General features: G+C 34.2%; 4 protein-coding genes across 4 annotated transcripts; 2 read left to right on the forward strand and 2 right to left on the reverse strand.

Annotated features, from left to right (window-relative positions):
* Window positions 1–16,040: 16,040 nt before the first annotated feature.
* LOC123924115 (probable inactive receptor-like protein kinase At3g56050) lies at window positions 16,041–19,949 on the forward strand. Its single transcript, XM_045976890.1, has 9 exons — window positions 16,041–16,315; window positions 16,408–16,549; window positions 16,867–16,938; window positions 17,026–17,172; window positions 17,270–17,410; window positions 17,521–17,975; window positions 18,135–18,322; window positions 18,421–18,553; window positions 19,093–19,949. Exons 1-9 carry the CDS (start codon window positions 16,222–16,224, stop codon window positions 19,680–19,682), a joined length of 1,962 nt encoding a protein of 653 aa, XP_045832846.1. The 5' UTR covers window positions 16,041–16,221; the 3' UTR covers window positions 19,683–19,949.
* A 1,727-nt stretch (window positions 19,950–21,676) lies between these two features.
* Window positions 21,677–26,454, forward strand: LOC123924116 (SAM50-like protein gop-3). Its single transcript, XM_045976891.1, has 4 exons — window positions 21,677–22,277; window positions 23,162–23,647; window positions 25,003–25,500; window positions 26,067–26,454. The coding sequence occupies exons 1-4, from the start codon at window positions 21,783–21,785 to the stop codon at window positions 26,148–26,150; spliced, it is 1,563 nt and encodes a 520-aa protein (XP_045832847.1). The 5' UTR covers window positions 21,677–21,782; the 3' UTR covers window positions 26,151–26,454.
* A 2,899-nt stretch (window positions 26,455–29,353) lies between these two features.
* Window positions 29,354–33,663, reverse strand: LOC123924117 (U-box domain-containing protein 1). The gene is made up of 2 exons (XM_045976892.1): window positions 31,587–33,663; window positions 29,354–29,440 (listed from the first exon to the last, which is right to left on the reverse strand). The coding sequence occupies exons 1-2, from the start codon at window positions 33,653–33,655 to the stop codon at window positions 29,368–29,370; spliced, it is 2,142 nt and encodes a 713-aa protein (XP_045832848.1). The 5' UTR covers window positions 33,656–33,663; the 3' UTR covers window positions 29,354–29,367.
* Window positions 33,664–44,914: 11,251 nt separating this feature from the next.
* Window positions 44,915–48,989, reverse strand: LOC123924118. Its single transcript, XM_045976893.1, has 10 exons — window positions 48,855–48,989; window positions 48,484–48,555; window positions 48,322–48,380; window positions 48,203–48,247; window positions 48,087–48,106; window positions 47,911–47,990; window positions 47,706–47,790; window positions 47,451–47,529; window positions 45,990–47,075; window positions 44,915–45,660 (listed from the first exon to the last, which is right to left on the reverse strand). Exons 1-10 carry the CDS (start codon window positions 48,905–48,907, stop codon window positions 45,620–45,622), a joined length of 1,620 nt encoding a protein of 539 aa, XP_045832849.1. The 5' UTR covers window positions 48,908–48,989; the 3' UTR covers window positions 44,915–45,619.
* Window positions 48,990–72,089: the final 23,100 nt, after the last annotated feature.

The following is a 72,089-nucleotide window of genomic DNA, read 5'->3' on the forward strand; positions in this document are numbered from 1 at the left end:
TTGAAGACCAAAATCAATCATAGGTTTATCAACCAGAAAATATCAAGGAATTGCATCTGTTCCTATGTAAATTAAAATCATTAGGAAGAGGATGATAATGCCATAATGGTTACACTTACATGTTCGACTGAAAGAGAATTTTTTTATTAAAGAATGCATTGATTACTATATATAAAATCATCAACAAGTTCAATTATTCAACTGGTTATATAAATAGATGTAATATGACTTTGACATTCATATTTTACTTTCATGATTTATCATCAAATTAAAATGGTTACAAAATCATTCTTGCTTAGAATTAGTGTCGGAAGAGTTATGCAGATTACTTTTTCTTCATTTTTTTTTCTTCCTTTTTTTACCAATTATTAATTATGATTTAAGAAAGAGTAAATATTGAGTAATAAAAGAAAACCGTAAATATTGGGAGAATGATTAAGGAAGTTGAGATCACACCATTATTAATTAGAAGTAATATTGATTATTGGATTAAGACAAAAGCAAGAGTGAGGATATGTACACCTAGATTGGACTTTGTATTGATTCTAGCTCAATTCCTGAATGTGTTTTTCCTTGGAAAGTTTATCATCCCCCTCCTATATTCTTTTTGACTCAAAAATTACATTTTTATTCCTTACCGTTTTGATCAGTTTTTTCAAACGAGTTTTCTCCGAACTAACCAATTCGAGAGAAATATTTTTGTATGCACAACTACAAATAATTTTTTTTAGGCGCAGTCACATCATTTCAAAAAATTAAAAAGAAAAAGGAATAATTAATAGTAATCGATGTGACTATTTTATTTAACTTTTATTTTTTTGTCACTTATGTATTTGTGCCTAAACTAGCAGGACACCCGTGCGTCCGCACGGGAGTTGCGGCTTTGCCGCTCCTCACTTGGTTACATGAAATAGTAATTTATTGGGAAATAGATTAAAAGATAAAAGAAAAATGATATAATATTTGGTAAAAAAAATAGAAAAAGAACGACGGTAAAACCAACTATCATAAAAAAACCTTAGGTATCCCTATATTAAATATATGAGTATAAAAGTATTAAATAATAGACAACATTATTAATATGTTAGTGAAAATACATGACTCACAAAAATCATCAAAATAATTAGGTCACCGTATTAAATATGAGTATAACACATACGTCCTGCAGAAATTACACAAAAGATTAGGTCGTTGTATTGATATATGAGCATAAATATATGTCTAAAAAAAATAATAAAAAAATGGAAACTTTATTAATAAGAGTAAAAACATAAGCCATGCGTCCCCGACGTTACTAAAAATACAAGTTCCCTGAGAATAAATATAGATTCTGCAGAATGTATTGATGACCAATATATTCCAAAAGAATGACCAATGATGACAAGTTAATTTTTTGTTACGGTAAAGAGAATTTATTTCTCAAAAAATTAGTCCTTATATCAACAACAAAAAATATTACAAAAAAAAAACTTCTAAAAAAATGTCATTTATTTTTCAACTATTTAAGAAAAGGAAATCTTATTAATAAGAGGAAAAACATAGGTATACCAAAAAAAAACGAGGAAAAACATAGGTCCCTCAGAATTCACACAAAAGATTATGTCCCCGTATTAATATATGAGTATAACTCTTAAAATTATTTAAAATATATACAACTTTATTGATATATGAGTAAAAATATAAGACACGTAGATATAACCAAAAAAATTAAGTTCCCGTATTAATATGAATATAACCCGTAAAATTATTTTTAAAAAATTGACAACATAATATATTAGTAAAAAAAAATAAACAACATAATACGTTATTAAAAACACAACTTCCGTGAGAATAAATATAGATTCTGCAGAATGTGTTGATGGCCAATATATTCCAAAAAAATGGCCAATGATGAAAAATTAATTTTTTGTTGCGGTAAAATAAAAGAGAAATATACCAAAAAAAAAGAGAAATTATTTCTCAAAAAATTAGTCCTTATATCAACAACAAAATATATTCCAAAAAAAAAAAAACTTCTAAAAAAAATGTCATTTATTTTTTAACTATTAAAGAACAGGAAACCTTATTAATAAGAGGAAAACATAGGTCCCTCGTAATTCACACAAAAGATTATGTCCCCTTATTAATATATGAGTAAAAATATAAGGCTCGTAGATATAACCCAAAAAATTAGGTTTCCGTATTAATATGAATATAACCCGTAAAACTATTTTTAAAAAATAAACAACATAATATATTAATAAAAAAAATAAACAACATAATAATACGTTACTAAAAACACAAGTTTTGTGAGAATAAATATAGATTCTACAGAATGTATTGATGACCAATATATTCCAAAAGAATGGTCCATTATAACAAGGTATTTTTTTGTTGCGGTAAAATAAAATGGAATTTATTACTCAAAAAATTAGTCCTTATACCAACAACAAAAAATATTCCAATATACCCATATGTATTGGTAACATAGTTAATAATGAAATGCTATAAGTCTTTTTCCCTCAAAAAAAAAAACACAAAAAACATTAAAAAAAAAAACCTTCTAAAAAAATGTCATTTATTTTTCAACTATTAAAGAACAGGAAACCTTATTAATAAGAGGAAAAACATAGGTCACTCAGAATTCACACAAAATATTATGTCCCCGTATTAAAATATGAGTATAACTCTTAAAATTATTTAAAATATATACAACTTTATTAATATATGTGTAAAAATATAAGGCCCGTACGTAGATATAACCAAAAAAATTAGGTTCTCGTATTAATTTTTGTTGCGGTAAAATAAAAGGGAATTTATTTCTCAAGAAATTAGTCATTTTATCAACAACAAAAAATATTTCAAAAAAAAAAACTTCTAAAAAAATGTCATTTATTTTTCAACTATTTTCAACTTTGTATTTAATTCTTTTTTTTTTTGTAAACTAAAGGTATCATTCGCCTGCAAAACTACAGGGACTAATCCCCTGGAGATGATAGAGAATTCTTATTGTTTTAGTTAGTCTCATCATTTTTTACGGGAGTTTTTCAATTTTTTTCCCACCATATTCTCATATTAAATTAATTAAATTTATTTAGTTGAACTAAAAATTAAAATTTAACTTAATTGAATATTGATTTCTTTTAATATGGAGTCTGTAAACCACCAACCACCCATTAATGAGAAGTTTTTTTCTACTAACTTCTGGAAGTTAAAATAGGAATAACCATTATATAATGAGAAGTTTTTTCTAATAACTTTTAGGAAAATGCTAAACAATGCCTCCGGGGCACTGTTTAAGGAACCAAATATAGTAATATCATATTGAAGTTTGTGCGGTCAACGCCTCGAAAGTCTAAAAAGTGTTATTTTCAATTTTAAATTTTTTTTTTTTGGTTTCCTTAACCAATGCCCCGGGGGCACCGGTTAGCATAACCCTAACTTTTAAATTAAGACACAAAATAACCTTAAACTAAATGATGTGTCAAAAATTAAACATGGACAAATTGAAGATTTTATTCGTACTTTCTTTTCTTATATAGTAGATGTATTTATTTGGGTTTGATTCTTCTAAATCTAAAGGTTACTCCCAATTGGATAGATTACAATGCATAAGTTTAATCCGAATTTTAAAACTCAATTTTTTGCAACAGTTAAACTCGATTTTTTACAATGCATAGGGTTGCCTATGAAAATATAGGTGTCGATTGACAATTATCTTTTCTTGTGGTACACATTTGTTGGCATGGGCCATTTATTTTGTACTAAACATAAATTTCAACTTGATTTTGATAAGTTGTCGCTATGTTCAGCTCCATGTCCATCCATCGTCTCTTACGAGAGAGAAAATGTACTTTCTTTGTAGATATGAACAGCAGCGGACCTAGGGGGGCTGGGGAGGGCCATGGCCCACCCCCAAATTTAGAGCATGAAATTTAATTTTATGGTAAAATTTATATTTATTCTAAATTAATTTTTTGTATGAAATATAATTTTTATATTTAATTTAAATATTATAATTTTTTTGCGGCCCACCCAAGAATTATTTTCCAGTTCCGCCACTGGATATGATGCATTACTCTCTCCGGTCCTTAATATAAGATATATTTTACTTTTTAAATTCATTGAAAATCTAATACATTTAGTTCATATTATGATATAGATATATTAAATTTTCAATAAATCTAAAAAGTGAAGTCTCTTTTATATTAAGGACCAGAAAGAATATTATTTTTTGGGGTTAGGTTAAATAATGTCTCTGGAGTACTTGTTAAACATATTAAAAAAAGAAATAAAAGATAAAATTTAAGATATTGAACACACATGTTTTAAGACAAATTGTTTCTATGAGTATGTTTAATTAGTGTCTAGAGTCGAGAATAGGTCAGACTGGCCTACAGGGGCCTACGGCATAGCCTACAGTGACGTCTCCGAGTTTTTGGAGGCTCTGTGCGAAATATGAAAGTGGGCCTTTAATAAAAAAAAACGTAACTTTTTTTTATAAAAAAACCATCATCGATTTAAATTGCAAATAACATAAAATTATAATCATTCTTGTAATTAACATAAAAAAGATTCATAGTCTAACAATAACAACAAAATACATTATAGCTACTTTGCTTATAAAAAAAACATTCTCGCTACTTAAATTGACTCATTCTTGCTGCATTTTTTGAAGCAAATTCATCAATCAAGTCTTCATATTGTATGTCATCCAAGAGATTATTCTCAATTGCTATCAATGTTAAGCCGTTAAGTCTTTCTTGTAACATGATAGACCGCAATTAAGGCTTCAGTAATTAAAGAATTATGAGAATTGGGAATTGGGAAACACAATTAAAATAGAAAAATTGTGATTTTACATTGCAAATTTTAGAAACCCTAACTTGTAAAATTTAGTTTTTACCTTTGTTTCAACTTTAATGGAGTTTTTGAGAATAGAAGGAAGGAGGTAAACCGACGTTAATGTCGCCGGTGATGGTGGCAGGTCGACGCCTCACGTCTGGTGGTGGTGAGTTAATGGAGTTTTTGATAATGAATACATAGAACGCATAACAGAACGCAAAACGCAAGAAGATAGACTTCTTTTGTCTGCTTTTTTTTTCCTTAGGAAAACGGGTTGGGCTGGGACTTACTGCCCTTACAACATTTTCTAACATACATAATTAATTTTTACACCCCTAACTTACTAATACTACTACCCTATAATTTTTTTTTGTGGCCCTCATTTTTAAGAGACCTTGTGCCACGACCCATGTCGCACATGGGCCTAGGCCGCCCCTGCTAGCCTACATGGGCTCAGCCAGACCATCATATTTCTTTAAATAGATCAGGTCATGACTTTTTGATAGGGATGACAATGGATAGGGTATGGGTAGGGTACTATAGTACCCATCCCCATACCCGCGGATTGAAAAAAATACCCGTACCCATCCTCATACCCGCGTGGATAACAACTTTTGCCCCCGTCCCCATATCCTATGGGTACCTAGGTACCTGTACCTGTTACCCGCATTTTTACTAAAAATAAATTGATCAATTATAAAATATCATATAATTTTAATAGAATTAAAAAAATTCAAAGATTTTAATATTGACTAATGAAAATTATAAACAAAATTATTGCTAACCTTATGTTTAAGTTCATATTTATGTTAAATATTCACATTATTTTTATATTATGTTATAAATAAACATTTTTATTAAAAATATGTAATAGTTTAGTAGAGTTGTACTAAGGTACACGTACCCGCACTCATACCTGTTCATTTTTATGGGTAATTACCCATACCCGTGCCCGTACCCAAAATGCTGCGAGTTTTTACCCTACCCGTTGTGGGTAATTTTTGCGGGTACTCTCTGGGTATGGGTCAAATTGTCATCCCTACTTTTTTATAAGTCTATTTAGCTAAAAAAGGTCAGACTTTAAGCCATTAGAAAAGTCCTTTAAGGCCTATTAACTTTGATTAAAATTTGTACTTTAATTAAATTATAAATCTATTAACTTTATCGATAGTTTTAGTTTATTAATCTACAATAGTTTTTCACATATATAAATGTATTATTATAAACTAAAATTGAAATATGATGTCATATATAGTCAAATTCTCTAAAATATCATGTTAAATATTAAAAGGATGTTGAATCTCATTGGTTAATTAGTTCATTAGTATATTTAAAATTAAATATCATTATTTCCTTAAATATTCTCATGTGAAATGGACTTTTAAACAGGCTAATACGTCATGTCAGACTTTCAAAAGGTCAGACTCATACCTAAAATATAAGTCTAGGTCACATGTCAGGCTCAGACCTTCAATTTTTGGACAGACTAGGCTCAGGCTTGGCAAAGCCTAGCTCGGCCTAACCTATTCTCAACCATAGAATATGAATTCTAGGGACGAACCGATAAAATCTAATCATAAGAGTAGAGATTCCAATGATTTAGAATAGAATCCGCTACGATTAAGAAATCATGTAAAGGGAAATTGAGAGTTTTTGAGAGAAGAAAATGTTTGTTAAAAATGTTTGATTGATTCTCAAAGAAGCACAAAATCTTCTCAAATACAACACGATAAAGGCTACAAGGGTAAAATGACATAAAGTAAAAGGCTTAATTAGTAAAATGGTCTCTTAAAGACATTTTTGGTTTCACATTGGTCCCTTAAAGAAAAAATGGTCTGAATAGGTCTCTTAAAAAAAAAAAGGTCTGAATAGGTCCCTTAAAGACATCTCCGTTAATCAGTTTGGTCCTATTCGGACATTTTTTTAAGGACTAAACTGATTAACGGAGATGTCTTTAAGGGACCTATTCGAACCTTTTTTTTTAAGGGACCTATTCAGACCTTTTTTTTTCTTTAAGGGACCAATCTGAAACCAAAAATGTCTTTAAGGGACCATTTTACTAATTAAACCAAAGTAAAACTATTACTTAAAGAAAGCCGTAGCACCAACACACATTGTTTGTGAACCCTCCTAAGACGGCATAAGAGTTTGTTGGATTTAATAAGTGTAAGCTATTGGTTACATAATTATTTTTTGTTAAGTAAAATGACAAATATTCTCCCTAAAATTTGAAAAGTATCAAATACCCATGCTCCGTTTGCTCGTTTGCTCCGTATATTGTGATGACATGGTCATACATGGCTCCAATGGCTGTTGTTTTCTTTCTTCATGATACACTTTATATGGAAGAAAATGTGGTTGGCATCACGTTGACTCTTGCCAGAGATGATCCGAAGATATCATATGGTACCTTCTATTCAATTCCCCACTAGCATATTTTGTCACCCTGACCAATTTTCATCACGAAACACACACCAGTGCTCTCACTCTTCAAGTATGGTTTTCCAAATTTATTTTTCCAAATTTATTTTTTTACTCAAATGAACAGGCAGTGTAGAGAGATCATTCACCTTCTGTTCTCCTGTTTCTGGTTCTGGGATTAACCCTCGCTTAGCAAGCCCATGGCTCGCCTAGCGAGCCGAGCCTGACAGAACACCACCTTAGCTGTTCTGCTTCGAATCAATGATGGGATCTGCGTTAGAGTTTCTAGAGATCTGTTTTGACTTGAAATAAACTGTTTAGGGTCAATTGGGGGTTATCCCTTAACAAACATAATTTTAACTATAGTTGTCGATGTTCGTCGAGTTGTTAATTTCTATAGTGATTAGTTGTTGTCTGTAGGTTGTTGTGTCTAGTGATGTTGTTTTAAATGACGAGATTATGTGACGAGGTTTATTCGAAGTTGATAAGTGACGATGTTTTAAAAGTGGCGTTAATTTAATTGTTGATGCTAAGCCTTTGTGCAGTGACGTTGATATACAATAGTGAAGTTGTTTTTGTTTAGCCATCAAGGCAGTGACATTGATATAATGTTGCGGGTGTTGTTTATGTTATGTCGATGTCTTGTGTTGTTGTATTCGTGTGTCTCATGCATTCATTTATGTTAGTCCAGTGACGATATTTTAGTGCACAAGCACAATGACGATGAAAAGCACAGGATTCCTTGATATCTACTAGATAGGACTATAGGAGTCACACTTAAATCTGGTTGAAATTTGTCAGCGCTCTTCTCTTTTGGAATATTCAAAAGTGTTTTTTTTTTTGGGTAAATGATCATTTACCCCCTGTAAAATAGTCAAATTTTCGTTTACCACCTATGCAGATTTTTTTCTGTTTACCCCCTGCAAAAACTAGATTCCCTCATTTTGCCCCCTCGGTGTACGGCAGGACACGTGACTGTGCAAATTTGCTGACGTGGCTTGTACACGTGGAAAAAAATCATCTATATTTATTTTTTAAATTCCACATCAGATAATATTTTTTTCCTACAAAATTAAAAAAACGAATTTCCTTATTTTTTTTTTCCAAAATAAAAAAAAATCCTACCAAAAAAAAATTAATTTTTTTTCCTAAAAAATAAAAAAAATCCTACAAATAATTTTTTTTCGTACAAAATTATTATTTTTTTCCTAAAATAAAAAAAAAACAAATTTTCTTATTTTGCTCTCAAAATAAAGATCTACTCCCAAATAAAGTTTATTTCCAAAATAAAGATTTTAAGGATTTATTTTCAAATCTTTTTGAATTAAAAAAAAAACTTCACCAGTATCGTTTGCTTCCACCGTCGTGATCGTATTCGTCGTCAACTTCTTCAATCGCCAGAATCGTCTTCTACTTCGTTATTGTCTTATGCTTCTTTCTATTTTTCTAGTTCTAGGGCAAATGGTTTTGGTAGATTAGGAAATAAATCTTTAAAATTTTTATTTTGGAAATAAACTTTATTTCAGAGTAAATCTTTATTTTGGGAGCAAAATAAGAATTTTTTTTTTTGGGGGGAAGTTTTTTTTATTGGAAATTTTTTTAAATTTGTTTGTAGGAAAAAAAAATTATTTTTTTTTTTGTAGGAATTTTTTTTAAAAATTTTGTGGGAAAAAAAATTCGTTTTTTTATTTTGTAGGATTTTTCTTTTTAAAAAAAATATATTATCTGACGTGGAATTTAAAAAATAAATATAAATGATTTTTTCCACGGGTACAAGCCACGTCAGCAGATTTGCACAGTCACTTGTCCTGCTGTACACTCAAGGGGCAAAATGAGGGAATTTATTTTTTGCAGGGGGTAAACAGAAAAAAAAACCTGCTTAGGGGGGTAAACGAAAATTTGCTTATTTTGCAAGGGGGTAAATGATCATTTACCCTTTTTTTTTTAACTTGGCCGTTTATCATATCTTGTAAAAAATTAATCAAATATCACGTAGACTTTTTATTTTATTTTATAATTTTATAATTAAAATATTTTCAAATCTCTTTGCACCAAATTTTTTTTCAAATCTCCTTACAAAAAAACAAAAATCTTTTCAAATCTCAATCAATGTCAGCAAGGTTTTTCACACTCTCACTCTATAAATCCAAATCCTTATACGTTTTATTAGTTTTGCTTGAGGTTACAATTTGCAAAGAAAACTCGTTCGTGGAGTTAAGATGGAGACATGCGTGGATCATGTTGTTTCAACAATGATCAGAAGGTACAATTACATATACCTAACGATATTTTCTTCTCCATCCTCTCGAAAACTGTCTATAAAATCATTGAAGCTATTTGAATGTGTATGTAAATCATGGTCTCTCTTATTTGATAACTCTAATTTCATGACTGAATATCGCAAGAGTTTCTTAACAAAGATTCAAGTTTCTTAACAAAGATTCATCCTTATTATGATGATACTGTTAGAATCAAATATACACAAATAGTAGGAAAAGAGAAAGACGGCTAGGGTTTCAATAGAATACCAATAGCTTAACATTACAAAAGGTTATTGGAGAGAATATATAATAAAACCTAATGGACTCTAAACTAATAGGCCCAATAACATAGACTATTATTTTATTATCTAACACCTACTCTCAAACTCATGATGCATCAACAAGAAGCATTATGAGTTTGTCAAACAAAATACGAAAATAAAATAAACTACCAAATAAAATAAACTTCTAACATCACCCCTCAAGCTAAAGCTTACTAAGCTTTAAGCTTGTTACAAATTAGCCCACACAACAAATCAACCAAATTAAGATCACGATCAACGCAGCAATTTACCATCAAAGAGGGGAGAACCAAATCAAATTAATCCAACATCCAATCCAATGCAGTCCAAGCTAACCATAAACAAAATCAATCGAACAAATTCAAACTAAACTAATCATAAGAATCAATAGGGAGAAGTGCAATGCAATCAGAAGAGAAGTGCAATAGAGGGAGAAGTGCAATGCAATCAGAAGAGAAGTGCAATAGGGGGAGAAGTGCAATGCAATCAGAAGAGAAGTGCAATACAATCAGAAGAAGTGCAATAGGGAGAAGTGCAATACAATCAGAAGTGCGATAGGGAGAAGTGCAATGCAATCAGAAGAAGTGCAATAAGGGGAGAAGTACAATGCAATTAGAAGAAGTGCAATAGGGAGAAGTGCAATACAATCAGAAGAAGTGCAATGCAATCAGAAGAAGTGCAATAGGGGGAGAAGTGCAATGCAATTAGAAGAAGTGCAATAGGGAGAAGTGCAATACAATCAAAAGTGCAATAGAGAGAAGTGCAATCCAATCAGAAGAAGTGCAATAGGGGAAAAGGTGCAATACAATCAGAAGTGCAATGTAATCAGAATAAACAATAGAGAAAAGTGCAATTTCTCATCTTCACCAAAATTTCTCCAATTTTTTTTTTAACCAACAATAAAAACAAACAAAACCCATGATAATACCAGAGACACGGAATTATCATAGTAGTACCACATTAACCTTACAACCATGGCCCGTAACCATAAAACCAGAAACAAATCCTTTAGAGAAAGAAAGAGGCCCCCACCACAAGAAAGAGGGTAGAAACCCAAAGATGCAACCTTCAACATTCCACCACACCTGACATGCGTTTCTTCTTTTTCTTCTTAGCAGCAGAGCACAACAACAATCGAAGAGCAAAACAGCTATACATTCCCAAACACGTATGGGAATTCAACGGCGGAAGCGCTAAGTGATTCATGGCGGATCGAACAATGCTCTGATACCATGTTAGAATCAAATATACACAAATAGTAGGAAAAGAGAAAGACGGCTAGGGTTTCAATAGAATACCAATAGCTTAACATTACAAAAGGTTATTGGAGAGAATATATAATAAAACCTAATGGACTCTAAACTAATAGGCCCAATAACATAGACTATTATTTTATTATCTAACATACATCCCTCCTCCTACATAAAACTATTTTCCCTCGTAGTTTGAACGGTTTCGAACGTAAAAATATATTTGAGTTGTATTCTGTTTCTAACGAGACCTTTGAAAATAAGGTTAAATTAGATTGGCCAAAGGTCATGTTAGATAGGTTTGGTCTGGGGTATGATGTTGGTTTTGAAATTAGATTGGCCAAAGGTCATGTTAGATAGGAATTCTTGTCTGTATTATACATTCACGATGAATATTGTATTGTGGAACCCATCTACTAAGGAATTTAAACTCATTCCTCGCAGCCCTTTTGATTCTGTATCTGGTACGGAAGTTTGTCATCTACTTAAGGAATTTACATCCGTGGAACATATGTCAGATGTGAAAAGCTATATGGAGTAGTTTTTACTGGTTTCAATATCCACAGAAAGGAAAAATATATAGACAAAACATTTTACATCTGTTTCAATATCCCCAAAAGCAAAACTGGACGCGGTGACAATCCTGTAATTATCGCGAAAATTGTCAAAATAAATATATATATCTGGGCATATATATCCAAAGATGTACAAAGTGACTACAGAGTGATGCGCCGTATAGGACTTGATCATGATGTTGGTGACTATATGACATTTCGTCCGACACATGGCTGTGACTTTGATGTGGAGTCACATGAAGATTCATCTCCTTTCGACTACATATGGGAGATATATAGTCTAAGAAGTAACTCTTTGGAAAAACTTGATGTCGATATGGATGATCATTCTATAATGGAAAACTGGGGACATTTGTATATGGATGGACTCTCCCATTGGATGTGTAGACGCGAATCACGTGATACAGATAATCAAACATATATGGAGTCATTTGACTGGAGCAGTGAGGTTTTCCGTACAACAACACCCATACCCTCATACATGAATTATGGTTCGCTGTTGACCCACTTGGTGCTATTAAATGGGTCTTGTAGATTTCCCCTATTTGCATACTTTTTGTAGATTTCAATTTGCAATTATTTGATGCATTTTTGCTGAATTTTCAGAAGCACTGTGTTGAGTTTTTTAACAAGGATACAGAAGATTATTTCAAGAAACTACGTGCCTACTTTAAAATGCTTCATGAATTTGAACTGCCAGTGGAGGAGGTTGAATCTTTGAGTGATAGCTAGATCAAAGGAGGAGATTATATAAATGTAGCAGCCCAGTGAGCAATTGAAGTTAAAATTGTTTAGAACTTACGTCAGACGCATTGTTACCGAAAAAATTGAAAATTGAAATCTACAACATTCATAAGTATGAATTCCTATAAAACTCAACCTATCATAAACATAGTCTTAAGAGAGTTACTTTTAACACATCTGATTTTTGAAATATACGTCTACTTTTAACACATCTTATTTTCTTAAATACACATATGGGTTAGAAAAGAAAAACTCTATAGTATTAAATATGTGATCGACATAGGTTGGACTTTAGGCCAATTCTCTAATATATGTGTTTTTTGTTTAGAAGTTTCTCAACATCCTTCTATTCTCAAAGCCCTCCCAAAATTATATTTTTACTCCATCCTATTAATAAACATGAAATATGTTGCACCGTTCACACCCTTTTGTATGAAAAAATTAATCCATTTAAACACAACATCGAAAAAACTAGAAGAACAATGATTATCATGCATGACTTTTTAAACTATTTTCAAAAAATCTACAACCTCAACAATTTAACTCAATTTTGGATGCCTCAAAAATATTGGGGTCGCCTCTTAAAACATAAGGGTTGATTGAAAATTATCTTTTCTTGTGGTACACATTTGTTGGCATGGGCCATTTCTTTTGTACTAATAATCATAAATGATGTTTTCTCTCCCCACCCCCCATGAATCTTTTATCCCCCTGAATTTTCAATTTTGCCCTTGAAAAAACTTCGGTTCGTAGAAACCGAAGTTTTTTTTTGCCTTGAAAACAAATTTCGGTTTCTAAAAACCGAAATTTACTCTGAATTTGCACTAGAAAAAATTCGGTTTCTGCGAACCGAATTTTCTGCAAGGGCAAAATTGGAATATTGGAGGTATAAAAGATTCACAGGAGGGGGAAGAGAAATCATCATAAATTTCAAATTGATTTTGATAGGCTGTCGCGATGTTTACATTTCTACATTTGTCTTGTATAGAGAGAGAAAATATACATCCTTTAATAACACTCAACTAAATGTATTATTTTGGTCAAAATATAGTATTATTTTATAAAATATAATATTTGCTTGAGATTTTTCTTATCTTTATGACATTGATACCCATTTTTCTTTTTCCTTCAACATTTTGTTCATATATATATATATAGTAATTGTATTACAAACAATGAATTGATTTAAATGATAAATATTTGGCTTAACTACACATTTGGTCCCTTACGTTTATTTTAGGTTTCAATTTGGTCCCTTACGTTTAAAAAGTATCAATTTGGTCCCTTACGTTTATTTTGAGTTTCAAGTTAGTCCTTTCCGTCAATTTTGTCACTAACACCGTTTGAACAGTACACGTGTCAGTGTGTCCAAGTGCCACGTGTCAGTCCACATGTGCAAATTGACTGCCACATGTGACAAAATTGACGGAAAGGACCAACTTGAAACCTAAAATAAACGTAAGGGACCAAATTGATACTTTTTAAACGTAAGAGACCAAATTGAAACCTAAAATAAACGTAAGGGACCAAATGTGTAGTTAAGCCTAAATATTTTAGATTTTTTAAGCAGATGATCCGTTGTTTGACTTTGATTCCTAATTCATTTCTGTTGTAAGAAAAGAATCATACTTGTGTACACATATTCTCTAATGTAAATTGACTTTCTTGTAACAATTTTTTTCCCTCCAATGTAGATTAATTATCACTAAATAATAATGAGAAACTTCATAGAAATATCCAACTCACGTCTCAAAATCAAAACTGAAGGAATTTATAGAAAAACAAAAGAAAAAGAGATGAAAATAACTCTCACAACTACTATGGACCATTAAATTGATGTTGTCATAAAGGGGTCTCGTACAAAGTCTACAAAATTAGTAAAAAGAAAGAGACACATACATAAGGATAGGTATACTATTATGATCATATTCAACAACTGTAAGTTATAAGTTAGTATCTCAAAGTTTTTTTTCTTTTTCTTTTTTTTTAGTCTAGTGGCTAGAAAATCTACCTAAAGGTGAATTATAAGTGGAGTGTCACATGTTTGAACCCGGACTCCTGCACATATAGTGTGATGTCCCTACCAACTGTGTTAATTAAGCTCATGAGAACTCAAAATTTTAACTTTTATTTAAATAAAAAGACCATATTCAAAATTTTAATAGTCTAATCTCAATTCAACAATTTCGTAAAAAAAAAAAAACCTCAATTCAACAACTATAAGTTATCTTTTTTTTAATCAACTACTCCCACCTTCCCAAATTGAGTGACACGCTTGACTGTTGTGCACTATTCAATATTCACGCATATTATTTTGACTATATTTTTCTATTAAACAAAAATAAATATTAGCATATAAGATGTTAAATTATTTTCGATGAGTATTTTTAAAATATCAAATTTTTATAATTTTTATTATTATACAATTACAAATATTAATCGTCAAAATAATGCATCAGGATGCAGTTCAAGGGTATCACTCATTTTAAGATGAAGGGAGGATAAATTATCTTGAATACATAAAAATCTGACTTCAACAATAATGGTGCTTAATAATACATCCAATTATTTACTCCATATAGTCTCTACTCCTTACTTCCATTGGTTGCACATTGCTAACTTTTATTTTTATTTTTATTAATCTCTGATTTTTAAGAAAAGAGACTCTCAGTAATTTAAAGTACGACAGGAAAATAAGTAAAATTGACTAATAATTATTCACATTTGAAATCGAATTCAAATTCTTCTAAACGATTCATCGTAATGAGAGCTCATTAACCATATTTGTACGTTGCTATTTTGCTAGTATGTTTTCCACTCTTCAGTTATTACCAATTAATCAGCATTGGACTATGCATATTTAAGAGTTTTTTTTTTACAAGATGCATATTTAAGAGTTCTTAAGCATTTCATTTGCAAAATAAATAAATAAATAAAAACTTAAACAAATGAGTTTGTTTTGAAGAAGCAAAATATATCTATTAATTATTTTTATAACATTAAATCTGTTTTCATTTAAAATATAAAAATAAGCTAATTTTTTCTATTACAAATAAATAAGATAAAGAGCTCCAATAATTTTACCTAAAAAATAACTCAAAAATAATATAAGAGAGACCAAAATCCTGTAAAAATTTAAATTGGATATTAAAAAGGTGATTTTTTTTTGTATTAATCCTCTGATTCCTAGGAGAAAAGTGATCTAGTAATTTAAAGTTCGAGCACAAAGTAAGTAAAGTCTGGTCAAGAAATTGACCCACCTAAGAACCTTAATCGGGTTCTTCCGAACGATCTGTTTTTTAGTGAAGCTGGTTAACTGCTTGAGTCAAATGACTTGGTTAAAAGTAATTTTTAAATAAGAGAGGAAAACTTATATTTTTTGTTAAAAATAAAAAACTAAAATGACATTTAAGTCAAAATCACTTATAACTGTATTATGGTCTATGGACATTATCGCTTGAATACAATAAAAACAATAACTTACTGTATACTACTGGTAGTATATATTATTATTTTTTGGTTATTAACTGGTAGTATATTAATAAGTACAAATATACTATACAATTAATATACCTTACCAAAAAATACAATACAATAAATACAGATGAAGGTAAAATGAGGTAACAATTTATAGCAAACGCGTTTATTAAAGTCCTTCAGGGTCCATACACCAAATTCACATGCAATTACTATGCAAATGTCATAAACACTTTTTTTGTGACTTTTACTACTTTCCACTTAATCTTCATTTTTCCTTTTATTCCTTCCACAAGTTTCTAATCTTGTTTCATTAGTACTCACTCGTGTTCTAACCTTTGTTTCTTGCAAAAAAAAATACAAGAACATGAATCTTTCTGGATCTTTGTGGTTTGTAACAGTAACAGTGTGTTTCTTGTTTCTTAACTTGAGTTTTTGTTGCTATTCTTTGAATGAAGAAGGTATAGTGAAAAAAATTGAATCTTTCTTGAGTCTTAATCATTTAGCTAGTGACCCTTTTGATTATATGCTGAGATAAGGTTTTTTTGTGCAGGTAATGCTCTTTTGAAGTTGAAGAAGAGAATAACTAGTGACCCTTTTGATGCTTTGTTAAATTGGGTTGATGATGAAGTTGTTCTTGATCCTTGTGATTGGTTTGGAGTTGAATGTTCAGATACAAAAAAAGTTGTAGTCTTGTAAGTACTTATTCATTTTGCTATAATGACCTGTGTAATTATAAGTGTCGGTGTCTTGTAAGTACTTATGAAAACGGGCACTGATAATAATTTGCGAAAATGATATAATGATCAGTGTAATTATAAGTGTCGGTGTCGTGTTGGTGTCCGACGCCGAGACACATAATCTGAGGAGTGTCCGTGCTTCAACACTTTTGTGTGTAGAGTGTAGAACAAGGAAAAAAGAAAATGAATTATTTAATCACTACTGTTTATGTTGTTGAAGTTGAACTTAAGAGCTTGTTTTCCTTATCAGAAGTGATTATTTCTTTGGTTAGGAATTTGAAAGACCTTTGCCTTGAAGGAACTTTAGCACCAGAGCTTATGAACCTAGTTCACATAAAGTCTATGTAAGAAATTTAATTTAATTATATGCTTAGTTGCATTGTCTAAAGTAGTTTCATCTAATAACATCACTATATGAATATTTTGTGTAGTATTTTAAGGAACAACTCTTTCTATGGAACCATACCTGAAGAAATTGTAGGCTTGAAAGAATTGGAGATTTTGGATTTGGGATATAACAATTTCAGTGGACATTTAGATGCTAATTTTGGTCATAATATCTCATCACTAGCAATTCTGTAAGATGTTACTCTTACTATAGTTCAATTTTTTTATTACTGCATCCGTGTTGAAATAATTGTCGTTTTAGCAATGCTCAGTTGCTTCTTTTTGTAGTTTGCTAGATAACAATGAGCTCCTTGTTGGTTTCTCTCCCAAAATCAATGAGCTGAAAATGCTCTCGGAGTGTCAAGTAGACGAAAATCGGTTAATCAATGCAGCTAAGATGCCATCTTGTTCCGAAAGATCCATCACATGGTATGTTGGTCTTACTTATCAATTATCCCAGGATACTAAGTTCGATTACTACTCATTAAAAGAAGTTTTTACTGATCAATTGAAAAATGGTTTTTTCGTTTCTTTTGAAGGCATGTTCATGAAAATGAAGGTCCTAGGAGACTGTTACATTATCACAAACATCACCATCCTAATCGTAATAATCATACTTCTCGTAATCATACTTCGCCTCTATATAGATTTCCTCCTTCACATCCTCCATCGGCCACAGCAGTACCACTGGTCCCAAATCCAGCTTCAGATTCTCCTATTCAAAATGCTCCTGATTCTCCCAATCAAAATGCTTCAGATTCTCCTAATGATAATGCTTCAGATTCTCCTAATGAAAATGTTTCTGATTCTCCAACTCAAACCACATCATCAAAGAAGAATAAAGTTCCTATTCTCGCCGGAGTTATTATTGGTTGCGCTGTTTTTCTTGTGATTTCAAGCATTGGTATATATCTTTGTAAAACCAACAAAGTAGCTATTGTTAAACCTTGGACTACAGGAATAAGTGGACAACTTCAAAAGGCACTTGTCACCGGTAAATATCTTCGATTATATTCGAGTATCTTAGTTTATTCCCCAAGACAGAAAATGATGCAATTTTTATGCACTAACAAATAACAATATCTGGTTATACCGATCATAGAAATTTTCGAATGAAGATAGAAATTATCTGATGTTATATGTAAATTTGCAGGTGTCCCGAAGCTAAAGAGATCAGATCTTGAAGCAGCATGTGAAGATTTTAGCAATGTAATTGGCAATTCGCCGATTGGTACATTGTACAAAGGAACTTTGTCTAGTGGAGTTGAAATTGCTGTAGCTTCTGTTTCTGTCATACCAAAGAATTGGACAAAGGCTTTAGAAGCTCAATTTAGGAAGAAGGTAATAAACTTTGATTACTAAAATTATATTGTAGAGTTGATATTTAAGCTTATATCTATTGTGACTTAACTTTAGAAGCGATTATTTATGATTTTCAGATAGACACATTATCGAAAGTGAATCACAAGAATTTTGTCAATCTTATTGGTTATTGTGAAGAAGAAGAGCCTTTCACTAGAATGTTGGTTTTTGAATATGCTCCCAATGGAACATTATTTGAGCATTTACACGGTGCGTACTTATTAATCTACAGTCATTACAACTCCATAAGCTGTTTTGAACTTATTTCTATAAGCTCTCAAGGATAACTTATGAAAATAGCATATAGCTTATATGAAAATAACTTAACTTTATTTTACCTGTTGTTAGAGAAATAGGCCATGTTTGGATAAAAAGCCTTGTTAGGTGCTTATAGCATAAGCACTTATCATATAAATGCTTATGTATAAGCTATTTCTATAACAGATAGAATAAAGTTGAACTATTTTCATATAATTGCTATAGACTGTTTGCATAAGCTTTTTTCGACAGATTATGGAAATAAGCTGAAAACAGCTTACGAACATGTCATAAGCTGTTTTCATAAATTCTGTCAAACAGTCTCACAAATGCTTATGTCAGTATATAAACTCAAATAAGTTAATCCAAACAGGCCTATAGTTTATACACAAGCACTTATATGCTATAAGCGCTTAATTTAGCTGTTTATGCACAAACACTCAAATAAGTTGGGAAATGTTTGATATATTTGATGATGTTTGAAATTGCAGTAAAAGAAGCTGAGAACTTAAACTGGGGACCAAGACTTAGAATTGCAATGGGAATGGCTTACTGCCTACAACATATGCATGAATTGGATCCTCCTATGGTCCATACCAACTTGAGTTCTTCCGTCGTCCACCTAACCGATGACCACGCAGCGAAAATCTCGGATTTGAGTTTCTCCTACGAAATAGATTCATCTGAAAAGAAACCTGATGGTAAAAAACACAATGACATGATGCAATCAGCAAGTCCAGCAAGTAATGTTTACAGCTTTGGTGTTTTGTTATTCGAAATAGTTACCGGTCGAATCCCTTATTCGGTTGATAATAGCTCACATGAAAATTGGGCATCACATTATCTAAAATGGGACAAACCACTTAAGGAAATGGTGGATTCAACTCTAACATCTTACCAAGAAGATCAGGTGGAACAAGTTGCTGAACTGATAAGAGTTTGTGTCGATCCGGATTCGGAGAAGAGACCGAGAATGAATGAAGTGAGTGAGAGATTGAGAGAGATAACGAAAATGCCGCCCGAATTTGTAGTTCCAAAACTTTCTCCACTTTGGTGGGCTGAGATTGAGATTTCTTCTTGAAATCAATCAATGAATCATATTGTAGTTAGTAACTAAGTATGAGAGATTATAGAATTGTTATAATTTTTACTTAGTTTAAGGTACAAAAAAGTTGTCACTTCTTGTATCTATTGTAGGATGGTTGGTCTCAAAAAACATTGTATATGAGTGAGACCGAAAAATGTAGAGACTAATTTTTCGAAGCACCGAGATTATTTTTAAAGTGCTTTGTGTAATTGTAGCATATGGAATATAACTAAAAAAAATTAGCTTTATTATATCAGTTAATTTTGAGTCAGTTTCTGTAGTGAAAAATTTTATTCAAGGAATAAAAGTTTTTAGGAGAGGCTAAATTGAGTATTTAATTATATGTCACAAGTAGTCAAGTGGAGCTGTTAATATTTAAACTCAAACCTACATAAAAATGAATTATTGACAAAAAGAGGTCTTTTGTTTTTTACAAGAATTTTTTTATATATAGATAAAAAAATAAAATAAATTTTGCCATTCAGTAATTTAAATTTCTTTAAAACAGACAATATATATAGAAAATAATTTTTAAGATAAGTTATTCAAAAATGCTTTCTATATTATTCTACTTTTATTGTCTTACTTTAGATAACAAAAATCAAGCTGAAATTTATACAACACTTGCTTGGGCACAAGCTTTTGAGCACAAGATTTAGACACACACAAATCCAAAAAAAATAAAAGAAAAAAAATTGTCACACTCACAAGATTTAGACACACACAAATCAAAAAAAAATTAAAAGAAAAAAAAAAACTATTTTTACTTTATTTTTCTTTATATCTTGTGAGTGTGTCTAACAACAAATATTTGGGCTTATGCTATTTCTCACAAAAGAAATGGCACATGTGTGGTCACTCAGGAGGAAGACTTAACTAGGCACAATCCCAAATAATATATATTTGGGCACACATACATAAAAGAGAAAAGATAAATGATAAATAATTTAGTCAAATCAATTAATATTAATTAATCATTTTACATTTTACTTTTTTGAGTTTTTTTGTGTGTGCGTAACATGTATCATTTATGGTTGTGCCTAACTAAGAATTTCTCGGTCACTCACTCTACTCTAACTTTATATTTTTTAGATGGTCACATGACCAAGAAATTTACATTTGGTCACATTCAAAAAAAGATAAATAAATATTTGAAAAAAAGGATAAAATGATATTTACTTTTTAAATTATTAAATGATATAATATTTTTTTGAGTGTGACTAAATGTAAATTTTTTGGTCATATGATCATCTAAGAGTATCTCGAAATGAACATCGTCTGGAACCCTCCTGTTTTTCATCCATACATTGAACTAATTGTGCTTTGCCCGTTTTTTGGTATACAGAAGAAATGATAAGTCATTGAAAATCCACACAAATCAATCGTTAGTTGGCCCAATAGTAATTGACGCTAGACCTTGTAGGGGTTGAAACTACTTGATACTAGAACTGACTCACAAACCAAACAGTCCGGTGAACCGGATACTGATATTAAAAACAAAATAAAACAAAAATCAGAACCCGAACCTCAATATCGGACATAATAATTTCCCTGTCAAGTTAGAATTTATGGCCGTGATTTGACACTTCTTACTTACAAAAAAAGTGAAATGGGCCAAAGTTGTGTTTAAGGCTTGTTTGGCCCGATTTTTTTTGAGTTTATTCAAACAGCTTATGCAATTTTTATATATTATTGTAAGTTTATAAACTACGTTTTTGATAAAATAGCTCATAAAATTACAATTTTCAGAACTTATAAAATAATATAAAATCTAATTTATATTGCATATTCCGTTTCCATAAGCTATAAGAAAAAGCCGGGTAAAACTATGCTTAAGAAATAGGATCAAACTTATGTACAGTCCCATATACACAGTTCTTACTGTGCTAGATACATGGGGGAAGTTATTTTTATTTAAAAACAATTTTCTTTTTCTTTTTTTAATTAAAAAAATATAAATAACTATCTTTTTGTGAGAGGAACAGCAAAAACTGCATCTAAAGAAATGTATATAAGTTTTGTGCTAAGAAATAACTCTTGACACTGTTTTGTTGTTACTCACCACACACACAGAAACTTCCTCTCATAAATCAAATGGATACTACAGAAAAATCATCTCCTTCTAAACCTAACAACAACGACAATGAAGAACAAGAAGAAGAAGAAGAAGACGAAGAATACGAAGAAATCGACGAAGAAGAAGAAGAATTGAATCAACAAATTCCCCAATCAACAGAATCAAAATTACGCAACCAACGTTTCAAAGTACAAACCCTATCTCGTCGATTATCATCAGAACTAGTTCCGATTCGAGTCCACGATGTAATAATCAACGGAAACACCAAAACAAAGGATTGGATAATCGAAGCTGAACTTGATGGAATTGAAAAAGCTACTACAATGCAAGAACTCATGCAAGCTTGTCAAATCGCTATTGCAAAACTTCAAGGTCTTGAAATCTTTGATTCGTGTAAGGTTAAACTTGAAGCTGGACCGATTGAATTGCCAGATACTGCTAATGTTATTATTGATGTTGTTGAAACGGAGAATAAGCTTTCTGGTGCATTTGGTGTTTATACCAAACCTTCTGTACGTACTTTCTTATTCTTTCTCTTTTTCCTAATGTATTAATGTTTTGGCTTAAATGCGGTTTTGGCCCCTCAAGTTTCACAATTGCTTGATTTTGGCCCCCCACATTTAAATTGCTTGATTTTAACCCTCTAAGTTTCACAATTGCTTGATTTTAGCCCTCCAAGTTTCAATTGCTCGATTTTGGCCCTCCAAGTTTACCCCATTTTGCATTTGTTAGCCCCCCGTTGACTTTTTTTACTATAAATTGCTTATGTGACATTTTAAAAAAATTAAAAATATGTTTTAATTAAAAAATAATAATATTTGCTTTTATAAAAATGTATTAAAAATTGTTTTTTTAATAAAAAGTTTAATAATTATTTTTTATTTAAAAAAAGTTTACAAAGTTTTTAAAAAAGAATTCATAAAATGTTTTTTTTACTTTTTTATATAACAAAATTATTTTACAAACTACATATAATAAAAAAAAATTATAATTTAGTTTTTAAAAAACAATTTGTAATTTATTTATTTATTTTTAAATACTTATTTAATTTTAAAATGTCACATAACCAATTTTTAATGAAAATATTCAACGGGGGGCTAGCAAATGCAAAAGGGGGTAAACTTGGGGGGCCAAAATCGAGCAATTGAAACTTGGAGGGCTAAAATCAAGCAATTGTGAAACTTAGAGGGTTAAAATCAAGCAATTTAAATGTGGGGGACCAAAATCAAGCAATTGTGAAACTTGGGGGGTCAAAACTGCATTTAAGCCTAATGTTTTTTAGTTATGTTACTAGCTATGATTTGAAGCATTGCATTTGCATTGCAATATTTTAGAAACTGAATAAGATGGTTAGAATGGTTGGACCGTGATCGGCATTTGTCTATGTTTTTTGTAGACTAATACATGGACTTCTGAAGGAACTGTTAAGTATAAGAATGTTTTTGGTTATGGTGATCTATGGGATGCTTCTTTGGCCTATGGTGGCAACCAGGCAACAGAGGTTAGCTTAGGGGTGTATGCCCCTCGCGTGAAAGGATTTTTAACTCCTCTTCTGGCACGAATTTTCATGTCTTCTCAAGACTGGCAGGACTTTTCTTCATACAAAGAGAAATTGATGGGAATGTCTCTTGACTTGATATCGACAAAGCACCAGGACTTAGTATACACTCTTGGATGGCGTACCTTAACAGATCCATCACAAATGGCATCCAGGTCTACAAGGAGGCAGCTTGGCCATGGGTTACTGTCGTCTTTGAAATATACTTTTAAGTTTGATAGGAGAGATTCGCCTTTTAGGCCTACAAAAGGATATGCTTTTGTTTCTACCACTCGCCTTGGTGGTCTTACTCCGGATAACCGGAGCTTGCGGTTTCTGCGCCAGGTGAGATTAATTCTTTCTACTGACTTCAATTTATCTTTTTCAGTCCAATTTAATGTGTTATGCATAGAATATATTAACCTTCTATAGAATGATAGTAGTGTGAAATTTATTGGAAAAATATTGGTAGAGGCTAGAGTTTCTATATTGGTGCAGCTCAGATGTTTGCATTTGGAAATGAATTAATATGTAGAAAATTGGGTTTGAACTATAGATTTTTGGGTTATAGTAGGTGTTCATCTCCTTGGTTAGGGAAGAAAATTTCAGAACCTGGTCCCATAGAATAGTTAATCACATTTGCTATCATCCCGACATTCTTCAGCTTATATTTTTGTTTTTGTTTTTGTTTTTGGAGATAAAGGTATACGAGTTACTCTGCCCCGGGGCATAATCATAAAAGTGAAATTCTTGGATTTCACGTTGGTGTAATTGTCATGGGAAGGCTTTCACACTTAGTATGAGGTTTGCGGAACACTTACCTGTTATTACAGCCAATTTTGCAGGAAGTTGATGTGAATTCCATCCAATGATTGAATGTTTGGAAAATAAGTTCTTTGTGATTTTTTCTTCTAATCCACAGTTGTTAATTATGTGCATGTTTCATAAAGATGCATGTGAGATTAACTATTTAACTTAAAACATTCCACCAAGATTAACCAATGGGAGCCGGGATTTAAATGGATCAAAGAATGATCAATTAACCTACAACCCAACTAAACCACCCGTGTAATGAGTAGTTTAGGAGAAAACACACAGGACTAAAATAATGGTCATGATGGTAGTTATTTATATCCAGCAGGCTTTCATTAATGATGATAAAAACATCACATTATCTGACATATAAAACATAACATTAGCTTGTATGTCAGTCCTTAGTGTCCGATGCAGTCAAGCTAATACCTGTGGTAGCTCATTCAAAAGTGTTAAAAAGGAAGATAATCCAAAAACATTGTGGTTGCTGTTAAGGAATCAGTCATAACTCATAAGACTCAGTCTGGTTATATTATTTTCTTACTGTTGAGTTGCTCTGGATGATTTTTATTACAGTAAGATAATCTAGTGTCCGAAGCAGTCAAGCTAATACCTGTGGTAGGTCATTCAAAAGTGTTAAAACGGAATATAATCCAATAACATTGTGGTTCCCATTAAGGAATCAGTCATAACTCATAAGACTCAGTTTGGTTATATTATTTTTTTACTGTTGAGTTGCTCTGGATGATTTTTATTACAGTAATTGTTGGGCACGAGGAAGCCTTAAAGGCACGGACCATGGTCACAGTAATTTTGCTGTAATGATTTATTTGCTCCTTTAAAAAATTTTGTTTTCTTGAGCAAGTCTGTTAACTCTTCTAATGCAGGAGTTTGATGTTCGCCTTGCTGTCCCTTTTGGATTTTATAATACAGCATTGAACCTTGGCATATCTGCTGGTGTTGTTTTTCCATGGGGGAAAGGGTTCAGGACCAAGCCATCTCCACTCCCTGAAAGGTTTTATTTGGGTGGCGAATTCTCTCCAGTTTGCACCCTAGGAGGACCAACAACATTATGGGGATTCAAAACTAGGGGAGTAGGTCCTACTGAACCACGGAGGCAAAGAAGGGATGAAGAAAATGATGGCACACATGACTTCATTGGAGGAGATCTTTCTGTTACTGCTTTTGCAGACCTCTCTTTTGATCTTCCTATTAGGTGGTTGAGAGACCAAGGAATACATGCACACATTTTTGCTGGTTCTGGGAATGTTGCTAAATTAACTCAGGACGAATACAAACATTTTTCTCCTCGGAAGTTCTTGGACTCCTTTCGGTTGTCCGCCGGATGTGGAATTGTTATTCCTACTAGACTCTTCCGCCTAGAGGTTAGCTTCAGTTTTAATTTCTTTATATTTCATTTAAGAAGCAGGGAAAACTATCTAACCAAAAGTTGAGGGGTGGGTGAGGAAAATTGAAGTGAAAATGTCAATTTTGTAGGCTAAATATATAGAGGAATTTGGGGTAATATTATTTTTTATATCTAGACATTGGAAAGTATGAAGGAAAGGGAGAAATATATAGAGGCTTTTACGCTAGAAATTGCACCGCTAATGTAATTTTCCTCTTTTTCTTCACTTCCGTAGCTTTAGTTCTGAACTGAGCGCCTAATATATTATAATAGTATTGTCTGCATGCAGTTTTGATCCATGGTGTATAGTTGCCATCAAACTACCTATTGTATAAATTTGTATTAGTGTATATACTAACGTTTTTTCGTGAAACAATCTATTGATTTCATATGTTGACACTTCCAAAAATTAGTAATATCTTATTTGCTGTTCCGGTGTTCCCTCCCCTGCCATTCCACTTTGCCTCCCTCTTGGTTTTAGTATTTGCCTGTTTTGTGTTTGAACTTTCTATGGTTTATTCACTAGCATACTTATTGTTTCAGGCTAACTACGTCCACCTGCTTAGGAGGGATGAGCATGATCGTGGGAAGACTGGATTTAGGTTCAGTTTCTCAGCTCCTTTTTAGCAGCTTAGTTCTCATTCTTTTTTCTTATTATGTAGCTCTTGAAGCATTAAATATTTTTTTATTGTCACTGCATGGTAGGTACTATATTTTCATTTTCTTCTCGTTTTAATTTAAATTCAGACAAAATTAAGAGAGAGCATTCTTTTATGATGCTTCGGGAAACATTCGTAGGAATATGGTATTAAAAGGGATTGAATTCTCTACATTGACACGAGAGAATAGTGAATGATTATTTTGTTTTATTTTTCAATGTTTTAGTTACAATTAGACTTGATTACATACTAAAATTAGAGTAATGTGTCAATATCACAAAGCCCGTTTTATTTTAACCGCATTATTGGTGTGAAGTGTTCATAAGTTGTCAATGACTCCACTCCTAACTATGTTTTTTTTTTAACATTCTAGAGATTTGAACTCGAGATCTTACTTAAGAGATATGAGTTCAGTTTTTCTCCTACCAACATAATGTTGATTCTAAACCCAAATGATGGAAGGGTTGTTTGTTAAGTCGTATTTTTTCTTTGGTACACGTTAAATTATCTTTTTCCCTGGTCAATCTCAATTTTGAAGATCAATTTCTACCAAAATTTAGAACAAGTTGATTCTTAATTTCAATTTAAAAGTAAGCCTCAAAAGTCTAAAAACATGCTTATCAAGCCAAAATCCTAAAAAAAAAATTATTGTAAACGAAAAAGTTATTATTAAAACAACATCTCATCCAAAGATAAAATAAAGTTCTAAATCATTACGAGTAAAACAGCGTACTCCCAAACAAATTCATTGTTTATGGGAGGTAAAATTTTAATATCCTAACTAGTAAGGTACGGTAGCAAAGTTTGACCACTATTGGCTAGAACCGAGTACCCTTCTTGTGTAAGGTGCACAGAATCCCAAAACAGATACTTAGATGGATCAGAGCAAATTATGTCATCTGTATTGCACACCGAAGCCATCTCCATCGTCCCTGTTCCACAGCATCCTTGAAGTGAATGCTCAAATCCTATCCAAATTTATTACCAAAATTAATTAACACATAGTAATTCATAATTGACGAGTTAGGATCCTCTCAATTTCCAATTATTTTCATTTTCATCATTATTATATAGTTTTGAAAATATAAATGTAAAAGTGTGACATTAAATAGGTCCAAATATCATTTATACACCCAAAAATATTTAAAAACTTTGGTAATGGAAGAAATGAAAACAATAGAAAATGGAGAGGATCTCAAGTCATAATTGACGAGAAATTATACGGTTGAACACTTAATAGGTGGTCCACTATGAATCGGTATCTGAGAATAAATTGAACCATTAATGATGGTAAACAATACCCTTTTGTAATCAAGCATGAGACGGTAGGTCGATCGATGTTTGTCCGACAAAACAAGAGAAAATAAATAGGATTTGAGTCTTAAGGTATACATATGTTTTCTTTTGACTTTGCAAAACTTACATCGATCATATCACTATCTCAGACGTTACAATTGACCACAAACTTCTACTTTCAAGAAAAGAAGACCAATATCGATTATTTAGTCAAAAAAGACCAATATCGATTATCGTTAGAGTTTCAAACGATTTTCAAGTACTAGTTTGTGATGGACTGACCCACCTATCAAGTATCTAAGGCTATGTTTGGATTGATGATACATAATGGAACGGAGCATAATGAAATAAAATGGAATGGAGCGGAACGGAACGGAATTGAACATAAACTCAATTCCATTGTTTGGACAATTTTATAAAGTGGTTGTATTCCATCTCATACACCCCAAATTGAAGGGGAAGAAAAATGAGAGAAAATGATGAAATTGGATGGAATGAATACCATCAAATACCACTTCATTCCACTCAATTTTAAAGAATCCAAACAATGGAACCTCTCCCCATATCACTTCATTCCATCTTATACCACAAATCCAAACAAAGCCTAAGTGTTAAAGACGTAAAATTTTTGCGTCTAACTTTTGTTGATAATTCAAAATGTTGTAGCAAGTGTGAGTGGTTAAGTCCCACATTGCTTAGAAAAGTGGAGGTTGAACACTTTATAAGTGAGATGACCCATAAACCTAACACCTTAAGGTTTTGGGTAAGAGTGTGGTGTCCAACTCACTTGTAGAGTTGTTCTTAAGCCCAATGTGGATGATCCCCCGGCTGCCCCCTCGTGATGACCCAACAGTGGTATCAGAGCCGATGGTTCGACGAAGGGTTGAACTGGCTCCTTGTATCGAAAGTCTTCCTGACAAAGGTGGTCAGGCGGCGAGTCCCGTGGAGCAGTGTGGCTTACGGCGGTACAAGTGTAGGATGAAGAAAGCTTCCGCTTGAGGGGGAGCATATCCAATAATGGATGGACTCACACTTGAGGGGGAGATTGTTGTAGCAAGTGTGAGTGGTTAAGTCCCACATTGCTTAGAAAAGTGGAGGTTGAACACTTTATAAGTGAGATGACCCATAAACCTAACACCTTAAGGTTTTGGGTAAGAGTGTGGTGTCCAACTCACTTGTAGAGTTGTTCTTAAGCCTAATGTGGATGATCCCCGGCTGCCCCCTCGTGATGACCCAACAGTGGTATCAGAGCCGATGGTTCGACGAAGGGTTGAACTGGCTCCTTGTATCGAAAGTCTTCCTGACAAAGGTGGTCAGGCGGCGAGTCCCGTGGAGCAGTGTGGCTTACGGCGGTACAAGTGTAGGATGAAGAAAGCTTCCGCTTGAGGGGGAGCATATCCAAGAGTGGATAGACTCACACTTGAGGGGGAGATTGTTGTAGCAAGTGTGAGTGGTTAAGTCCCACATTGCTTAGAAAAGTGGAGGTTGAACACTTTATAAGTGAGATGACCCATAAACCTAACACCTTAAGGTTTTGGGTAAGAGTGTGGTGTCCAACTCACTTGTAGAGTTGTTCTTAAGCCCAATGTGGATGATCCCCCGGCTGCCCCCTCGTGATGACCCAACACAAAATTTTCTAATAATGCGTATTTAAAAAAATATGAAAAATTGAGTGAGTTGATAATTACCGTATTTGGCTGGGTATAGGACCATATCAAGAATGGGTGTATAGATATCGAAATAAGCAACCTTAGCATCTTGGAGTGTGGCTTGCAATAAATGAACATTTGATTGAAGTTTAGCGTTGTAATTTTGAGAATCAATGTTTTTTTGGAGGTTGCTAACACGTTGGAGCCAATTTTGGCTAGGTAAGATGCTATCTAATGTCACTAGTATTGGAACACAACCAATTGGAGGAAGACCTGCCACAATAATCCTACGACCTCCAGCTCCATACAATCTCTACAGTCATCCATCAATCAATCAATCAAATTAATTAAATACATATACACAACTTATGAATCAACTGACAAATAATTATATTATTATGTCAGACATTTTTAACTGAGTTTGAATCAGATCTTCATAGTTGTATGTAAATGATATTTGTCACTAATAGACATAAATATCGGTATTTATCAGTTGAACTAAGACTTATAAAGCAATATATGTGGGAGAGGATCCATATCATATTTTATGGTTTCATTAGTTTCTAAAAACACAATTTTCATAGAAAAAAAAAACACACACAATTTTCATATTTTTCATTTGTCACTAATTTATATTGCAATATTAAACAGGGTTTGGATTCTTTCAACCTTAATAATCATTTTTTTATATCTGTAACATATGTTTACCTGAATAAAATTCTGAAGATTTTGGAGCAAAAAATCTTGATAAGATGAAATAGAACCAGAGGGAGTAACAGTACTTGTTGGCAACAAATAAACATTGTACAACATATCATTAGTCCCAATACTAATTACAAACAAGGCATTTTGGATTATATAGTTAGCCTTTTCATTACCAACAACTTTTCTTATTCTCAACAAACCTTGCTCAAACAACTCAAGTTGTGAACCCAAATCCAAGGCCTTAGCTAAGGCCACTGTATGGCTATCCAAACCTGTACCACCCGAGCCGAAACTAACCCCAGTTAATAAATCATTGTCGGTAACTTGCGGGTCAAGAAAAGCGGGCAATAATTCCTTAATGCCTAGAATTTGGCATAAATAATCGGTCGATATTTTTCCATTTGAGAATCTACCGGTAGGGACATGGTTTGGAAAATCACAGCCGTAGGGCAAATGGTCACAGCGGAAGATGCTGTTAATTAAGTGGTTGTTGTTGCCCGCATCAATAGAGGAATCACCGAAGGCAAATATTGCGGTGATTTTATAGGACGCAATAGCGGAGTTTGGTATTGAAAGTAATACTAGAAAAGAGAGGAAGAAAAATGAAGGGGTTGTTTTGGAAGCCATGACTTGGTGATTTTGGCTTCAAAAATTATGGAATGCTATGTGTTGAGTGTTATGTGAATATATAGTTTTTGTTAATGATTGGGTTTTAATGTTTGGCTATCAAATGGTTCATTTTTTAATAAAGTGCTATCTAATGGGTCTCTAGATAATATCAACTGGTTTTCAAAATGATTGCTATATATATGTTCCATACTGCATAGGTCACTTTTTTGGATAAGTTTTTCTATATTTTTTTGCATTGGTTTTTGCATTTTGTACTATTATGTGATATGAACTAATATTCGACTCAAATTGAACCGCGACCACCACTAGCTGGGTTTCATATTTTGGTATACGGATGATATGTTTTTGACGGTGAGACTTCTGTGAATAATTTATGGGTCATTAGTCATCTCTGATGTGTTTTAGGTTGATGTCTGGGGTAAAGGTTAATTTTGCGAAGAGTTGTTTTATTGGGTTGAACGTGGATAATTCATTCATGGGAGGGACTTTTCTCACCCCCTAAAGCTACTTTGGAAGTACATATTCGAAAAAATAGTTATTTTCTCTTCATAAGTGTACTTTCAGAATATGTGTGGTGTTAAAGAAATGCGAGGAGTGGGTAAGATTGCTTCTTTTCTTCATAGCTATGACAGTTGGATTTCTCAACTATAGTTTGCGCTCGGTTCCTTTCAAGTATCTTGACCTCCTACACGCAAAAATTCGAAGATATTGGGTGTAGGCATTCATCTTGGCAAACCAAGTGTGTTAGCCTCGATGTTCAATATTAAGTCCATCATGATCTTTTATTTTAATTATTTTTCTTCTTTCTAAAACAATGTTAAGTGCATCACAATCTAAAATCTAAATCATGATCTTTCCAAATTAGGTCCTCAACATTGTTGTATTACCAATCAAACAAAGGCAACATCATTGACATAGTTTTTGGTTTCAATCATTGAAATTGTGTTCTTTTGGCAACATCATTGTTGTATTATAAAGACATAGGCAAAAAATATGAATTTCAAAAGTTTTTTAACCTTAAAAATAATCTACAACAACAAAAGAACACAATTTTTTTCATGTATAAGATTCACAAAATATACAACTTTGTATCTCACAAAGAATGTTGAGGTTGAGAGCAACACCTATTAAGCAACCTAAGCAATGCATCAGCTTTTCTTCTAGCTCTCAAAGAACCATCAGCAGCCAAACTTTGAAGAGATGGAATACTCCTTGGATTTGCCAACAATTTCCTTGCAACCAATTCTCCTTCTTCTTTACACAATCCGAGTAAAACGGTTATCGAATTTTCCTTCCCTTTAACCGAACCAAATCTCAAAAGATCAATAAGAATAGGCACCAAACTTTTACAATTTTTTATCTCTTCTAACCCTTGTGAACAACCTAATAACACGGCCAACACCGCCAATGAATCGTCGGTTATACCGGCTTTATCATCCATCAACAACTCAACAAGTAAAGTAACTGCTCCACTTTTAACAATACTTAACTTATTAGGATTATAAACTGCAAGATTAAACAATGCAATAGCAGCATCTCTTTTACCAATTGGTGTACCTTCTTTTAAAAGTAACACTAATGCAGGTATTGCTTTTGAACTTGTTCCAATTTGCACTTTACAATCATCTAACATTGATAAGCTATATATTGCTGCTGCAGCATTTTCTCTTGCTTCCATTGTTTTTCCCGATTCGAGTACTTCGACTATGTTGTCGACCGCTCCGGCGGCCATGATTAGAATCTTATTGTTGTCGTAGATCGATAGGTTGAACAAGGCGGTTACGACGTGTTCTTGGATTCTTGAATCTTTGGATACTAAAAGTGTTACTAGAAACGGAATAGCGCCTACCTCGGCTATGATTTGTCGGTTGGCCATACCGGTTTTCGCGAGCAGACGAATCTCGTATGCGGATTGTCTTTGGATATCGGTTGAACCGGTTGCTAATTTTCCAACAAGAAACTCTGCTGTCATTTTGACAGCATCTTTTGATGCTTTGTTTGCTGAGATATGATCAATTGCATTCTCATTCTTGTGCCTTTTGCTGCTACTGCCACTGTTGTTGTTTCCCTTTGGTTCGTTCACCGAGACGTTGTTTTCGTAGCACCATTGATGAACAAGGCTCTTCAATGCATAGTTTGGTATCAATGCAGTATGAATTAGTCTTTGGCCACTTTTAGGACAAGTATGGTGACCAGAATTTATCCATTCTGCAATCGAAATTCGGTCATAAGTATGTCCTGATGAAACAATCACAGGATCCCTCATTAGGTCTAGCGAAATCGGACAACGGAATTCGTCTGGAATATTAATTGTCGACGACATCATGGATTGAGAAAAAGAAGATGAAGAAGAACTATCATTATCATATATTTTACTTTTGTTGTATAAAATCATAGATAATGATGACTTACTCTCATCCGAATATTCGCCATCACTTTTTTCTCCGTTTCGGAATACCATTGATTTGGTATACGAAACGAGCAAAATGAGATTGTTTATATTTGAGACGACAATAAGTCCACCTGTGCCTGCTTGATTCTGAGCTTCAACTTCTAACTTCGATATTTCTTCGACATAATCCGATAAAGTTATCAAACCAATGCTACTCATAATTTCTTCAACTTTCAAAAAATCAATAAACCCTTTATTGTTCTTATTATTTTTCAAACAATTTTTCGACATTACTTCTAAAAGCTTTTCTCTTCTTTGAACTTCCCTAGGATCAATGAACAATTCAACTCTCTTAGCTTGTTTATGCACAAGCTCAATTTGCTCCTTAATATCATAAGTTATATTAAGCAAATTCAAAGGAAGAATATCAAAAGCTCTTCCAAATTCTTTTACAAGCACAAAAAATTGATTAGAAATGAACTCTAATTGTAATAAACTCCAAAGAGAACTTCCATCTTTCAACTCTTGAATCAAAATCTGCACTCTTGTAATCACAGAAAATATTTCTGTAAAACAAAGAATTGATGAAGGTGGAAGTGGTGTATCTGATTCTTGAATCTCTTCAAACAAAGATGAAAGAAGCTTAATCCTTCTTATCATAGATGATACATTTTTAATTTGTACTAATGGAAATTTTTCAATTGAACTAACTTCATTGGTTATTAAAACCAATGAATCTAGTAATGATTCATTTGGTAATAATCCAGGAGAAATCATCATTTTTGATCTAGGATCATTCATTTTTTGTGGTTAGTGTCAGAAATTGGATTACTCAAAGAGCTTCTATAAGACATTTTTTAATTGTTTTTAATAATAAAATGATATAATTAAATTAATTGTGAGATAGGCATGGTTTTTAATTTAATGATTTGACTCTTTCTATTTGTGTAGTTAGTGATAAAGACAAGAAGAAAAATATTGTAAGAGAGTCAAGTATTTGTGGTGTGCTGCCATTTGGAGGATTTTCCTAGCTTGAGAGATTAGTTTATAATATTGCTAATTAACCATTTTTTTATTCATCTTTTTAATGAGTCTTGTCAAACTTAATTTAAAGTAGCTTCTTTTTAGTTGTTGATAGTAATATGAATGTCTTCATTTGTACATCCTAACGAATAATCCGATCTCTATTATGTCCAAATAAATATATTGATAGCTTCATTCAAACATGTCTGATATCTGACATATATTGATATCTCTTTTCAACAGACGTGATTATATTCAATCGCTTGTATTTGTTTAAACTATTGTGAGTATCTGTTTTTAAGACTTCTAAAAAAAACTAATATGTTAAATCAAACCGCAACAACAAAATTAAACGGTAATTTATAGTTCTTTTCAGTGAAATTTGATTTTTAGTTTTATTAAACGGTCACAATATTATATTTGACCTTTCTTTGGTCAATAATAGCAATTCAGAACTATTGGTGTCAAAAAAAACAGTTGAAATTTAAAAAGTACGACTTATTTTTTTATAAAGGTAATTTCAATTTTATTTGAAATCACAAAATCGGTGCTCCAAACCTTCATCAATCCTTTGAGACGGGGACGAATCATTAATGATTCGATACAATTTTATTGAACTGTTGTAATGATTCAGTTTGATTCGATATTCTTCCCAACTAAGAATGTAAGTGTTTTATAGGATTTTTTTTTTTGAATGATTGTGTTTTATAGGAGTTGGTTGATGAGATCTCCAATGATTTCTTATTTTATTTTAAAAGCGACTTGGTGTTTCAATATTCTGAACAGTTCAACAGCAGCAACGACAACAAACACAACATTTGATTTTATTGATTTGTCGTTTGAGGAATATTGAGCATTACATTTTAGATTATGATGACTTATGGAATCCTTAAACGGCTTATTCAAAATCATCGTGCTTTCCCTCTAGCTACCACTTGGTCTTACATCAATGTTTGTCGTTTATGTAGTACTAGCATCTATAGCTAGAATAGAATGTTTCAACTTTCATGCTCCAATTAACTCACTGAAAATTCCTCATCAATATTTTTGCACCATATTAGATACCAAAAGCCATAAAATGCTGATTAAATATTGAGTTTAGATATTAGAGAACAAATTAGAAGTCTTATTAACTATAGTTTATTTTAAGGAAAATGCTAAATAGTGCCCCCGGGCACTAGTTAAGGATACAAATATAGAAGTTTTATATCGTAAATTGTGCATTCAATGTTTTAATGATGTGAAAAGTTATTCTCTTTCATCATTAACTTTATCATTTGTTTCCTTTTTAGTATGTTTAACTAGTGCCCCGGGGACACTGTTTAGCATGACCCTTATTTTAATAATAAAGGTCTTAACAACCATAAAGGTCTTAACCAAGTCCAACAACCATATATATACTCAAACTATCGATGTTTGAAATATTAATTAAAAAGTTTATGGTTGTTTGTTACCTTGTTATTCTATAATATCAGTGGCGGAACTAGGCGAGGGCTGAGGCGGGCCGCGGCCCTCCCCCAAAAAATAGGAAATTACTAATATACCCTTGGTATTTTCATAAAATTACATATTTATAATACTTTATATATTTGTGAAGGTAAATAGGAATAGAAGCGCAAGGTTAGCCTAGATGGTAGAGGTTTCAATTCCTAATGCATTTGGAGGTGATGGTCATGGGTTCGAACCATGCCTTCCTTGGTTTTGCTTTTTTTTTTTTTTTCCTTTCAAAAATCAACTTTAACACACCCTTGAGGATAAATGTCGTCTTAAACATGTAAAGACATAATTTTGAGATTAATGTTTTTCTTATGATATATCAATTCACAATTTTTATTTTTACCAAAAAAATAAAACACAATTATTTTTAATTTATTTAATCCGTGTCTAATTATTATCTTATATTTATTAATGAATAAATTTCAATCTAAATTTTTTTTATTGTCTAATTAAGCAAGCATTAGTTCAAAGTCAATTATTGATGATTTCAAGTCACTTGACATACGCAGTGTATTATTTTCTGGTATGTAATTTAATTTTTTAATTATCAAATTATTGCTTATTATGACTTAAATTTTTATACGCAATATAATTTTTTTTATTTAATTTATATATTATAAATTTTTTTTATTTAATTTATATATTATAAATTTTTTTAACGGCCCACCCAAGAAAAAATTCCTGGTTCCGCCACTGTATAATATAATAGATAGAATTACATTAAAAGTATTTTATCTTTATAAATGTTAATCTTTTATCTTGTTTAATCTTTTTTTCTAACCAATTCAATATATTGTTTTCAATATAGTGTGATACAAGTGGTAGATACTTGAGTCTCTTAATCATTTGGTTCTGGGTTCGATCCCCGGCCGGTGCATATGGAGAAACATTTGTTGGGAAAGATCAACCCCTTAAATAGATCTCAGTAGAGGATTAGTCTTTGCAATTGCGCGCGGTTTTCCAAAAAAAATATTGTTCTTTATTTAGTGCTAGGTTAGACGCCTTAATTGGATTCGAACGGGTTTTCGTAATTGTGTAAGTTTTAGTGGTGTTTGTAATTTTGTCTATAAACTATAAACTAGAATAATAACAATAATACTAGTAATAATAAATAACATCGTATAAATGTGGAGGCTAAAGTGATAATAATTGTAAGCTGCTAGGTTTGTTTTAGTGGGTGCGTTTGTGTTATTGTCATGTCCTGTATTATCTTGTTCTGTCTTGTATCGTTCAGTTCTTGCTGTTCTACGAATCAAACGCACCCAAAGAAAAAAACACGAAGATGGATAAGAAGATGGAACCGCACATTTGATGCAGGAAAATATTCAACCTCACAACATGATAGAGTCTTTGTATCTTGTTTTCTTTAAATACCGAATATATAGGAGCATTTAGAAACTTGAAGAGTTTTAAATTGCGGTGATTCATTGTAATTTTGGTCATTTGTGATTGTTGCAACACACTGCGGCTATTGCGGTGTGAAATTATTTTTTATTTTCACATACTATATCGAATGACAGTATGACACCACTATGCCTATATGTCACTACACAATTTACCCACCATAACATAGTCTAGGTTTATTTCATTAGAATTGATTCAAAGATGCTTGAAATGCACAGTTAAGAGACCGTTAAAAGTAAGATTTTCATTGGATTTGATGCAAATTGGAATTTGAGGTTCATATAAATTTCAATTTTTTGGTGAAAAGATTTGAACGAAAATGGTTGAAATCGTCTGATGCAGTTACGATGCAACCGTGCACATGATTGAAAACCACACCGCAATTGTGATGCGGTTGCATAGACTACCACATATGCAATATTGCAGCCACAATTGCAGCTGCAGACTGCAATTTAAAACCATATCAATAGCCAGACGTACTCTTCCTTTCCACCTTATCACCACTCCAATCTAAGTCTGATTATGCTTCGATCTCTTCGCATGTTCTTCCTTTGCTTCTTGCAAACAATAAGCCAAATCTTTGAGTATCTTCAGATATCTCAATGATCTCTACACCTACTAACCAGCCCAACCACAAAGGAAAGTCTCTTTCCCCTAAGCCAATTTTCATGAATCACTGCAAAATATTGTTAATTTCACATACCAAATTATCTAATCTCTAGAACTTTACGAACTAAATTGATATTTCACTCTAAGAAAGTAAGACACAAATAACCAAAGCAAAAGTACAGTTCCTTAACTACGTCGTGTTATGTCGCGAAAACTCTTTTTGCCTCCTTCTACTTCGCAACTCGAATTCCAGAGGCGATTAGTTTCCTCATCCTGCAAAAATAACAAAAAGTTGTTTACATCATTCATTTTACAATTTGCTCAACACACAAAGTTTATATGCTTTATGCTATATGGTGCAATTATATCATTCATTTTACACAATTCGTTCAAGAAACAGATTTTCTATCCTTTACGACAAGTGATGTGATTCTTCTTGGCGTTCAATACAATTAAGTAATTTAAATATCAACTCAACGCAAATAACAATCAAAAGAACTTTGCATATACAAAAAAAACAAGATCTTAAACAGACAAAATAAAGATAAACATTATATTCATAATAAAAATTGGACAAGAAACTTCAGTTCATGTAGAAAGGGAATCCTCTGGTAAGAACATGGAAACCAAATTTCTTAATGGATAGCCTATGAGCTTAAACCCAAAGTACTTAATTCTTGTGTATGTACCCAATCTAACACAAATTCAACACTATTTGAAGTTTAATTTACTTCTACTTTAACAGTAAATAAACTAGGTAGCAAGATGTAAATTAACTTCAAATACTAAACAGTACACTATTTGAAGTTTAATTTACTTCTGCTTTAACAGTAAATACTGTTTACACATTGTAGTTTAATTTACTTCTGATTCAAGAAGGTCTAAACAGTACTTTCGTTGAGAAATAGTGATGCCAGCTTTAGAATGTGCTACCTCCAATCCTAAGAAGTATTTGAGGATGCCCAAATCCTTAATTTTGAATTGTGTGTCAAGTATAGTTTTGATCCTTGTGAATTCTGTAAGTGAAGTTCCAGATAGAATCACATCATCCACATAAACAAGTAAAGCTGTGAAATCATTATCTTGTGTGAGAGTGAACAAAGAATAATCTGCAGTGGATTGTTGATAGCCTTCTTGTAATAGTAAGCATGTGAGCTTCTCATACCATTTTCTGCTGGCCTGCTTCAAGCCATAAAGACTTTTCTGTAACTTACACACTTGATTAGGAGCTGCTGTGACTCCATCAGGTATGTGCATGTAAACATCTTCATGGAGATCACCATGAAGAAAAGCATTGTTCACATCTAATTGGTGAAGATGCCAATGATTGATGGAAGCAAGGGCTAGCAATGTTCTGACAGTACTTAACTTTGCCACAGGAGAAAAAGTATCAAAGAAATCAAGGCCCTCTATTTGATTGTAACCCTTTGCAACTAAACGTGCCTTGTACCTCTCAATTGAACCATCTGCTTTGTGTTTAATTTTGTAAACCCATTTGCTTCCAATGGGTTTAATGTGAGGAGGTAGAGTCACAAGCTTCCATGCACCATTTTTAGCTAATGCATCCAATTCCACATTCATGGCTTTTAACCAATGATCATGCTGACATGTGATAGTTATGACAGATTCTATAAAAGGAAACGTGGGCAAAAGGATAAGGATACAGCAAATCATTCCCTTGTAGGAATGTTTCCTTATTCAGCGAAGGAGGAGAAAATAGATCTGGATCCAATTGATTAAATAGCAGAATGTTCTCTGTCATTGTTTTTTATGCATAGTTTTCTGTAGTCACTACTACTAGGAGAGATTTGGCCTCTCGAAGTGCCATTCCCTTATTTCAGTACTATTTCTTTCAAAATTTCCCTTTGTACTATCAGCTAGATCCCGTTTGAACTCTAGTTGACAATATTATAATAATATTTCCTCAATTTCCCTCTGTTATTACTGTTGATTGCTTTTAATTGTTTTTGATACTGAATTGAACCTATCAATTTGGTATCAAGAGCCTTGGTTCACATTTACATAGTGGCTGGTTTGACGACGGGAAGTATCATGGAGAATCGGGTTGACATTCTGGAACAGAGGATGAATAACATGGAGACGACGGTTGAACAGATCCGTCAGGCGGTTTCTGAACTGCAAGCTCGTCCTCAGGTCACGTTGGAGCAGATGAGACAGTTGCTGCAAGAGCAACCACGTCGTCATCGTCGTCATGGACGACCACATGGTGATGAGGAAGGGAGTGACGACAGCGGTGTTTCGGGAGAATCGCGACCACGACACCGACATCAAAACGGTGGAAATGGATCGGGATTTTTTGGAGGAAGGAGACGTTTGGAGATTCCGGTGTTTAAAGGAGAGGATGCGTATGGGTGGCTGGTTCGAATCGAACGATACTTTCGTTTGAATGGGGTACGTACCCAGGATAAAGTTGATGCAGTAATTCTGGCCATGGAAGACAAGGCCCTGAACTGGTTCCAATGGTGGGAGGAGCAGACACTGTTACGAACTTGGGAGGAATTCAAACAAGCAGTGATTCGTCGTTTCCAACCAGGGTTGATTCAAAACCCTTTAGGACCACTGCTAAGTTTAAGACAAAAGGGGACTGTGATGGAGTATAGAGAGAAGTTTGAGATGATGGTAGCACCCTTGCGTAGGGAGGATAGGTTCATGTTGAACTCCATTTTTATTAATGGACTGAAGGAAGAAATTCAAGCAGAACTAAAGCTACATGATAGTCATGATCTAGATGCAGTAATGGATCGTGCACTGTTGATTGAGGAGAGGAATGAGGTGATGCTGAGAAGAGGGTCAGGATGGAAGGACAGAGGAGGGACTTTTAGATTTAAAGACCCTGGAGAAATTAGTGGGGCAAAGAAGGACGTGGAAAGAAGAAGTACAGGCACTAATGAGAAATGGAGGGGTAGGAATCTAAATCCTGCTGAGCTAGAAGAGAGAAGCAAGAAGGGTTTATGTTTTAAATGTGGTGACAAATGGAATAGGGAACACATATGCAAATTCAAGCATATGCAGTTGAGGTTGTGTGAGGGCAGTAGTGAAGAAGAGGAGATTGAGGAGGTAGACGAGGAACAGAAGGTGGATGAGAGTGAGATAACTGAATTGAAAACCTTGAAATTATCCCTACAAAGTAAGGAAGGATTCACTTCCAACAAGTCCTTCAAGGTGTGGGTACAGATTGGTGACAGACAAGTGCTGACCCTCATTGATTCTGGAGCAACAAGCAACTTCATAACTACCAAGCTGGTGGAGGAATTAGGGTTGAACGTGGTGAACACTCCCACTTATGTGATTGAAGTCGGGAATGGTGAAAAGGTGAGAAATCAAGGAGTATGCGAAGGCCTAAAATTCAAATTACAAGATGTTGAATTCAGTCAACATTTCTTTATAATGGATTTAGGAGGGTCTGAAATGGTGTTGGGGATGGATTGGTTGGCGAGCTTGGGAAATATTGAAGCTAATTTTGGAAATTTGTGCTTGAAATGGATGAAGGATGGTCAGAAGCACTTAATTCAAGGTGACCCTACTATGTGTAATAGGCAGGCTTCTTGGAAAGCTATGATAAAAGCTATGTCCAACGATGGAGTGGGATTCTATGTGCATACTGTGGCTGGTAACAGTGGTGAAGGTTCAGATGCTGAGAAATTAGCTGAATGGGACAACATCATTGCAGAATTTCACGATGTGTTCAACATGCCATCAGGTTTGCCTCCTATCAGAGATTATGACCATGCTATTCAGTTAAAACCTGATGCTGCCATTCCTAATTTAAGACCCTATAGATATCCTTTCTATCAAAAAAATGAGATTGAAAAGATAGTAAAGGATATGATGCAAGCAGGGATAGTGAGACACAGTACAAGCCCTTTTTCAAGCCCAGTTTTGCTTGTTAAAAAGAAGGATGGAGGGTGGAGATTTTGTACTGATTACAGGGCTTTAAATAAGGTGACTATTCCAAACAAATTTCCTATTCCTATTATTGAAGAGTTGCTGGATGAACTGGGGGGAGCTGTAATTTTCTCAAAATTAGATTTAAAATCAGGCTATCATCAAATCAGAATGAGGGAGGAAGACATAGCTAAAACTGCCTTTCGGACTCATGAAGGTCACTATGAGTATTTGGTCATGCCTTTTGGCTTAACCAATGCTCCTTCAACCTTTCAGGCCTTAATGAATGAAGTATTGAGACCCAATTTGAGGAAATTTTGTCTAGTGTTTTTTGATGACATACTTATTTACAGTAAGAGTAAGGAAGATCATCAGACTCACTTGAGGGAAATTCTGTTGGTTTTAAGAAAACACCAGTTGTTTGCTAACAAAAAGAAATGTTCATTTGCCCAGGATGAAGTTGAATATCTGGGCCATCTCATATCGGGAAGAGGAGTGTCAGCTGATCCAAAGAAAATTGAGGACATGTTGAAATGGCCAGTTCCCAAGGATCTCAAAGGTTTGAGAGGTTTTTTGGGTTTGACTGGATATTATAGAAAGTTTGTTAAGGACTATGGAAAGAAAGCTTGGCCTTTAACTCAATTGTTGAAGAAAGATGGGTTTAATTGGAATGATGAGGCTCAGAAGGCTTTTGAGTGTTTGAAGCAGGCTATGACAACACTCCCAGTGTTAGCTATGCCAGATTTTAATAAGGAATTTGTAGTGGAGACAGATGCTTCTGGTAAAGGTATAGGGGCAGTGCTTATGCAGGCAGGTAGACCTATATCTTTTATGAGTCAGACACTATCTGATAAGGCTCAACAGAAATCAGTTTATGAGAGAGAGTTGATGGCCATTGTAATAGCAATCCAAAAATGGAGACCCTATTTGATGGGAAGGCATTTTCAGGTACACACTGATCAAAAAAGTTTAAAGTTTATTACTGAGCAGAGGACTATGGGGGAGGATCAGCAGAAATGGGTTTCAAAATTACTTGGGTTTGATTTTGAAATTAAATATAAACCTGGGAAAGAAAATAATGCTGCAGATGCCTTGTCTAGGCAAATGCAATATAACGCCATCACCACTATTCAGTGTGAAGCTTGGGAGGGGCTAGAAGCTGAGGTACAAGCTGATGCTAAGTTAAAAGCTATGGTACAAGCTTTGATAAGTGATCCTTTGAGTTACCCAGGGTATCAGTTGAAAGGAGGAAGATTATTTCATGAAGGTAGGGTGGTCATTCCAAAACAATCACCTAGGATTGCTTGGTTATTACATGAATTTCATGATACCTCCATTGGTGGGCATTCAGGGTCTCTCAGGACTTATAAAAAAATTTCAAAGTTGGTGTATTGGGAAGGTATGAGAAAACAGATACATGACTATGTGCAAGCCTGCGAAGTATGTCAAAGGAATAAGTATCAAACCTTAAGCCCAGGTGGACTGTTACAGCCTTTACCAGTACCCACACAAACATGGAGTGATATTTCTATGGATTTCATAGGGGGTTTACCCATGGTTCAAGGAATTGATACAATTATGGTAGTGGTTGATAGGTTGACCAAGTATGCCCATTTTTTACCAGTGAAACACCCTTATACTGCCCGAGATATTGCAGAATTGTTTATCAGAGAAGTGGTAAGGTTGCATGGGTTTCCAAGCTCCATAGTGTCGGATAGGGATAAGGTCTTCTTGAGTCATTTCTGGTCAGAATTATTCAAACAGGCAGGAACACGGCTGAAGTACAGTAGTGCTTATCATCCTCAGACAGATGGCCAAACTGAGGTAGTGAATAGGTGCTTAGAGACTTATTTGAGATGTTTGACAGGGTTGAAACCAAAGCAGTGGCCTAAGTGGTTGGCTTGGGCAGAGTACTGGTACAATACCAACTACCATGCGTCACTAAAAACTACTCCATTTGAAGCCTTGTATGGAAGATCACCACCAATCTTAGTGAAGGGAGATGTAAGTCTGTCAGCAGTGGAAGAAGTGAATAGATTGACAGCTGAAAGGAATGTAATGCTGAAGGAGATGCAAGAGCAGTTATTGAAGGCCCAAGACGTTATGAGAGCTCAAGCAAATAAGCATAGAAGGGAGGTGGAATATACTGAAGGTGATATGGTTTATTTGAAAATTCAACCATATAAATTGAAGAAATTAGCTAAGAGGTTTAATCAGAAGCTAAGTCCTAGATACTATGGACCCTATGAAGTGATACAGAAGATAGGACCTGTAGCCTATAAGTTGAAGTTGCCTGAAGACACTAAGGTGCATCCAGTTTTTCATGCATCATTATTGAAGAAAGCTGTAACTCCTAACATTGAGCCTCAACCCTTGCCTGCTTGCATGAACGAAGATTGGCACTTAGAACCTGGTCCAGCAGAGGCTTTAGATACTCGAAGGAATGACCAAGGAGAAGTGGAAGTTTTAATCAAATGGGAAGGATTGCCGGAATTTGAGAACTCTTGGGAGTTAGCTGACAAAATGAGAAAAGAGTTTCCTGGATTCCTCCTTGAGGTCAAGGAGAATTTTGAAGGGGGAGGTATTGATAGTTATGACAGATTCTATAAAAGGAAACGTGGGCAAAAGGATAAGGATACAGCAAATCATTCCCTTGTAGGAATGTTTCCTTATTCAGCGAAGGAGGAGAAAATAGATCTGGATCCAATTGATTAAATAGCAGAATGTTCTCTGTCATTGTTTTTTATGCATAGTTTTCTGTAGTCACTACTACTAGGAGAGATTTGGCCTCTCGAAGTGCCATTCCCTTATTTCAGTACTATTTCTTTCAAAATTTCCCTTTGTACTATCAGCTAGATCCCGTTTGAACTCTAGTTGACAATATTATAATAATATTTCCTCAATTTCCCTCTGTTATTACTGTTGATTGCTTTTAATTGTTTTTGATACTGAATTGAACCTATCAACATGCTTCTTTGTAGGTTTTGGGCTCAACACTTTGGGTGACAGACATTGCAAAAGACTTTTGTGAAGAGGATAAATGATCAAAAGAGTGAAAGGATGCAATAGGGTAAAGAATACCTGAAGAAGTTGCTTCTGCATGATTAGTAGAAGAGTTGCAGAGTGCAGACATAATCATTCAAGTAACTAGGAGGGTGTTTGTGTCTAACTGGTCTAACATTTATGTTTGTACATGGAGGATTATCTAAAGAATGCGGTGGAGAATTAGATGGTATATCTGTGGTGAGGTTAGTGTTAACAGGTGGTGTTGTAAGGTTAGAATTAACAGGAGGTGAGATAGGTGTGTTAGGAGTTGGGTTAATGTCAACTGTGTTATCAGTGTAATCAAAACTGGCAGGAGAAGTAGGATAATAATGCCATGTGAAAGGTGAAGAAATGGGTTGATAAAGCAGGATGTGTTCATGATGAGTGTCTAGAGACAAAAATTTCTTTATTGTTGATATCTAAGAGAACTGCACCCTTCATGCCAGATTTGTAACCAAGAAAAACACATTTTCTTGCTCTAGAAGCAAGTTTAGTTCTATGTGCTTGTAAAGGAGTAGTAAAGGCCAAAGAGCCAAAAACTTTAAAATCATAAAAATTTGGATTTTGATTGTGAAGAAGAAAATATGGGGATTTATTGTTGAGAACAGGACTAGGTAATCTATTCATAATAAAAGTTGCATGAATAGCATAGGACCAAAAAGGTTTTGGTAAATTTGTGTGAAAAAATAATGATCTGCCAATGTTCAAAATGTGTTGATGCTTTCTTTCAACATGACCATTTTGCTCAGGTGTCTCAACACAACTGGTTTGATGGATAATACCTTGTGAAGCATAAAAAGAAGGAATAGCAAAGACAGGTCCATTGTCAGTTCTGACAATTTTAACCTTACAATTATGCTGATTAAAAATAAGTTTTATAAAATCAATGACACGTTGTCTAGCTTCACTCTTATGCTTCATAAGGGTTAACCAAGTGTATCTGCTATGATCATCTACTGCAGTTAAGAAATATTCATGATGATGAACAGATTTAATAGCAATAGGGCCCCAAATGTCAAAATGAATAGATCAAAAGGATTTTTAGCTTTACTTGAACTAAGAGAAAAAGGTTATTTCTTATGTTTTGCAAAATGGCATACATCCTTGATATCGACATTAACAAAAGGAAATTGGGAATGTAAACTTGTCATCCTGGATACAGAAGGGTGCCCTAATCTGAAGTGCCACAATGCACTATCAGGTATTGTTACAAATGATGAAGTGCTAGAATCACAAACTAGTTTATTTGAAATGACTAAGTAATACAAGTCTTCAACTTTATCACCAGGTCCAGAACCAATCGTCCTCTTGGTGTTCTTTTCCTGAATCAAATAATTGGAACCATTAAAAGTGACAATGCAATCAAGTGCATTGCACAATTTTGAAACAGGCAACAAATTTAAAGAAAAATCAGGCACAAACAGCACATTAGTTAATACAAAATCAGAAGAAAATTTTATAGTTCCACATTGTTTGGCTATTGCATAATGACCATTAGGTAATTTGACATGAATAGGATGGATATCATTGAAAGAATGAAACCATTGAAGTGATCCACAAATGTGATCACTAGCTCCTGAATCAATGATCCAAGAACCAAGAGCAGAATTATGACAAGAAATTGAAGAAATGAGACTAGTGTTGAGCTTACCAAGTTGTGGATGACCAATTGATGAAGTAGAATGAACCTGATTTGAAGATGCAGATGATGAGTGATTAAGAGATGAATGTTGGAGTAGTTGCATAAGCTGATCATACTGAGCAGAAGTAAGAGCATGTGATACATTTGCCTTGGCATCAACAGTAGCTGAAGAATCATCATCAATTGCTTCTTGAGAGCTAGAAGAAGCATTGTTGGCAAAACGTTTCTGCGTATGAGGAGGAAAGCCATGTTTGGATTTACCACAGAAAGTGCAAACACGATTGGTACCCTTAGGAAAACCATTTCCATTATGAAAATTGCTCTTGCCAGAATGAAAACCTTTGGATTTAGAAGAATCTGCAGCATTGATTAACACTTTGGATTCTTCAGAAGGAGCAAAATTCCCTTGGCGCTCGTGTTGCAAAACCATTGAAAAGATCTTGTTCATAGGTGGAAGGGGATCCATAAGCAGAATTTGCGACTTCACCATGTTAAAATTCTCATTTAAACCGGTTAAGAAACGAATTGCATAAAGCAAAGTGTGATTGCGTTGAGCACTACGCATGGATTCACAAGAACATCGAGTTCTACAGCTACAATTAGGGATTGGAATATAAATCTCAAGTTCCTCCCAAAGAATCTTCAAATCGGAATAAAATTCAGTTACAGATTTCGTCTCTTGTTGCATAGCATAAATTTCTTGCATTAATTCAGAGATGCGTACCAAATCACCTTGCGAAAACCGTTCCTTGAGATCGATCCAAACGTCAACGGCGTTGTCCATAAACACAATGGATTGAGCAATTGAATCCGAAACAGAATTGAGGATCCAAGAAAGAACGAGCATATTGCAGCGATTCCATGCGCGATACGAAGGATCAAAGCTATCGGTGACTGGATCAATCGTTCCATCAACGAATTCGAGCTTCATTTTGCCTCCAAGTGCACGAGTCATGGATTGCGCCCACGAGTGATAGTTCGAGCTGGTGAGTTTGGGAAGAACACAAACGGATGAAGGTCCATCACTCGGATGAACATAGAAAGGACTTGTTTGATCCATGGTTGCGGAAACGAAGCGCTCTTGATCAAGAGGCTCTAGATACCATATTGAGAAACAGAGAAAATGAGAAAAGAAAGATTCATTATCATCAAAAGTTAGTTATTGAAATGTGTAATTCACTTATATACTAGTTCTAGGTGAAGTCTACTGTAACTAATCATGTACAAACTGCATTGTATCATAACTATTTCTATCCAAGTTAGTTAGACAGTTGTAACTGCCTTTCTCTCTAGTTGCTTCAGTAGCTTGTGTTACAGGTAAGATAGCATTTCTTTGCTCTTTCTCTATACATTTTGTTAATGCATCTTCCACGTGTTCACATATTCAAGTAAAGTACAGCATAAGGAAATATTCAAGTAAAGTATCAGCATAGGAACAATTAGACCAAATGCAGACATGTAAATGAAAACCTTGATGGTGATCATTTCCTAGATCTTCCTCATCACTTCCTCCATTGCCAAAGTTGGGTTCCTCCACATCATCAAGTCTCCGCATCAAAAGAAAAAGCACAGATAAGTCCAATCTTGTTTAATTGGCAAAGGCTAAAAAAAGAAACTACAATATCTTGCTACCTAGGTTATTGGTAGATGATTATAAATTAGCTCAACATAATATTTTGAAAAACATGATTTAAATGCTACATTTTCTCTGTAATGTATTATTACCATTGTAGTGGTTGCATTGGACTGATGGCACTGTTCCATTTTAAAAGGCATATGCTCTTTATCTCGCAAAGTAATTGCCACTCTCCTGTCAAAAAGTTAACACACATAAACAAGTTAAGAAAAAATAAAATGTACTTATCAATATTTCAAACCATGAACAAGTTAAAATTGTAAATAATTAACAATTAATGCAAACTTGATTTACTTGGCTCGAGATTTTCCTTTAGGAAGCATTGTAGGAATTGGAGCACTCTTTACTTCTTCCAAAGCTTCATCAACCTCAACCTTACGGAATCAAATTTAAATCAAATATATACCAAAATTGGAATCTATTGAAAATAAAAAACATAATAAGAGAAAACTGTAAGTTGAATTTTATACCAGAAGACATGAAATATCATCTGCACGAAGAAAGAACATAGTGAATTCAGAAACATCGTCGATTTAACATTTTATTAACTAATTAATCATGAAAAACAAGCAATCAAGAGATTTACCATAAAGCATATCCACTTTACTTTGGAAGACATTCAATACTCCACCTTTTAAAAGCACAAAATCCATTCAATAGAATCACATAAAGAGAAAAAAGAACACAAAAAGTGAATATACATACCCATGAGAATTCCAGAAATTCTCGGAGCCATTGGAATCGCTGGATTCTGAATCTGTTCACTGTAAACAAGCAAAACAAAACGACATCTTATAAGAAATTCAGTTAAAAAATAATCAATTATCAATAAGCAATTATTACGATCAAGAAAAACGATTACGATAACAGATATCGATGATGTCGAGCTTATTAAGTTTCTTTCTGTTAATCTTCTCATGATTCATACTCCCAGCCCTCCTTCATAAGAAAAAATCGATTACACAGATATGAGCTTATTTTAGAAACAATCACAAAACGCGGAAGTTGAAAAAATATACAAAATCCAAACAGCACTCAAAACAGAAACAACAATTTATCTATTTTCGAATTCATCATTTCAACGTGTAAAATTAATTCTGCAATTTATATATGACGAAATTCAAATGCGATTGAAAAAAGAGTGATGAACATGCATGTGAGAAAATTCAAATTAAAATGCAAGAGAAGTGAATAATTTAATTGAAATTGATGAAAAGTGAAAACGTGAAATTCAGTACCATATTTGCTGAAGTGGAGCTTTTGGACCGTGAAGCTGGTGTGAGTAAAACATCACTTGAAGAAAAGTTGAAGAAAATTTGAGAGAAAGAAAGAATAAAAGAAAGTGAAAAAGCGATTCTCTCTGAAATCTCTTATTTAACCGCCAAATGAAACGCATTGTTCGTTGTCAACGGAAATAAATCCGGTACACGAGAGTGCACAGAGAGTTCTCTGTGCTATCACTACTACGATCGTGATTATTCGACGTGTACATTTGTTTATTAGATAAAATTCGATATTATATCATATTTTTATATTAATTTATATTATTTATTTGTTTTTGTTTGATTTATATTTGATGTATTTTAAGGTAGTTTAGTGGTTAAATTTCAATTATGATATCGGAAGCCCTCCTTAATGAAGAGATGGTGGAAAAAAAATTTTTAAGAAACTAAAATGATATATATTAACAAATAGCCTTCTCAGCATAAGATGTGTCAAAGTAGATTACAAAAGTCAGAGAGATGGTGGAAAAACTAAGTTTTGGTCATAGCCAAAAGTCAAGAAAACACTCACTAAAAGTTAAAGTTTTTTTTTTTACAATAAAAGTTAAAGAAATTGAAAAGTCAATAAAATATCAAGTTGGGACTTGCCCACGACCGTCTGAATCTTACCACAGCCATGACAGACAAGTCAGAGAGCTAGCACTTCATTGCAAAGCCCTCTCATGTCACATCTCGTGTTGATCTGGCCACGGCCATAGCAAATCCATTGGAAGCATTTGGTAATTTTTGTCATTTCATATCATTTTTAAATGTCCATTATATGTAATAAAAGTCCAATGAATATGGACGAAACTCAGTACTTTTAGGCCATAAATAGAACCTTATATTCATTTCTAAAATCTCAGCTCCACTCTTGTAAATATTTTCCAAGTTTCAATAAAAAGTTTCTTAGTTAATTTTCTTTTGTTCTTAGTTTAGTTTACCGTTTTTATTTAGTTTTTGCACCTCCATGTGTGAGTAGTTCATTTCTCTTGAACTTTTGTTGATTGAGATTACTAATAAGTTTTATCATAATTCTATTGTTTTATCATATTTTATCTCTAGGACAAGAATACGAAGGACTGGTCGAACGGAGAATTTGATATATGTCCAAAACCTATAAGTTATAATCGAGAACAGTGCGAGTACCGTGTCTTACGGGGTATGCGAGGGTTCCATCATGCTTATGCGGGGCTCCATTAATTGCCCCAAGAGGGGACATTTGCCATGTAGATCGATTTATCCCATTATCTTTAACTTGACAAGAGTAGATTAAATTGGATTAAGATTTTGTGTTTGTGATGAAACCTATGATCCTAGGGTGATTTTATATAAAAATATTCTTGTTTATATTGCTTGCTAATCTTACAAAAATTCAAACAAATCATTCATCATTAATTACTACTTTTTCTAATCAAACTTGTAAATCATAGGACTATATATCTCTTGTTTTCATTAGTCTCTATCGATCAATACTCTTTTTATTATGACGATAATCTTGTTGCGAGATTATCAATCTCTTGATTTGATTATTATTGGGGGGCTTGGGGAAGCATACTTGAGAATTTGGAAAATGTTGAATTTAATTCATCATATCTAGGGGGTGAGTTGGATTGTCAACAAGAAAAAATTGTTGAACTATAAAAACATACTGGATCATTCAAGCCTTCTTACAGTTGGGTTGGGCCGGAAACATCATTGTATGCCTCAACTCAAAAGCAGCTGGAGCAAAAATAACAAGCATTTTTCTAGAATACGAATCTTATAAAATATAATATAATATTTGTGTATCTCTCCCTATTCGTTCGACTCCTATTTTGGCCCTCTTTATTTTAAATTTTCTAGCAAAAGATTCACTTTTTTTTTAGTTTACTTGTGTTTGTTTCAGATTTTTTCAAAAATCATTTTAGTAAAAAAATCATTTTTTTCTTTAAAATGAAAAGCTATTTTCAATAGCTTTCTTCAAAACCTAATTTTTTGAAAACCATTTTCTAAAAAAAAAACAAATTTTTATGATTGTAAACAAACGAAAAATAGTTTTAGATTTTCTTCAAAGTCTCTACAAAAAAATCTCTACATTTTTTTCAATTTTTTTTAAAGTTTAAACAAACAGACCCTTTATAGGTTCGCATGAGTTCGCGAACTGTTTTTTCCAGATTTGGCACCCCCTAAGTTCGCTACTTAAGTAGTGAGGGGGTATTTTTGAAATTTCCAGGAGCGAACAAAGACTTCCTAGGGGCATGAGAAGAAAATCTCAAACAACAACCAATGTCAATAGTACACTAACTGTTTGTAACGCCTAGTAAAATTGGTAATGTCGATATTGTAAAGTTGTACACTTTCACTTAGATTTAAATTTGAGATTTCACGGTGTATAAATTTTAGGTGGTATTTCTCATTCATTTTATAAAATAAAAATAATAAAAAATATAATAATACAAAAAACAACTATGCAATATGAACACAAAAAAATTGGACAAAAGTACGACATCGTATACTCTCTTCACTCACAACACGGATACCGAGGTGTGCAAAAAATATTATAAAAAATAAAAAGTGTAATTTTGTTGTATTTTTGTTAGGAAATTGTGTTTAATTATATAATAACATTTTTAAAAAAAAATTATACATTTGCCACCCAATTTTATATCAATTCCCAATTTTCCAATATCTTCATTTATCCCATTTGTTTTCCAGTCCATTTATCAACTTTCACTTCTTATCTTATTATAAGTTAAAACCAAAACGGCATAAAAAAGAAAGCGACATGAAAAAGTCTATGATGATGCACTTTTTAGGAAATTCTTTGAGGTTGTCCATTCACTCGTGCATGTATCTGGTTGCTATTTGCTAAATTGCTAATACATGTTTTTTTTGTGTTTGAGTTGAGTTGAAGGAAGAGTCAGAGACCAACATATAGTTGAGTTGAGGGTATTCAATTTGATGAATATTTTTATTTACAAAAAGGATGGGGAGTTTAGGATTTTGAATCATGTCTTTTGAAAATACAAAATCAAACTCTTATTTTTGACATGAACTATCTGTATAATATCATCATTAGAAAAAGAAAAAAGAATATATAGAGCCTTTCTCTCAACTCTTTTGATGAGATTTTTTTTTACTCCCTCCGTCTCAAAATTTTAGTCCTTTTAGAGTTTTGCACGAAGATTAAAAAATGATAAAGATCGATAAGTTAACTCATTTTTATCCTTACTTTATTAAGAAAGGGAAAATATATTAATTAATTTTTTAGCTTTATTAAGAACAGAAATGGTAAAATATCATTAATTGTGAATTGATTTATTAAAATGACTAAAAATTTGGGACAAAACTAAAAAGGTAAAAGGACCAAAAATTTGGGACCAGGAGTATGAGATTATATATAGGGTAAATAGTGTTATACCCCCCTGCAAAATAGGCGAGTTTTACGTTACCCCCTGCAAAATATTTTTTTGAGATTACCCCCTGCAATGTCAAGATTCTTTGCGTTACCCCCCTGGCTTAACAAGTGGGCATATGACATGGAAGAATCTTGACGTGGCATGACACGTGGAAATTAATTTATTTTTTATTTATTTTTAATTGCCAACTCATTAATTAATGTGGGTTTTTAATTAAAAAAATGAAAAAAAAAAACTTAAAAGTTGTTATATTTTTATGAACTTAAAGTTTTTTTTTTTTTTTTGACTAAAAGTTGTTATTATATATAAAAAAAAAAAATCTTGTATATATATAATAACTAATAATAGAGTAACAAAAAAAAAAACGAAGATGAAAAAAAAAAACTAATAATAATAATAATAATAACTAATAATAATAGAGTAACAAAAAAAAAACTGCAATCACATATTTTAACTAATAATAATATTAGTTATTATTATTATTATTATTATTAGTTTTTTTGTTACTATTATTATTATTAGTTTTTTTTTCATCTTCGTTTTTTTTTTGTTACTCTATTATTAGTTATTATATATATATAAGAATTTTTTTTTATATATAATAACAACTTTTAGTCAAAAAAAAAACTTTCTTTTAAGTAAGTTCATAAAAATATAACAACTTTTAAGTTTTTTTTTATTAAAAACCCACATTAAATAATGAGTTGGCAATAAAAAATAAATTAATTTCCACGTGTCATGCCACGTCAAGATTCTTCCATGTCATATGCCCACTTGTTAAGCCAGGGGGGTAACGCAAAGAATCTTGACATTGCAGGGGGTAATGTTGGAAAATGAACATAGTAGTGTTCATTTATGTGTGGAAGTTGATCCATTGTGATTGGAAATAAAATGGGATGAACACTTTGGTCTTGTAGGACTTGGAACTAAGTAGTGTGAATTAAAAAAAGTGGGAAAAATTCTCACATTGCTTAGAACACTCTCTTTAGTAGTGTGTATATATCCCAATGTGACTAACATTTTTTATTCACAAAATTAACTAATTTTTTAGTTAATTAAGCTGGTCCAAGGAGCCACTTAGTGCTGACTCATCATGGTAGCCAGCTTGATTTTGTTCCGTTGAAAAGAGATTCTTCCATTATTGCATTAATCCACACATAATAGTGCACATTATAGTGCATTAGTATTTGTTCCAACGTTACAATTTCCTCTTCATTTTGGCTGAAGCTTTCTTCTATTTACGTATCATTCTTTCTTTAGAAGGCAACACAATATATATAATTCATTCTTCTTGTTTCAGTAACATATACACATAACAAGAATTCATAAAAAAATCAAAACACCACTCTCTCTTGAAGCCTTGTTCTATATATACAAAATTCTCTTCTAAATTATTCTTTCTTTTGTGTTTCATTGGTTTTGTGAACTGGTAGTGTTGTACCAGCACTGATATTGTTGTATCAGTGAGATTGATATAGTTGTATCAATTTTCGAGTGGTTTTGTAGAACCATTCAAGAAGGTGTTCCTTCTCCGATCATTACAGTGCAGTACTTGATCGGTTCTGTGTTGAACAGGACTGTTTTATCCTGGGGACGACGCGGTTGGATTGTCTGCTTTGCACAATTTAAGCAGTACCGCGAAACGTCTTAAAGAGAGCGACCTAGTACGCGACTCAGCCAATAAAATCTTCAGTTCTAAATTTTTAGAAAATTATTTTTTCAATATCAAAAAACAACAATTTTAAGACGTTTTCAAAACTGCTATGGATACTGAAGATGTTATTGGCAATTCGGTTGTTGGTGCAACTGAAAGACCGTTTAAGTTTGAAGGACTCCACTTCAAACGTTGGCAACAGAAAATGTTTTTCTTCTTAACCTTAAAAAAAGTTGTCTACGTTTTAAGTGATGAGATGCCTCTTGTTGTTTCTGCTGGTTCAAGTTCAGGAACAAATCAAACTCTCGCCATCAATGGTGAAAACGGTGAAAAATCTGATGCTGAAAAACAAAAAGAAAAGGATTCGATTGATCCTACAGCACAAATTATGTTGAATCTAAGAAGACCTTAGATGATTAATCCATGTTGTGAAAGCTGACTTGGTGTGCAAGCTAACTAAAAGTGGAGGAATAACTAATTGCTTCTCAAGCAAGTTAGTTAGTTTGTTAGTAAAGTTTGTTAAGAAAGTTTGTTGAATTCAGTTTGATTTGTTTTGCCTAGGTAGTTAAAGTGTTTAGAGTCAGTTAGAGATTAGTTAGTTGGTTAGAGCCTAGGAGAATCATCAAAGTGTGATGATCTAGTGTTAGTATAAATAAGGCTCATGATTAGTGATTGTATTCAACCTTTTCTTTCCCCATTGAGGATGAATAAAACTGACTCCTATTTTCTCTAATCTTCTTCTTCCTTCTCCTCTGTAAATCGTGTGTTTCTTTCTTCCAAAACTATCCACCATTGTTGCAGCAACAAGGAAAAGCAGATCCTGCAGAAACTGTGCTCATAGGCAAGGCAAGAGTGACAGTGCAGCGCGCGCGAGATTCCTTGCTTGACTGCTGGTTAGTGAGGCCTGTGCAGGCCAAAGTGTGTGAGGTTAAAAGCTTAAGCTGCGCCAACATCTGGCATCAAGAGCCTGGTTCGTGCTTTAACCATGGCAACCTTTAACAGTGGTCAATTCCCTGCGAATCTTCCAGTTTTGGATGGAAAGAATTATGATAATTGGAGCAAACAAATGAAAGTTTTGTTCAATTATCAAGATGTGATGGAACAAGTTGAAATCTGGCACGCAGTGAACACAATGCTGCACAAGATGCTATAGCATATGTTGCAGCAAGACAGTCGCAGAACACAGTAAATAAATAAATAAATTGCAGAACAATAAATAACGCAGATAATTGTTAACCCAGTTCAGTGCAACGTCACCTACTCTGGGGGATACCAATCCAGGAATGAATCCACTATAATAGCTCTAGTTCAAAGCCCTCGACCAACACCCGGTACTTGACTTATCACCTAGACACTACCCGTGCAATCCTACCTAAGAACCTCTTAGATAATGAGACCCCGTCCCAAATTCCCTCTAACAACACGTACCATGTTGCTGTCAATAATAATAATCAAGATGGAGACACTCTCCTAGAAACTAGACAACACTCTTGCTTAAAAGCTTATGAGTGAATCACACACACTAACTCCGTGCTTCAAAGCTTAGGAGTAGCTTACAATAAACAACCAAAACACAGTCCTAAACTTGCATCAAATTGACACAAGAAAGGCTGACAAAAGACACAAACTCTAAACCTTAAAAACTCACACTTTGTAAAAAACACGGTTTAGAATACATGAAAATAATAGCTTGAGGCTTCACATATTTATAGTCTTCAATGTCTTGATGGGCAAGCTAGGGTTGCAGACAAAAACCCTTGCAACAGCTGCGGCCAAACCTAGATTAAAATTGAAAATATGTTTTGTGTTGTACCAAACAAAAAAAAACGAACAAAAATATAATATAATTATATTTTTGTTTTTAATAACTTTCCTTAGGCCGACTTGGACAATTCTTGTGCAGTAAGTCTCGTCTTGCATATACACACGTGCTGGAATTAATATTTGAAGCAAATCTTGAACGAGATTGACAGAAAAAATTCTGCACTTAAAACAGAGCATCAGGATGCTGTACGAGGATGCTACAGCATCTCAGTCCAGCATCTGGCTGGTTGGCTTTTGCAAAATGTAGCCAATCAAAACACCAACAATCTCCCCCTTTGGCAAATTTTGGCTAAAACAACTTTGGCCCAGTGCATGGAGAGATACTGTCTAGACTTTCCTTCGAGTCAACATAAACACACAACTAGGAAAGAAAGTAGAACAATGCTAGGCTATTTAAACTTTCCTTCAAGTCAACATGAGCACACAACTAGGAAAGAAAGTAAAATTTCATCAGATGAAAAGGTAGCTAGCATGTAAGCATCAGAGGCATGCAACAGCGGAACATAACACATCTTAGCCTCAAAGTACAGATAGAGAGAAATAAACTCTCACATAGTGGATTCAAGATCGGAGAAATAAACTCCTTAAAATTTAAGCAACGCCACAGAGAATAGGAAAAATAAATTCCTATATAAGCATGCATATTAAAAGTAGTAGAAAAATAAATTCTACCTACTCCCCCTCAACATATGCATAAACTTCACTCCCCCTCAAAACTTGCATATCACATAAAACATGCTATACTAGATGCTATAGCATTATGCATCACATCATGCACAACATATATCTCCCCCTTTTTAGCCATAAATTCTGACAAATAAAGTCAGTATCACATAGTAGGAGCAGAACTTCCACAGAGTTATCAGATCATAGAGAAACATAGAGTGCAGAGAGAATCAGAGCATAGGAACTCATAAAGTGCATATGACAGACCATCAGGGCATAGAAAACCTGGAGAATCGGAGCCAAAAGACATGGATTGTACGTGTTACAACCCAGAGAGTCATCAGGGCGTAGCCCTACAAATTAAAATCCAAAAGGACATGCAAATAAAGCATAAGCAGGTCACATAGAAGGACTTGCGTCAGAGTCCTCCTCCTCTACCTCAGTATCACCACCAGCAATATCATTAAGAACACCAGGATTGACATTGAAAAAAAAACACCTTGAGGTCAACAATCATTTGCTTCCTAGGCAAAACATCAGTTGACTGATTGACAGATGATGCAGCACAGTCTGCAGCATGTGTACCCTCAAACAGTCTAAAATCAAAAGATAAATCACAACCTCTCTTACTAGAAACACCAGCCTCAGTACAAATGCCAGGATGTTGAGCTAGAATAAAATCACACATCAGTGTAGGGAAAACTATAGGCATTTTCACAGCACATGACTTACCATGCAGAACAGTTTCATCAAGAATATGGAAACCAAGGTCAAGAGGTGATCTGGTCCCTACAACATTTATAAACAGAGCCAAACCTGTAGTCAGAGTATTGGAATGAGTAGTTGAAGCCGGTTGCAGTTTTCTGCTTTAATCAAATCAACAAGCTTTTAGCATTGTAAAAAATCTTCACTTAAATTCCTTTCCACATCAAGCCTTCTTTAACCTCCTAGTACTAGAAGCAGGAGTCCTCTCAGTAAGGTTGAGATTGTCCACATAAATAACATTTGAATCTTTCTCAGCAGATTCATCAACATTCAAAGGAACAGACATAGTTTTACCACTATCATCAACATAAGGGATCACATAGATATCATGAACAAGAACATTATCAGTAGTAGTTGCTTCAGAACCCTTTTCTTTGTCAGGAACAATAACATCATCTGGAGACTCGGGTATCAAGATGTTATCCAAATTTTCCCGTGCTGCAGATGTTGTAGCATCATGTGCAGCATCTTTCTCAGGAACACTCTTCTTGACATGTTCCAACACAGAGTCATCTTTGACCTCAATTGGAGCGCTAATATCATTACCAACAAATGTTAAACACAGCAGGGGGGAACACCACATAACTTTCTCTGACAAATACTTTCTCACCACAAGAAACATCCTTATCATCAACAAACACACAATTCTTACCAAATCTTCAGATGTTTCAACATTACCCATAACAGCGTGCATTACTAAATAAGTTGAAGAAAAAACTGCACGCCACACTTGCAATAATTGCTATAACTCTTCAGATAGGCAAATCCCAAGTTTGCCTCGCAATTTTTCAAATTGGACCGCATCTAGAGCCTTAGTAAAAATATCAGCCAGTTGTTCTTTAGTGGCAATATGCTCAAGAGTTATAATACCTTCTTCAACAAGATCTCTGATGAAATGGTGCCTAATATCAATATGCTTCGTCCTGCTATGTTGGATAGGATTCTTTGAAATATTGATGGCACTAAGATTGTCACAGTACAATGCCATAGCATCTTGTACCACATTGTACTCCAGCAACATTTGTTTCATCCATAATAGTTGGGAGCAGCTACTACCAGCAGCTATGTACTCAGCTTCAGCTGTAGATAAAGACACACAGTTCTGTTTCTTGCTGAACCAAGATATTAGATTGTTGCCTAAAAAGAAACAAGCTCCTGAGGTGCCTTTTCTATCATCTGCACAACCTGCCCAATCAGCATCACAATACCCCTCTAGCATAGACTTGTTCTTGTAGACCCACTTGGTACCAATCACATTAGTAGTTTTTGGTCTAGGAACTAAGTCCCAAACTTCATTCTTCTTGAACTGATTTAGCTCTTCTTGCATAGCATTTATCCAAAACTCATCAGTGAGGGCTTCCATCACATTTTTGGGTTCAAACTTAGAAACAAAACAAGCATTAGGAACTAAGTCAAGTGTCCTTCTAGTAGTAATTCCATGATTAGGATTACCAATAATCAGATCTGTAGGATGATTCTTTTGAGTACGAATGGATGACCCTTTCTTTGAAGTAGCAAAGATTGGTTCAGGTGTAGTAATCTCTGTATCATTCTTGAATTCCTCAATAGTTTCAGAATCTATACTACCTGGGATAGATGCTGTAGCATCTTCTGTATCATCTTTCACAACTTCACTTGAAATATCATCTATTACTACATTTATAGATTCCATCATGGTTTTGGTTCTGTAGTTATATACTCTGTAGGCTCTGCTATTTGTTGAGTATCCCAAGAATATGTCTTCATCACTTTTAGGATCCATTTTAGTTCTTGGTTCTCTATCAGACAAGATATAACATTTACTTCCAAACACATGAAAGTACTTAACAGTAGGTTTTCTACCTTTCCACAATTCATACAGAGTAGATGTAGTTCCAGATCTCAAGGTGGCACGATTATGAATATGACAAGCAGTGTTCATAGCTTCTGCCCAAAAACCATGAGAGAGTTTCTTTGCATGTAACATTACTCTTGCAGACTCTTGTATAATTCTATTCTTTCTTTCTACTACACCATTTTGTTGTGGTGTAATGAGAGATGAAAATTCATGGATGATGCCTTCAGAGGCATAAAAGTCAGAGAATCTAGAGTTTTCAAACTCCTTTCCATGATCACTTCTGATCCTTAACACAACATTGTTTTTCTCTCTTTGAAGTAGAATACATAGATCTTTGAATACGTCAAAGGTCTCTGATTTCTTTCCAATAAAATTTATCCAGGTATATCTAGAGAAATCATTTACAACAACATAGGCATACCTTTTTCCTCCTAAGCTTTCAGTTTGCATAGGTTCCATCAAATCCATGTGTAGAAGCTCAAGAACTCTGGTAGTGGTAAGATGCTGCAGCTTTGGATGTGGCTTCTTGGTTTGTTTTCCAATTTGACATTCACCACAAATGCTTCCTTCTTCGATCTTGAGATTTGGCAAGCCCTTGATGGCTTCTTCAGGTATAGCTTTCTTCATGCTTCTTAGGTTTAGATGACCAAGTTTTTGGTGCCACAATTTTATTTCATCTTCTTTCGTGATTAAGCATGTCGACACATTTGCCTCTTCTTGAGGAACCCATAAGTAGCAGTTGTCTTTTGATCTGACGCCCCTCATCAAAATTTCACCCTCATCATTTGTAACCAAACATTCAGACTTGGTGAAGTTTACCTTCATCCCTTGGTCGCATAATTGACTGATGCTTATTAAATTTGCAGTCAATCCTTTTACTAACAACACATTGCTTAGTTTAGGCAAGCTATTACTGTTGAGCTCCCCTATACCAACAATTTCTCCTTTAGTACCATTACCACAAGTTACAAAACTAGTTGAGTAAGACTTTAAATCAACAAGAAATTTTTCAATTCCGGTCATGTGTCTTGAACAACCACTATCAAAATACCAGTCTTCCCTTGATGAAGCTCTAAGTGATGTGTGAGCAATCAGAGCAGTAATCTTCTTCTCAAGTTGAGTATCATCACTGGTCTTCACATTCTTACCTATAGGTTTCCATTCTTGTTGAGTGGAGGCAGTTGTGGAAACTGGTTTAGGCTGATGATGCCTGTTAGGGTATCCAAACAATTTGTAACAAAAAGGTCTTATATGCCCTTTTCTGCCACAGTAGTGACATATCCAAGAGTGATGTTTTCTTTTGTTCTTTGACAAGGGATGCTGCTTATGATGTTGTAGCATCTGTTGAGGCATCTTTCGCTTATGAGTTTCTTTTGGATGCATGTACGTGAGATCTGGGCTGTAACCTTTGTGTTTGTTGACATTCTCATAACTAAGCCCAATATGTTTAGGCTTTAGAACATTTTTCTCTAAGATTTCTTCTAGTTGACCATCAGCTTTATGAAGTTTATCAAGATGATCATCATCTTTATACAACATGTCAGAGAATTTTCTCAAACGCCAAATGTCAGCATTTAATTTTTCAATGACTTCCTTAGCTTCATCAAGATCAGAGGACAGATAATTTACCTTCCTCTGGAGCTCATCCATCTTTGATATATTTTCAACTTTTTCTGCCTTCAATTGATTGATGGTTACCTTTTGTTTCTCAATGACTTTGCATATTTCTCCACTCTTGAGGCAGAGTTCTCTGTAAGAATCAGCAAGTTCTTCGTAGGTTACCTCTCCATCACAAGATTCTGTATCAGATGTAATAGTACCTGTTAAGACTGAGATATGTTTGGCAGTCACAGATGCTGTATCATCTTCTGAGTCATCATCATCAGACCAACTGACAGTTAGTCCTTTCTTCGTTCTTTTCTGATATGTTGGACATTCAGGTCTGATGTGACCATATCCCTCGCATTCGTGACATTGAATATTCTTGTTTAAGCTTGACCTTTCATCACTCTTAGGTTTTCCTTGATTCACAATGCTGCGCATAGTGCCTGGAGCATCATTCTTAGAATTTGGTCTGGGTCTTTTGTCCATTTGTTTTAGAACTTTGTTGAACTGTTTTCCCAGCAACTCCATAGCTTCAGAGATACTTTCATTAGATTCTTCATCCTCTTCTAGATCTTCTTCATCATTTTTGGATGAAAAAGCAATGCTCTTATTTTTCTTTTCACTTCTTCCATTTACAACACTTTCATAAGTTTGGAGTGATCCAACCAGTTCATCCAGCTTCATCTGAGATATGTTTTTGGCTTCTTCCATAGCTGTGACTTTCATATCAAATTTCTTTGGAAGAGATCTGAGCAATTTTCTTACTAACTTTTCTTCGGGAATTTTCTCCCCCAAAGCATCAAATTGATTATCATAATCTAGAATAGTCATATGAAAATCTTGAATTGTTTCCTCATCCTTCATACGTAAATTTTCAAACTGAGTAGTAAGGATCTGTAATTTGGACATTTTTACCTGAGGAGTACCTTCATGAACAGTTTCAAGAATCTTCCATGCTTCCTTGGCTGAGACACATTTTTTGATCAGTTTGAAAATGTGTTTGTCTACCCCATTGTATAATGCATATAATGCTTTTGAGTTTCCCAAAGCAAGCTCATCTTCTTCTTTAGACCAGTCCTCCTCAGCTTTTAGTTCAAGTGTTGGCTTTCCATCCTTGTCCATGACCACAGGGGGGTCCCATCCTTTCAGAACAGCTTTCCAAGTTTTGCTATCCATAGATTTTAGGAAAGCAATCATGCGTGATTTCCAATAATCATAGTTGGAGACACCAACTAGAAGCGGTGGTCTGCTTACAAGCCCTCCTTCTTTGTCCATGTTGCCAGACATTCTCCCTGGAGCTCACCCTATAACCAGAAAGGGTGCCTGCTCTGATGCCAATTGAAATCTGGCACGCAGTGAACACAATGCTGCACAAGATGCTATAGCATATGTTGCAGCAAGACAGTCGCAGAACACAGTAAATAAATAAATAAATTGCAGAACAATAAATAACGCAGATAATTGTTAACCCAGTTCAGTGCAACGTCACCTACTCTGGGGGATACCAATCCAGGAATGAATCCACTATAATAGCTCTAGTTCAAAGCCCTCGACCAACACCCGGTACTTGACTTATCACCTAGACACTACCCGTGCAATCCTACCTAAGAACCTCTTAGATAATGAGACCCCGTCCCAAATTCCCTCTAACAACACGTACCATGTTGCTGTCAATAATAATAATCAAGATGGAGACACTCTCCTAGAAACTAGACAACACTCTTGCTTAAAAGCTTATGAGTGAATCACACACACTAACTCCGTGCTTCAAAGCTTAGGAGTAGCTTACAATAAACAACCAAAACACAGTCCTAAACTTGCATCAAATTGACACAAGAAAGGCTGACAAAAGACACAAACTCTAAACCTTAAAAACTCACACTTTGTAAAAAACACGGTTTAGAATACATGAAAATAATAGCTTGAGGCTTCACATATTTATAGTCTTCAATGTCTTGATGGGCAAGCTAGGGTTGCAGACAAAAACCCTTGCAACAGCTGCGGCCAAACCTAGATTAAAATTGAAAATATGTTTTGTGTTGTACCAAACAAAAAAAAACGAACAAAAATATAATATAATTATATTTTTGTTTTTAATAACTTTCCTTAGGCCGACTTGGACAATTCTTGTGCAGTAAGTCTCGTCTTGCATATACACACGTGCTGGAATTAATATTTGAAGCAAATCTTGAACGAGATTGACAGAAAAAATTCTGCACTTAAAACAGAGCATCAGGATGCTGTACGAGGATGCTACAGCATCTCAGTCCAGCATCTGGCTGGTTGGCTTTTGCAAAATGTAGCCAATCAAAACACCAACACAAGTGATTAGTGGTGTGGAACCACTTTCAGAAGGTGCAACAAAAGCTCAAAGAACACAACACAAAGAGCTGAAGAAGAAAGATTACAAGGCATTGTTCATAATTCATCAAAGTGTAAGTCCTGACATCTTTGAAAAGGTTGGAGATTGTGAGTCAGCTAAACAAGCTTGGGATATTTTGGCAACAGCTTATGCTGGAGATCAGAAGGTGAAGAAAGTGAAATTACAAACCCTAAGAAGCAAGTTTGCACAGCTACAAATGGAAGAGAAAGAAACTGTAAGTGAATTCTTTACAAAGATTGCAAAACTAGTTAATGAAATGAAAGCATGTGGTGAGATTGTGTCTGGTACAATGAGAGTTGAAAAGATACTGAGATCTTTAACTCCTAAGTTTGACTATGTGGTAGCTGCTATAGAGGAATCTAAGGATCTTGACAGTATAAAAGTTGAAGAACTGCAAGGTTCTTTAGAAGCTCATGAACAAAGGATGAATCAGAGAAACTCTGACAAGTCCAATGGTGAAATAGCATTACAAGTTCAGCAGAATAACAAGAATAAGAAAGGAAAGGGAAAATGGCAAAATAACAAAGGAAAGGATAGTTATCAGAATGGAAATGGAAAAGAGAATCAAGATACAAATGGAGGTGGCAGAGGTGGAAGAGGTGGAAGAGGTGGTAGAGGTGGTTACAATGGAGATGGAAGAGGTGGAAGAGGTGGCAGAGGTGGAAGAGGTGGCAGAGGTGGAAGAGGAAAGTTTGACAAGAAACACATTCAATGCTATAATTGCCAAAATTATGGTCATTTTGCAGATGAATGTAGATTCAGAGAGGAATCAAGTGATGCTGAAGCCAAAATAGCAAGAAATGATGATGATGAAGGCTCAGTTATGCTCCTTGTAACTACAAAAGATGAAAGTGATCTGCAAGAAAAGTGGTATCTTGATACTGGATGTACAACACACATGACAGGGAGGAAAGATTGGTTCACAAGCCTAAAAGCTACTCAAAATCACAATGTCAAGTTTGCAGACAACAGCAGTCTTGCAGTACAAGCCATTGGTGATGTAACCATCAAAAGAAAGGATGGTAAGTGTTCAGTGATTTCTGGTGTATTGTACATACCAGGTATGAAATGTAATCTACTTAGCATAGGCCAATTGCTAGAGAAAGATTACAGAATTGTGATGGAGAATAGGTTGCTGAAAGTGTATAACACTAAAGGTAACTTGATGTTAAAAACTGAAATGTCAAAGAATAGAACATTCAAGATTGAGCTAAATGTTCTGAACCACAAGTGCTTGATGACTGCATCAAGCAGAGAGGAATGGAGATGGCACTATAGGATGGGACACTTGAACTTCAAGGATCTCAATCTGTTGCAGAAGTCAAAAATGGTGACTGGCTTACCAAACCTGCAAGTGCCTGAGGAAATTTGTGAAGAGTGTGTGCAGTCAAAACAGCACAAAGGAAGTTTCAGCAAGTATGCAGTAAGCAAGACTAATTGTGTACTTGAAGTGGTGTATTCAGATGTATGTGGTCCAATGCAGGTGAACTCAATTGGAGGTAACAGGTACTTTGTAAGCTTCATAGATGATTATAGCAGAAAACTATGGACTTACTTGATAAGCAAGAAAAGTGATGTGTTTGAAATTTTTAAGAAATTCAAAGCAACAGTTGAAAGACAAAGTGGTAAGAGGCTCAAAACCCTAAGAACAGATGGGGGTGGAGAGTATGTATCACATGAATTTGCAAAATTCTGTGACATTGAAGGTATTGTACATGACATAGTTCCACCATATACTCCACAGCAGAATGGGACTGCTGAAAGAAAAAATAGAACAATAATGGATATGGTGAGGTGTATGTTGAAGGGAAAGCATTTACCTAAGGAGTTATGGGGTGAAGCAGTTTCTACTGCTACTTATACATTGAATAGGTGCCCTACAAAGAGATTGAAGGGTATCACACCAGAAGAATGTTGGTCAGGACACAAGCCAAATGTGAATCATATGAGAGTGTTTGGTTCACTAGTCTTCAGACACACACCTGATCAATTGAGGAAGAAGCTGGATGATAAGTCAACAATGATGATATTGGTTGGCTATCACTCAACTGGAGGTTACAAACTCTATGATCCAATCAACAACAATGTGGTGATCAGTAGAGATGTAATAATTGATGAGCTTAAGGAATGGGACTGGAACACTAATGACAGAAAGAAGTCAACTAGTGTGATGATTGAAGAGATTAGTGAAGAACAAGTAAATCAACCAGTTTCTGAGGTGAGAAGATCAAACAGGCCTAGAGTTCTGCCAGCAAGACTACAAGAATGTGAAATGAACTCAGATGGTCAAGTGAATAATGATGGTGAGTTGATCCATTTAGCATTCATGGCTGAATCTGAACCAATTGATGTGCATAGTGCTCTACAAAGTGAAAAGTGGAGAGGTGCTATGAAAGAAGAATTGGAAGAGGTGCTACAAATTATGTTGAATCTAAGAAGACCTTAGATGATTAATCCATGTTGTGAAAGCTGACTTGGTGTGCAAGCTAACTAAAAGTGGAGGAATAACTAATTGCTTCTCAAGCAAGTTAGTTAGTTTGTTAGTAAAGTTTGTTAAGAAAGTTTGTTGAATTCAGTTTGATTTGTTTTGCCTAGGTAGTTAAAGTGTTTAGAGTCAGTTAGAGATTAGTTAGTTGGTTAGAGCCTAGGAGAATCATCAAAGTGTGATGATCTAGTGTTAGTATAAATAAGGCTCATGATTAGTGATTGTATTCAACCTTTTCTTTCCCCATTGAGGATGAATAAAACTGACTCCTATTTTCTCTAATCTTCTTCTTCCTTCTCCTCTGTAAATCGTGTGTTTCTTTCTTCCAAAACTATCCACCATTGTTGCAGCAACAAGGAAAAGCAGATCCTGCAGAAACTGTGCTCATAGGCAAGGCAAGAGTGACAGTGCAGCGCGCGCGAGATTCCTTGCTTGACTGCTGGTTAGTGAGGCCTGTGCAGGCCAAAGTGTGTGAGGTTAAAAGCTTAAGCTGCGCCAACAAATTAAAGCCCAAGAGCTTCAACTGAAAAATGAACAACAAATATGGTTGCATAATGATTATGTATGCAAAGGCTATATCATAAATGGTCTCTGTGATGATTTGTATGACTATTACAATACATACAACCGTGCTAAAGATGTTTGGGAGGCGCTGAAAAAGAAGTATGATACTGAGGAGGCTGGTGTGAAGAAGTATGCTGTTAGTAGGTACCTGAAGTACCAGATGGTGGATGAAAGATCTGTGGAGGCGCAATCCCATGAGCTCCAGAAAATTGCACATGAAATCATAATTGAAGGTATGCCTCTTGATGAACAATTTCAAATTGCAGTGATGATTGACAAACTGCCCCCGAGTTGGAAAGAATTCAAAAACCAACTTCGGCATAAAACAAAAGAATTTTCTATTGAAAGTCTGATTACCCGCCTCCGAATTGAGGAGGAATCCAGGAGACAAGATCAGAAAGAAGAAGAAAAGGCCTATGTGGTCACCGGTAACAAAAAGAATTTCGGTGCGGTTCTGAAGCCTAAAGGCAAACAATTAAAGAATCAGAACCGTGGTCAAATGAACCGAAATAATAATGGTAACCCTTCAAGGGCCCATAATGCTCAGCAGCAGCCACCAAGAAATGACAATGGTGCAAGTGGTGTAACATGTTTCACTTGTGGTAGACCTGGTCATTATGCTAAAACTTGTAGACTCAGAAAAAAACTTGTTGCTACCTCTAATGCACAAGTTAACGTGACTGAAGAGCCATATGTGGCTATGATCACCGAAATCAATATGATTGGTGGTACTGATGGTTGGTGGATAGATACTGGCGCTACACGCCATATCTGTTTTGAACGTGCTATGTTTAAGACATACACGGCTGCTGAAAATAAGAAGGTGCAAATGGGTAATGCTCACACTTCTAATGTTGCTGGTATTGGGGATGTTGAATTGAAGTTCACATCTGGAAAGACTCTGATCTTGAAGGATGTCATGCATGTGCCTGACATGAGAAAGAATTTAGTTTCTGGTTTTCTTCTTAATAAGGCTGGGTTTAATCAGAATATTGGGGCAAATTTGTACACCATCACTAAGAATGGTATTTTTATTGGAAAAGGGTACGCCACTGATGGCATGTTTAAGCTTAATGTTGATTTGAATAAAAATTCTCCTTCCGTTTACTATGTGTGTGATTTTAATATTTGGCATGCTAGACTTTGTCATGTTGGTAAAAAATCTATGTTTAATCTAAGCAACGTAGGATTAATTCCAAAGTTTAATAATAATAATAATAATAATAATAATAATAATAATAATAATAATAATAATAATAATAATAATAATAACAACATAGAAAAATGTGAATTTTGTAGTCAAGCGAAAATAACTAAAACTTCACATAAATCAGTTATTAGAGAATCTGAACCATTAGATTTAATTCATTCTGATATATGTGAACTTGATGGAACTTTAACTAGAAATGGTAAAAGATATTTTATCACTTTTATCGACGATTGCTCTGATTATACTGTTGTATATCTTATAAAGAATAAAAGTGAAGCGCTTGATATGATTACAATTTTTGTGACTGAAATTGAAAATCAATTTAGTAAGAAAATTAAAAGGCTTCGTAGTGATAGGGGAACCGAGTATGATTCTATTTTGTGCAATGAATTTTATAAACAACATGGAATTATACACGAAACGACTGCGCCATATTCACCTGAAATGAATGGTAAAGCAGAAAGAAAAAATAGAACTCTTACTGAACTAGTTGTAGCTAGTATGCTCCATTCTGGTGCTGCCTCACACTGGTGGGGGGAAATTATATTGACTGTTTGCTATGTCCTGAATAGAATCCCCAAGGCTAATAATGTGGTCTCACCTTATGAGATATTAAAGAAAAGACAACCTAACTTGTCTTATTTGAGAACTTGGGGATGTCTAGCTTATGTCAGGATACCGGATCCAAAGCGGGTTAAACTCGCTAGTCGTGCCTATGAGTGTGTCTTCATTGGCTATGCGGCAAACAGTAAGGCTTATAGGTTTTTTGACCTAAATGCTAAAGTTACCATAGAATCGGTTGATGCTGATTTCTATGAAGATAAATTTCCTTTTAAATCAAGAAATAGTGGGGGCAATGAATCCACAAATAGTGGGGGCACCGAATCAAGTCACATTCCTGTGATAAGAAATTTTGAGAGCAACAAAGAAATTGAACTTCGAAGAAGTAAAAGAGTAAGAGTACCTAAAGATTATGGACCGGATTATTCGGTATATTCTTTAGAAGAAGACCCTACGAGTCTTCAAGATGTCTTGTCATCTTTGGATGCAGATTTATGGCAAGAAGCTATAAATGATGAGATGGAATCTCTTGAATCTAACGGGACTTGGCACTTAGTAGAGTTGCCTCCTGGTTGCAAACCAATTGGTTGTAAATGGATTTTGAAAAAAAAGCTAAAACCCGATGGCACTGTTGATAAATACAAGGCTCGCCTTGTGGCCAAAGGTTTTAGACAAAGAGAAAATATAGATTTCTTCGATACTTTTTCTCCGGTCACTCGAATAACATCCATAAGGGTACTATTTTCAATTGCCGCTATTTATAATCTAAAAGTACACCAAATGGATGTTAAAACTGCTTTTTTAAATGGTGACTTAGAAGAAGAAATCTATATGGAACAACCTGAAGGATTTGTAATACATGGACAAGAACATAAGGTCTGTAAGTTAGATAAGTCCTTGTATGGACTTAAACAAGCGCCAAAACAATGGCATGTAAAGTTTGATGATTTGATGATCTCAAACGGATTCAAAGTGAATGAAAGTGACAAATGCATTTATTATAAATATAAAAATGACATTTGCACTATTGTATGTCTCTATGTAGACGATTTACTCATCTTTGGATCAAACATGACTGTTGTAAACGCAGTGAAATCATTGTTATGTAACAACTTTGACATGAAAGACCTCGGAGAGGCAAGTGTGATTCTTGGGATCAAGATCACTAGGTCAAAGGAGGGAATAACTTTAGATCAATCCCACTATGTGGAAAAGATTCTAAAGAAATATAATTACTTTGACTGTAAACCTGCTTGTACGCCGTATGATCCAAGTGTAAAACTGTTTAAGAACACTGGTGAAAGCGTAAGACAAACTGAATATGCGAGCATCATTGGCAGTCTTAGGTATGCCACTGATTGTACCAGACCCGACATAGCATATGTCGTCGGACTGTTGTGCAGGTTTACTAGTAGGCCCAGTAATGAGCATTGGCAAGCCATTGAGAGAGTCATGAGGTACCTTAAAAGGACCGTGAATCTTGGATTGCATTATCAAAGATTTCCTCCTGTACTTGAAGGGTACAGTGATGCTGATTGGAACACCTTGTCGGATGATTCCAAAGCGACTAGTGGCTATATATTCAATATAGCTGGAGGAGCTGTGTCATGGAAATCAAAGAAACAGACTATATTGGCTCAGTCCACTATGGAGTCTGAAATGATAGCGCTTGCCACTGCTAGTGAAGAAGCAAGTTGGTTGAGATGCTTGCTATCTGAGATTCCCTTGTGGGAAAAACTTATGCCAGCTGTGTTGATCCACTGCGATAGTACCGCGGCTATTGCTAAAATTGAGAATCGATTCTATAATGGCAAGAAACGTCAAATAAGACGTAAGCACAGCACAGTGAGAGAGATGATCACTAAAGGTGCTGTGAGAGTGGATCATGTACGCACTGACGAAAATTTAGCGGATCCTTTGACGAAAGGACTAGCTAGAGAGAAAGTCCATAATACATCTAAAAAGATGGGACTAATGCCTATATGAATTTCTCATGATGGAAACCCAACCTAAAAGACTGGAGATCCCAAGAATTAGGTTCAATGGGTAATAACAAGTCGTGAGAAGTTAATAATGATCATGCAAATAAAAATAAGAAAAGCATGATTCCTGAAAGCGAAAGGATGAGTTGAAACTCTTAATGAGATCTATACTTTGTATGAGTGGAGTACCGAGCTTCAGGAGTACTCTTGATAGACTCACCTATATGAATGTGGAACTGAGGCCGGTTCCTATGGAATTTAGAGGCGAATTCCTAGAGCTTTCATGAAACCGGGATTAACGTGCAGGGCCAATAAAGCACGGGCTATTAAGAAACACCTTGTGAAAAGGTTGTGTGCGGGTTTGAGAAAAATCTGAGATAGAGTTCAAGACAAGTGTCACTCTTGCTAAATCGGGCTCTTATTCGCTATGCAAAGGTTCAAGTCATAGACACCTTTGCTTATGCACAATCTTTTAGAAACCTTTGAAACACTTTTTTAAATTCAAGTGGGGGATTGTTGGAAAATGAACATAGTAGTGTTCATTTATGTGTGGAAGTTGATCCATTGTGATTGGAAATAAAATGGGATGAACACTTTGGTCTTGTAGGACTTGGAACTAAGTAGTGTGAATTAAAAAAAGTGGGAAAAATTCTCACATTGCTTAGAACACTCTCTTTAGTAGTGTGTATATATCCCAATGTGACTAACATTTTTTATTCACAAAATTAACTAATTTTTTAGTTAATTAAGCTGGTCCAAGGAGCCACTTAGTGCTGACTCATCATGGTAGCCAGCTTGATTTTGTTCCGTTGAAAAGAGATTCTTCCATTATTGCATTAATCCACACATAATAGTGCACATTATAGTGCATTAGTATTTGTTCCAACGTTACAATTTCCTCTTCATTTTGGCTGAAGCTTTCTTCTATTTACGTATCATTCTTTCTTTAGAAGGCAACACAATATATATAATTCATTCTTCTTGTTTCAGTAACATATACACATAACAAGAATTCATAAAAAAATCAAAACACCACTCTCTCTTGAAGCCTTGTTCTATATATACAAAATTCTCTTCTAAATTATTCTTTCTTTTGTGTTTCATTGGTTTTGTGAACTGGTAGTGTTGTACCAGCACTGATATTGTTGTATCAGTGAGATTGATATAGTTGTATCAATTTTCGAGTGGTTTTGTAGAACCATTCAAGAAGGTGTTCCTTCTCCGATCATTACAGTGCAGTGCTTGATCGGTTCTGTGTTGAACAGGGCTGTTTTATCCTGGGGACGACGCGGTTGGATTGTCTGCTTTGCACAATTTAAGCAGTACCGCGAAACGTCTTAAAGAGAGCGACCCAGTACGCGACTCAGCCAATAAAATCTTCAGTTCTAAATTTTTAGAAAATTATTTTTTCAATATCAAAAAACAACAGGTAATCTCAAAAAAATATTTTTCAGGGGGGTAACGCAAAACTCGTCTATTTTGTAGGGGGTATAACACTATTTACCCTTATATATATTACTAATAGCTACAATATTTTGATCCTGAAGACTTCTAATGAAAATATAATATCCACTTTTTGGGTCTCTAAGTTCACAAACATTTGATTATGTGCAGTCTTTTACCATATGAATCAAGTGTTAGGGACAGGACAAGTTGTGGGGGCAACATATTTATATAAATTTATAGCATTAAGCATGTATAACAATTTATTTTTAATTTAGTAAAAAAAAACAATTCATTTTTAATAAAAATAAATATCCTACGGATTTTAATATTGATTTTCTCATCAATGTAGATAAAAATGCCCCTCTATATAAATAAATAAACTCATACAAAAATAAATAAATAAATAAACAACCATGAGATGAATGGATTTGCGGTGAGATTTTTTTATAGGGAAAACAATCATTTTAATTGTGAATATGTAAAATGTTGTCATTGTGATCCATAAATGTACTCAAATTGCAAACACATCTCTAGTACATCTTTTGTTAGTAATTTTATGAGTTAAATTGATTAACGAAAAACATATTTAAGAACTAAATTGACTACCTAAAAAATATTCGAGAACCAAAATGACTAAAATAACACATTTGAGGACCAAAATAATTGTTTTCTATGTGTGGGCAACTTAATCTATTAGTGAAATTATCTCTATGTGTTGTGTATTTTTAGTGTATATAGTATCAAAAAAATTCTCCCCAGATCATAGTGGGGGCTCAAGCCCACACAAGGCCACACTTAGGTCCGTCCCTGGTTAGGGATCCGCCACTT

This window comes from Trifolium pratense, linkage group LG4, assembly GCF_020283565.1.
Source record: "Trifolium pratense cultivar HEN17-A07 linkage group LG4, ARS_RC_1.1, whole genome shotgun sequence".
NCBI lineage: Eukaryota > Viridiplantae > Streptophyta > Magnoliopsida > Fabales > Fabaceae > Trifolium > Trifolium pratense.

Bases quoted from the DNA above. Each gene is read 5' to 3' on its own strand.
- LOC123924115 (XM_045976890.1), top strand. From the start codon at position 16,222: ATGAATCTTTCTGGATCTTTGTGGTTTGTAACAGTAACAGTGTGTTTC. The intron at 18,323-18,420 runs GTAATAAACTTT...TATGATTTTCAG, and splicing joins AAGCTCAATTTAGGAAGAAG to ATAGACACATTATCGAAAGT. The intron at 18,554-19,092 runs GTGCGTACTTAT...TTGAAATTGCAG, and splicing joins ATTATTTGAGCATTTACACG to TAAAAGAAGCTGAGAACTTA.
- LOC123924116 (XM_045976891.1), top strand. From the start codon at position 21,783: ATGGATACTACAGAAAAATCATCTCCTTCTAAACCTAACAACAACGAC. The intron at 23,648-25,002 runs GTGAGATTAATT...CTTCTAATGCAG, and splicing joins GCTTGCGGTTTCTGCGCCAG to GAGTTTGATGTTCGCCTTGC. The intron at 25,501-26,066 runs GTTAGCTTCAGT...TTATTGTTTCAG, and splicing joins CTAGACTCTTCCGCCTAGAG to GCTAACTACGTCCACCTGCT.
- LOC123924117 (XM_045976892.1), bottom strand. From the start codon at position 33,655: ATGAATGATCCTAGATCAAAAATGATGATTTCTCCTGGATTATTACCA. The intron at 29,441-31,586 runs GTGTTGCTCTCA...GGATGACTGTAG, and splicing joins TTGCTTAGGTTGCTTAATAG to AGATTGTATGGAGCTGGAGG.
- LOC123924118 (XM_045976893.1), bottom strand. From the start codon at position 48,907: ATGTTTTACTCACACCAGCTTCACGGTCCAAAAGCTCCACTTCAGCAA. The intron at 47,076-47,450 runs GTTTTCATTTAC...TATGGTATCTAG, and splicing joins AGGAAATGATCACCATCAAG to AGCCTCTTGATCAAGAGCGC. The intron at 45,661-45,989 runs GTAAGCTCAACA...TATTTGATTCAG, and splicing joins AATTGGTCATCCACAACTTG to GAAAAGAACACCAAGAGGAC.